Consider the following 72089-nt stretch of genomic DNA (forward strand, 5'->3'; position numbering starts at 1 on the left):
GTTGATGTGAAGTTTGATGAGGATGATAAGACTTTGATACTGTTAAATTCTTTTCCCTCAACTCATACCTTCGAAAATCTTCTGACCACTCTTATGTGGGGAAAAGAAACACTTGATTTGGAAGAGGTAACAAGTGCTTTGTTAAATTTTCATCAAAAATTGAAAATATGTGATGAAGGGGAAGGACTTGTGGTAAAGGTTGTAATGAGCAAGGCAAAGGAAAGTTTAAAATTAGGTCTAATCATAAATCCCAAAATCAATCCAAGAAGAAGAAGAAAATTCGGTGTTATAAATACGGTAAAAAGGGGCATGTGAAATCGGAGTGTCCGAATTGGAAGAAGGGAAACACTAATAAGTATGAGAGGATTTCTAAATCTGTGAATGTTGTTCAAGAAGAGGATTCAGTGGATGGTGATGTTCTATCAGTTTTAGCGGAGTCAGATAATCTATTGGACTCTTGGATACTTGACTCGACATGTTCTTATCATATGACTCCAAACAAGGAGTGGTTCAACACTTATAGGTTAGTAAATTATGGATCAATTCTTATGGGTAATGATGCTTCTTGCAAGATCGTTGGCATAGGAAATGTAAAGATAAAAATGTTTGATGGTGCTGTAAGAACATTGTGTAATGTAAGAGATATAACTGAGTTGAGAAAGAGTTTAATATCTCTTGACACTTTGGATTATAATGGCTACAATTACAAGTCCAAATAGGGAGTCTTGACGATATGGAAAGGTAATCTGACTGTGATGAAAGGGAAAAAATTGCATAAGAATATCTACACGTTGTTGGGTACTACCGTTGTAGGTAGAGTTGTAAACGTGGATGCTAAATCAAATGAGATCGTCTTGTGGCATATACATCTTGGTTATATGGGAGAATATGGCATGAAAGAACTACACAAGAGAAAATTGTTGAAAGGTTTAAAATCATGTCAGTTGAAATTCTACAGATTTTGTATTCTTGGAAAACAGAACAGGGCAAAATTCAGTTCAGCTACTCACAAGATGAAAGGAATTCTTGACTATGTACATTCTAATGTTTAGGGCCCAATTAGAGTTGCATCAAAGGGTGGATATATGTACTATGTGAGTTTCATTGATGATTACTCACGGAAGTGTTAGAATTGGTGTATTCCCAAGAGGGGGGGTGAATTGGAATTTTAAAATTTATCACCTAGGTTAAGCCGGATAAATAGCAGTATATACACAACCTAGGATCTGCCTATTCAATTTCCAAATGCATAGATAAGTATAATGTGAAATTTAAGTCATACGCATCATTCACCCATAACATACATGTGCAGCTAATATAAAGTGCGGAAATATAAATGAACACACGATATGTTATCGGGGTTCGGCCAACCGTGCCTACGTCCCCGCCTCAAGCTCGCAAGCTAGAGGATTCCACTAAGAGCTCACTTAAGGGTGGAGCGTCACCGTTTACAACCAGGTCAAATTAACACAGGGCTGACCTCAACCTTAACCAGGTCAATTAGCGGGGCTGACCTCAACCTACACGCCTTAACAGGACGACGCACCTAGCTTTCCTAACCGGGTCTAAGCCAATCCGGGACTATTCCAGGGCTAGTCTCCCTCTTCAGGCCAGTGCCTGGAAATACAACCAATGTGTATTATACTGAAATGGTACAGTGATTGTGCTTTCAAATAAAGCAGATATGTACCCAAATTCGCACAATAATATACACCACAAATATGAAATAATTTGTAAGCTCAGTGTGGTCTAAGATGTCAACTCTCAAATATATTTACTATCAGTGTAATGCGTACATGAGAGTGCAAACCTAAATGATCTTTGTATCACAGGATATTCAATCTAAGTGCTCAAACAAAGATATCATCCAGACTTCATATATTTCAATCAACAAGTTTTCTCAATACGCATATGTATATGAAGCTCTAGCAACGTATAAGTTTGGTTTGCAAAAGAATATTCAATCTTTGTATTCAGCAAGAGATATATGAGTTAACGAGTATTGCAACAAAGATTTTATCACACTAGCAAATATCTCATTAAATATTTTCAAGATTAATAACACAGTAGATATTTGAAAATGTTTTGCAACCAAAATACAATTACAATCTTCTTAAGATGTTGCAATGGAGGTGCAAATCTTAGAAGATCTATCCAAGTTTTCTTAGGATAGACTTATTAATAAAGTCCCCTTAGAATACTCAAGGTTTAGCTCTCAAGGATAATAAAACAATCAAATATGAATGAGAGAGCAAACCTACTTAGACTAGCACTCAATCAACTTACAAAGAGTTCAATTTGTATGAGAGGTAAGTATGAGTGTAGGAGGCTTAAGAATGAGTATTATAGGGTTTTGGATTTTCAAAGAATTTTCCCTAATCAAAGTGGCTAATCCCCTCTAATCTTTGCAAATGTACCCATATATATAGCCATGGAAGGAAATATGACCGTTGGGGACCTATAGGGTATTTTTAGAAAAGTTTAATGACGTTTAAGGTATTTTAACCCTGTTTAGAAAAATATTATCCACGGTAAAAATGGGAACAACCCGAGAGGTCCGGTCGACCAAAAGTGGTTCGGTCGACCAGGACTCAAGTAGCTCGGTCGACCAGGGGAATTTTGAACTGAGTGGTCGGTCGACCGGGTAAGGGTGATTTTCAAAAACTCCGAGGTTCGGTCGACCAGGGCCTTTTTGAACTATATGGCTCGGTCGACCAGACCGTTGGGAATTTTCCCGAGACCCTTCGGTCGACCAAGTTGTTGAAGAACAAAAATGGTCGATCGACCGGGAGGTCAAACTGTTGACCCCCAGGAGGTTCGGTCGATCGAGGTCAAATGACCTATAAGTGCTCGGTCGACCGGGCCTGGGTCAAACTGTTGACCCGGACCGGTTTCGGTCGACCGGGCCAAATTGAATTGAGTTGGCCGGTCGACCGAAAGTACACCAAGTGTGTATTTCGGTCCCTTTTTGCAACATTCAAACCCTATTCAAGTGCCTATTACATACAAGTGCAAAAGTGAGTGTCCTAAGGTCACTTGGGTCCAATTTGGAAACACCGAAAAGTGCCTATTACATACAAGTGCAAAAGTGAGTGTCTTTCTATGGTTCGATTTGAGCTTACAAAGTAAATCATGCATGTGATGTGTGTGAGCTTATTACAAACCGAATGCCCTAATTATTATTATAGACCAATATAAATATATTACAATGAATATGATTTGGTCTTTAAGCTTCTCTTGCTTTGTGCACATTTTGATCTTATCATTCTTGATTTCTGCACAAAACCTCAAACGCTCATTAGATACAATGAGTATTTGTCATAATCAAAACCGGGCGTGACCCATAAGGTCAACAGGAAGGTTTGAGTTTACTTCATGCGTCACAAATCTAGTACGTTTGCCAAGTTTAAAATTTGGAAGGCTGAAGTGGAAAACCTGACAGGGAGGAGAATAAAATACTTAAGGTCGGATAATGGGACCGAGTACGCTGATTCTCGATTTATGGAGTTTTGTGGGAGCAGGGCATCAAGAGACATTTTACTGTTCGCCAGACACCTTAGCAAAATGGTGTGGTAGAATGGATGAACCAAACCTTGCTGATAGGGCTTGGTGTCTCAGATTAAATGCAGGGCTACCGAAGAACTTCTGGGCCGAGACAATTAGTATGACTTGTTTTTTGGTTAACCGATCACCAAGGGCATCACTAGTGAGTAAAGTGGCAAAAGAGGTTTGGATGGGAAATGCAGTAGACTACTCCGAATTGAAGGTATTCTGGTGTCCAGCCTATGTCCACGTGTCTAGTGAGGAGAGGTCTAAGTTTGACCTGAAGTCTCGTCGTTGCATCTTCTTGGGATATCTAAAGGGTGTGAAGGGATATAAGTTGTGGGACCTAGTGGCAAACAAGGTGGTGATCAGTAGAGATGTAGTCTTTGATGAGAAGGCTATAGTGAAGTGTACTCAAGAGTTTGATGAACAGAAACAAGAGTCAGAAAGCTGGGGGAGTGATGAACATATCGTGCAGGTCGAGTTGGAGGCTCAGGGTAACGAAAATGATCATGGTCTCGTGGTTGCAGGGAGCTCTAGTTCGAGAAACCAGCAAGTCAACGATATTCTGTTAAGAAGATCTAGAAACATTATTCGGCCTTCGCCAAGGTATGGTTTTGATGAGTTAGAATCATATGCTTTCCTTACTTGTTGCAACAATCCAACTTCTTTTCAAGAGGCAGTGCACGGCCAGGAGAAAGATAGGTGGATGGGAGCAAGGATTGAGGAAATGGAATCACTACATAAGAACAAAACTTGGGAGTTGGTGGAGCTTCCAAATGAAAAGAGATCGATTCGGTGCAAATGGGTGTATAGGAAGAAGGAGGCGATATCAGAAAAGGAAGGTGAGAAGTTCAAGACACGGTTGGTGGCAAAAGGATACTCACAAAAGAAGGGGATAGATTATGATGAGATCTTTTCTCCAGTGGTCCGACATACTTCTATTAGAGTTTTGTTGGGGTTGGTAGCTCATTTCGATCTTCATTTGGAACAAATGGATGTGAAGACGGCTTTTTTTCACGACGACTTGGAGGAACAAATTTACATGGTAAAGTTGGAGGGATTCATTAAACCAGGGAAAGAAAATTTTTTTTGCATATTGAAGAAATCTTTTATGGGCTGAAACAGAATCCAAGGCAATGGTATAAACGGTTTGATTCTTACATGATGAAGATTGACTACAAACGGTGTGAGTATGACTGCTGCGTATATGTTAATAAACTTGATGATGGCTCACTTATTTTCTTGTTATTGTATGTCGATGATATGTTGATAGCTGCAAAGGATTTAACTGAGGTGAATCAGTTAAAGGACCTGTTGCATAAGGAATTTGACATGAAGGATCTTGGTTCAGTTAAGAAAATACTTGGGATGGAGATTCGCCATGACAGGATTGTAGGGAGATTATGGTTATCTCAGGGTGATTATGTTTAGAAGGTGTTGGAGAGGTTTAGCATGACTAATACAAGACCGGTGTGTACACCTCTAGTGAATCATTTCAAATTGTCTACTGTAGATTGCCCAAGTTCGAATGAGGAAATCCGGGACATGTCAAAGGTCCCTTATGCTAGTGCTGTGGAGAGTTTAATGTATGTCATGGTATGTTCGAGGCCAGATTTGGAGATGCAGTAAGCATGGTGAGCAAGTTCCTCTCTAATCCAAGTAGGTAGCGTTGGGAAGTTGTAAAATGGATACTCAGATACTTGCGGGGTACATCGGGATATGGCATCATGTTCGGCAAGCAATAGGATTGTCCTTCAGTTATGGGGTTTGTTGATGTAGATTATGCTGGAGATATGGATGACTGAAGGTTTACAACGGGATATGTGTTTACCTTTGTAGGAGGACCGGTATGTTGGAAATCCATGGTATAGTCTCTAGTTGCATTGTCCAAGACTAAGGCAAAATATATGCCAGTTGTTGAAACTGCAAAGGAAGCCTTTATGGCTTACTTGTGTAGTCAGAGAGCTGGGGTTACAGTAAGATGGTGTGGTGCTGCATTGTGATAGTCAAAGTGTCATTTACTTGGCGAAGAATCAGGTATACCATGCTAGGACCAAGCACATTAATGTGAGGTTCCACAGAGTACGGGAATTGATTGCTTCAGGTGAACTTATGTTGGAGAAAGTTCACACATCTGATAATGCAGTAGATATTCTGACCAAATCTGTTACTTCAGAGAAGTTCAAGCATTACTTGGACTTACTCAATGTCTCCAAGTGTTAGAAGGGAGACATACCCAACCAAGCGTTTTCAAGTTCAAAGTAAAGCAATTCATGTTTTTGCGATTCTCCTAAGGGACATATAATCGCCAAGGTGGAGATTGTTATTTATGGTTCTTATACTTCTGTTTTGATAAACAAAAAAGGAAGGAGGAAAAACATGAAGGGGACAGCATAGCAGGACTCGTTGATGAAGGGTCTATGCTCGTCGACGAGGGAACAACAGAGGTTTGTCGACGAAGGTTCTGAATCTCGTTAACAAATAATTATTGAGAGGAGGAAATTTTCAAAATTCTAGCATCGTTGAAGGGAGCCCTGTATTCATCGACGAAGGGTCTTCTTGGTCTCATCGACGAGGCTCTGTGTTCGGTAATAAGGGGTGCCTGGGTTGCGACAGTTTTTTTGATATTTTGAATTTTTTGAACATTGGGTGGTTGGGCAAACGGGGGGAAACCTCCGAGAAAACCCTATATATGTCATCTGGCCATATTTTGAGAGTGAGAGTGAGAGTGATCATTATTGAAGTGTATTGTGTACAATTTGATTTCCTTAGTAAAATTTTTTGCCATTGCTTCCTTGGATGTAGGCTTTGCCGAACCATGTAAATCTTTGTGTTGATCTTGTTCTGGTTGTATGTGTTATTTACATTCACGTGTTATTGTTTATTTCGTTGTGCATCTTCATTATACGATTCATATGACAACACGTAATATAAAATTGTATTAAATTTTATTCAAATTCAAACTCGAAATTTATGTTTTCGAACACTAGTTCATTTTTTCACAAGACTTACACGCTCTTAACTAATCCGTCCCTTCTAGACAATGAACAATGCAAGTCAAAATTAATTTATTTTTTATTTTTATATTTTAAAATAATCACAAAAAAAGACAACTTATTTTTTTAATTTTTTAAAATTTTATGTAGTAATATTTAGAATAATGGATTTTGGGGCTTGTACTTGAATTAGATTTACAGGAAACTCTTATGTATAATTCATACAAATTAAAATCCCAGATCCAATTTCCATACTACGTATGTAAATTAAGAGTTGAAAATCTAAAAAGTTATTTTCAAACTTTCATACTATTGTCAAAATAAAAAATTAATTATTTTTTATTGTAATTTTTTAAAAAACTAAAATAAAAAATTATAATTATTTTTCATAGCGTGTAAACAAACAAAGAAATTGAAGAAAGTAATATGGAAACAAGGCAAAAGACGTAGAAGAGACGAAGACTAAGTGAGAAAATCTCTTCTATATTCCAGAATGATCGAAAAAAGTAAAGTGAATGTACTATACATCACTTTTTATAGTATTACATTTAATGAATAAAATACATTCCGATTATATCCCTCACTTTTTAACTATTTACAAATAAAACCTACTTTATTTCTAACACTCCCCCTTAAGACAGAGAGTGTATATTATGCACTCCCATCTTGGAAAGAAGATAAGTAAGCTGATCAACTCCAAAAACCTTTGTCAAAATGTCTGCCACTTGATGCTTGGAGGATACATGTAGTGTTCTAAGGATCCCCAACTGAATTTTTTCTCTCACCAAGTGACAATTAATTTTTATATGTTTTGTTCTCTCATGAAACACTGAATTTGCTACTATATGTAAGGCTGCCTGACTATCACAAAATAAGAAAGCTGCTTGTTTATGATCAACACCAAAATCTTTCAATAAGGATATCAACTATACAAGTTCACAACTTGTAGATGCAAGTGCCCTATACTTAACCTCCGCCAATGACCTGGAAATAAGTTTTTGTTTCTTTGATTTCTATGAAATCAAAGAATCACCAAGGAAAACACAATATCCAGTGACTGAACGTCTTGTGTCGGGGCAAGATGCCCAATCTGAATCACTATATGCCTTCAAATGTAATGATGAAGAAGAAGGAAAGAAGATCCCTTGACCTAGTGTCCCTTTGATGTATTTTGGAACCTGATAAGCTACATCCATATGGCTCTATGTCGGTTTGTCCATAAACTGACTCAAGACTTGAATTTAGTAGGATAAATTTGGTCTTGTCATAGTAAGATACAAGAGCCTCCCTATTAATCTCCTGTAGCTTGTTGAATCATCACAAAAAGCTAAATCTGATTGTCTAAGCTTCAGATTGGAAATCATTGGAAGTTTGATTGGTTTTGCACCAAGATAACCAATATCATTTAAAATATCTAAAGCATAATATCTTTGGCAAATAGAAATTCCCTTGGCTGATCTAGCCACTTCAAAACCTAGAAAATATTTCAATAAACCAAGGTCTTTAATTATGAATTTATTAAAAATTCTTGTTTAGCTCAATTTAGTATACGGATGGACATTTGGGCTAATGCCACTCACTCACAAAGAATTCTTATTTTAGAAAAACTAAAAAAAAAAAAGCAAAATTTTGGTGTTTATGAGAAAAAAATAATATTTTTCACAAAAAAATTTATTCAAATAGAAAGCTGCAAGTGATGGATGAAATATATGGTAGGAAGAGGTGGAAAGTCTCTTGAGGTGTAACTTTGCTTCCCTTCGTTACAATTTTTGCAACCAAAAAAAAAAAAGGAAATGGGGGCAGGGGAGGGGGGGTTGGGTTTGTCTTGGTTCCTTCATAAATTTGAAGAAGATTTTGATTTTAGTTCATATTTTATTTTTTGAGATTCCAACTTCACCTCTCCTTTTCTAAGGTAGTCTCAAAATTTAATCTCGATACATTTGGTTCTGCATGCTTTCTTCAACTTGAGAGTTTAAAAATCTCAATTGCATTTTCAATTGTACATTCTATTTTTTTTTTAATTTCATATTCTTTTACTTCAAATGGGTTAAGGGACGCCAAATAGTTTTCTCATAAGATAGTAATACTTACTCCGAGATAATCCTTTGAAAGGGGTTAAGTCCTTTCTACGGGAACATTAGCTAGGGTTTCTCCCACTCCGATCGATCAAGCAATCGCGCGCAGTACTCACCAATCGCAGCATAGACCTCCATTTTCTACCATGAATCTTGGATAGTAACGTCACTCTTGTCTTTCTCTCTCTCTCTCTCGTTCACTTTTTCTATCTCAATTATTATATGTGAAGAGTGTTGATCTGGGTCTAAGGGTGTTGATGTCTGCCCGTTTCTATGTTTTGTTCGGAAATGTTTTCTGTATGATTAGGGCTTCTACATTTCAACTGGTTGTCACAAAAACAACTGAACTCCTATGCCAAAATTCTATGGAATAATCTTTTTTTTTTTTTTCCTATTTTAGATGTGCATACTTCAATTGCTAGCATAGAAATTAGTCATCAAGAGGATATATATTTAAAAGGTCACTATTGGCATTAGCCCAAATGTCCACTTTCTCCTCCAGTGATGCCCTTGGTGATCGGTTTACCAAGAAATAAGTCATACTAACTGTCTTGGCCCAGAAGTTTTTCGATAGCCATGCATTAAGCCTAAGACACCGAATTATTTCTACTAGAGTTCGGTTCATCCTTTCAACCACACCATTTTGCTGAGGTGCTTGACAAACAGTGAAATGTCTCTTAATGTCATAATGCTCACAAACTTCATAAACCTAAAATCAGCGTACTTGGTCCCATTGTCTAACCTGAGACATTTGATTCTCCTCCCCATCTAGTTTTCCACTTTAGCTTTCCATAATTTAAACTTGGCAAACATATCAAACTTATGCCACATGAAGTATACCCAGACTTTCAATGAGTAGTCATCAACAAAACTCATATAATAAACATGTCCATCTCTTGATGCTACTCTAACTAGACCTCAAACATCATAATGTACATAATCAATAACACCTTCCATCTTGTGTATAGCTGATTTGAATTTGCTCTATTTTATTTCACAAGAACACATATCTTGCAAAAATTTAGCTTATATGTTTTCATACCTTTCAAGAGTTTTCTTTGTATAGTTCTTTCATACCATGCTCACCCATATGCCCAAGCCGCATAAGCCATAAGGTGGTTTTATCAAATTCAGTATCTACGGCCGCAACTCCACCTACAATGGTAGTTCCCTGCAATGTATAAATATTTTTATCTAACTTTTGCCCTTTTATCACCGTCAGCTTACCTTTCCAAACTTTCATAATCCCACTTTCAGGCTTGTAATTAAAGCCATTACAATCCAAAGTGGCAAGTGAGATAAAACTCTTCCGTAGGTTCGGTATGTGTCTTACATTACTCAAGGTTCTCACAACACCATCAAACATTTTAATTTTAACACTTCCAATGCCAATGATTTTACACGAGACATCATTGGCCATAAGAACTGAACCTAAATTTACCAACTTGTAGGTGCAGAACCACTCATTGGTTGGAGTCATATGATAAGAACATGCCAAATCTAGAATCCATGAGTCCGTTAGGCTATCCGACCCCGATGAAACTGAGAGTACATCACCACCAATGCAAATTGAATTTCTTTCTTGAACACTATTTGCTGATTTTGAAGTCCCCTCATGCTTTTCAGCATTTCCTTTCTTCCAATAAGGACACTCTGGTTTAACGTGCCCCTTTTTTCTGCACTTATAACACTAGATATCCTTTTTTCGTCTTGGATTAAGTACGGGATCTTTGACTTGATCCATTTCTAAATTTTCCTTTCCCATGATCAAAGTTACCTTTCACCACAAGTCCTTCTCCACATGAATTTTCATCACAGATTTTCAGCCTTTGATGAAAACACAACAAGACACTTGTCACCTCTTCCAAGTTTAGAGTCTCTTTCCCACATGTAAGAGTGGTAACTAGATTTTCATATGTGAGTCGCTGGCAAAGAATTTAATATGAAAAGTAAGGTGTACTCTCAAGAGGGGGGTGAATTGGGATTTAAAAATTTATTTTAAACTCTTTTTATAAATTCTTTCGCAATTAATTTTTGAATTCAACAAACACACATGTATAGTTAGATTTTCAATCACAAATTCAGCCAAGACACAATTTAACCAAAACTCAATAGGATATTTCAATCAATCAAGATAATGCTTCACAAATGTGAACTGCTTTAACAACTCCAGCAAGTTTCTACAATTCAGTCTTTTGATGTTAAGCTGTAGCTAATGAACGACCTGTTTAATGAATGTACTCCCTTAGAAGGTTTTCGCAAGATTCAATCAACGTACTCCCTTTTTGAGGTTTTCGAAATTCCTAAACACAAAACTACTTCTAGCAATTTAAATAAACATCCACGCAATATAAAAGTGCTGAAATTTAAAGAGAGTAGGGAGTAGAATGACACCGAGTTTTTACAAGGTTCGACTATACCTGCCTACGTCCTCGCCTTAGACAACACACCTAAAGACTCTACTATACCACTCTTTTACAAGTGGAGCAAACCTTTACAAGACTCCTTCAATAGGATAGAGCCCTCCTCTCCAAGTGATACTCCATGCCCAGTAAACCAACAATTCAACAACCTGAATCGTCAAAAACAACAAGAAACAAGAACAAATTCTTGTGTACAAAGACACTTTCACAATAGAGCTGATTAGTACAAGTTAGAGCACTAATATACTTCAAATTAAATATCAATAAAACATGAATTTGAAGCTTCAATAAATTAATCACCAGGTTCTTCTTTAGAATGAAAGTAGTTTAGTAAGAACACAAGACCCGAGTGGTTGTATTAGTAGAAATTCAGTATAACTTCAGCAAGAATGTGTGAGCAAGAGAGCTTTGAGAATTAGAGACTTTGATTTCTTGATTGTAAGTAGTTGTTGTAAAAATCATTAGGTTTAGGGGATATATATATAGAGTTTAAAAAGTGATTTTCGTGTTCCCAAAGTGACTTGGAGTGCTTCCCAAGTTTTCATAACGTTTGGATTTCAAAAAATTAATTTTGGAAATTTTCAGTTACTTTTTAAAATTTGAATTTTCCGTAGGTCAGTCGACCGGGCCTATTCTGTTTCATCAAAAATTTAGAATAAAAATATGTCAGCCGACTGGGCTTTTTAGGTCAGTCGGCTGAGTTGTCATTTTTCCACAATTTTTTTTATTTTTATTTTCAAGACTTTGATCCTTTAATTTTTGAAAAACTTAAATGTAACTTAAAAATCATTTTTCAGGGTTGTCAAAAATTGGTCTCTAAGTTTATAATGAAACCTAAAGAGCTTCATATATCCATATTGATATTAAATGAAGTACTTACATGAGACTTCTTAAGCTTGAACACTCTAAGCGCTAATTCTTCATGCTTTTCCATTTCTTTGAGTCCATCATGATTTCGTGTTTCAATATGTTTCAAGCTTCAATATTCATTTGAGCTTTCATCTCTTTTTAAGTCCAAGCTTCAATACCCGTTAAGCTTTCATTTGATTGTCTTTGAAGTATAAGTTTTCTCTTTAATAAGGCTTGTGAGCATTTTGAGCACTCCATCTTGAACTTATATGCTTGTTTCCTGAAACTTTATCACTTAACCAATACATGTTAAATTCCCTTGATTTGTTATCATCAAAATAAGATTCGAAAGCCTTGTTAGGCCAACACAATAGCATCAATGTCTTGTCATTATCATTAAACTTTACATCAACACACATTAAACCACTTATGATTTGATTAAATGCGTTGATGTGTTGATTCAATTTTGAACCATCAACCATCTTAAGCAAATAAAGATGCTACTTAAGGAATAATTTGTTAATAATGAATTTGGACATGTATCAGCCTTCAAGCTTTTGCCAAAAAGCTACAGGAGAATCTTTCTCCATGACATGATGGAGTACTTCGTCGGCCAAACACAATTGTATTGTTGCAACAACCTTTGTCTCTAATTCCCTCCAATTAGCCTCATCCATACCTTCCTGTTGAACACCATACAAGGCCTTCACCATTCATTACTACACAAGCAAATCTTTCACTCTCCTTTGCCATAAACCGAAGTTTCTAGTTCCATCAAATTCGACAACATCAAACTTTGCACATGAAGTGCCCGATGCCATAATAACAACTCTCTGATACCAATTTGTTGTGAATGAGTTATGAATTTTGCATAGCAAAATTTAAACACAGTAAACAATGAAGAACCAAAATAGAACATACACACTCAATATATCTGAAAGCAATAACAATCCACACAAAGATTTACATGGTTCAACAAAGCCTACATCCACAGGAGCAATCGGCAAAGGTTTTCACTATGAAAATCACAAAGTACACAATACAATCAATACAAAGATCTTCCACACTCTGAATATACCTAAAATGGTGCATTTATAAACACCATGGAGGCTTCCCTCCAAACATCCAACCGTATTAATGTTCACATTCAAATTTGAAATCATCCTCGATGTCCAAAACAAATTAGTCGACGAATTGGGCCAATCAGTTGACGAATTCAGACAAAATGTAATTTTTCTAAACTTGGTATCATTTAGTCGACGAATTGGATTGCTACTACTCCATCAACAAAAGTGATTTCAACTATATTTTTTTCCTTATTTATGCACTCATTCAAGTATATGAGCCACAAAACATAACAAAAACAACCAAACTATTAGAATATCAAACTTAACAATTTGAAACTTCTCAATTGTTGCACAATCATTATTTTATGTGTACCTTATTTCATCTAAAAGAAAACTAGTTGTTTCAGCCTCTTTGGACTAGACGGTTCATGTTTAGGACATTGGTTCATTGAAGAAGAAAACAATTTCCCTTGACATCTTGTGGTTGGATGAGTCCATATTTCAATTTGAAGGGATAGATGTTGTTGTTGTTTAGTGTGTTTTAGGAGGTCATGATGGGGGATAAATTGAACTTTATCATCCTATCCAATTCTTCTTCTTATTGTCTCAAGGGCTGATGATTTCCAGGTGAATATGTGATCTCTATCACTTCATTTTTTCCAATGAAACCTTTTTGTTGAAAAAAAAAAAATGCATATTACAATTAAGATTACTCACAGATAGGTCTTGTTATGAAATTTTCAAATACAATGGGTAAAAAAAGAGAATACTATATTTAAATGATTTCTTTATTTATTTCCATAGATGTTGAGTATTAAAAGTAGAAAAAAATAAGAAATATTCTTTATTAAATTCATGAAACATGTAGTATATTTTAGAGGGCTTAATTTACATGATTTACGGTAATGAGCAAATGATAGTGCTATTTTTTTCTCTGTTTTTAATTAATTTTATCAATTTTCAATTCTAAGAAATTACCATTTTTCCCTATATTTATTAGTTTATAAATTCCATTAGCAATAAAATAAAACTTTTCTTCATAAATAAAATTTGAACTTTGTTAAGCATATTAGAAGCATGCTCTTGTGTCACAGTCTCACATTGGACATGTACTAGGGAGATCTTGGGCTTATAAGAATGGTTTGGGCTCCAACTATGCAGATACATTTTATAAAACAAACTCGTGATGCTAGTGGGCCAAAACAAACAATATCTCACTCGAATTGCGTCCAAGGTCGATACATTTGGTATCAGAATCACCCTTGGGGGTACTATCATGTGAGTGAATCCTACATAGAGGTGTAAGCCCCACTCTGATGAGAATGTCAAAGATCCAATGGGAAAGTCTGTCACAGTTCTGCGTTAGATGTGTATTAGGGAGATCTTAAACTTATAAGGATGGTTTGAGCTCCAACTTTGTGAGGTGCCTTTTATAGGACAAACCTGTGAGGATAGGGGCCAAAGTAAACAATACCTCAATGAAGTTGGGTCCAAGACCATTACACCTTAAAAACATGGAGTAATAGACATTTTCACATCTTACTTTAAAAAATATTATAGAAATTATAAATTTAAATATTGTACCAGATAATCCAAGGTGCTTTACCTAATGTGTTTTCATTTCTAAAACTTTTAAAATCAATTCAATTTGAATGACACTAATGTGTTTTCATTTCTAATACTTTTCCAAAATAAGTAGATTTGTTTCAGTAAAGGTTACAATTGAACACATAAAATGTGAAAAGAAAACAAAAAGCGGATTCCCAAAAGAATCCATGTAGTCAATGTAGATAATATAATTTGAATAAATAACATATTGAAGGTCCTGTTCTCTTTTTCTTGGAACCACATGCAATCCATGTGTTCCACACTAATCTATACTACTATATATTAAAATAAGTCAATCTAAACTATACTATTATACTAAAATAAGTCAATAGGCTCTCACAACTCTTCAAATCTTGAATATAATTTTTCTAAATTTTTTAATTAATTCCTAATTTTTTGATTGAATAGCCTAAAATAAATTCAAATTCTTTAGCTGCAATAATTACTTGTAGATTTTTTGTTCTAGTAGATCAATCATAAGAATCTCCTAATTTTATGCCTTACAACTCGATCTCCCCCCCCCCCCCCCCTTCCTAATCTTCTCTCGCAAGCGCATCTTCTTTAGTAAATGCACAGTTCGACACACACACACACACTCTCTCTCTCTCCTTTCATTTCTGATTTCTAATTTTCTCTCTCCGATCCCTACCTCCCCCTCTATCAATATGTGCAAATCGGCGGGGACTCTTTAGCAAATGCATAATTCGAACACACACACACACACACACACTCACTCTCTCTCTCTCTCTCTCTCTCTCCCTTCATTTCTAATTTTCTCTCTCCGACTCCCTACCTCCCCCTCCCCCTCCTCCCCCTCTATCAATATGTGCAAATCGGCAGGGATCTGACAACTCGACTCAAGTGGCATTGTGTGAGAGATTTGTGTATTATTTAAGGTTATTTGGAGTTATAATTAATATATTATTTTCTCAAATATAATTAGTTAACCTAATTACTGCTTATTAATTAGATTTTAGGCTAATCCTAAAACTAAGAAATCACTAATCTCAGTCTACTTTTAACATAAATAGGTTGGGAGTGTAGTTATACGAGGAAGGTAAGGACAACTTATGACTTTGGTGACCCCAAGATCACAGGTTCGATTCCTTTTTGAGACATTATGCTGACAAATTATCAGGAATGCGTCAATGGCTAGACGGCTTTCACTTCCGAGTTTAGTGCTATACCATAGTATCCAAGTAGTGTGATGGTGGCTAGAGTTCCCAGGTTATTAAAAAAAAACACACACACACACACACACCCACACCCACAATCATAAGGAAGTCCGGGAGCATATCCTCATGGCTGACGGTGACGTAGCTTACAAAGTGTTGATTGCTCATGAGGAAGACATAAGATCTTTAGAAATCCAGCAACTCAAACTTCTGTAGCAACATAGGGAAGTGTCTCTTTTCCTCGGGTGGTGATCATAGGTGTGAGGAACACGATAACTTCTTTGATTTGTGAAGGGAAACAAATCTCCAGCAGCAATCTGGACCTCACACTCAGAAGCAATTCGGTTTTTGTGGCTTAATAAAATCTTTACCTTCTCTTAAAAAAAAAATAGAAAAGAAATGGAGGAAGAAGGAGCGTGGAGAAAGACGCGCGGAGGGCGCGTTCAGAGATAGAGCGTCGTACACCCACACCCTAACAAGCTAACACAACTGGGAAGGGTGAAAAATTCGAATTTCAAGTTTAGGCCGCCAACAGAGCGCTTATTCAAGTCCACGAAGGCCCAAGAAAGTAGTGAAACTTTAAGGCCCAAGATAGTCTTAAAAGGGCCACGTCCTGCAAAGGCCCATCAAAGTATCTCAACACATGCCCTTCCCCTCTTTCGAGTATGGTAGCCCATCAGTCTTCTCCTCATGAATTTTTTAGCCCAATCTGCAACAAAACCTTAGCAGTTGAAAGTTCAAAGCTTTTGCTAGAATGGAAAGGGGAAAGGGAAAAAGAACATCTTGCTCTGAACAAAAGATGCAGTTGTGGCTTAGTGGTTGATTTTAATGGGTACAAGTTGAATGAAGAGGACAAGGGTAACAAGTGGATTATTGGCCAAGCAATGGAGCTAAGCAGAGCCTGGGATTATTCACTGAAGATAATGAAGGGGAGCTGGAGCAACTGCTAGCCGAAGCTGAAAGTCTTAAACAAAATCAGAATACAAGCCATACGCAATGACAGACACACACCAGATCTTATCTTGGAACATTAGGGGACAAGAGCGGCAGAGTCGAAGAGAGCATTAATTTGTGGAAGCCAAATGCGAGCTGCTTACAGGGGACAACAATGTGCAGAATCGAAGGTAAAATATTAAGATCAATTTGGAAGGACTAGAGTCAAAAGGAGCAGCAAGAGGCATTTTGATAGGATGGAATTCTAATCTGTATACTCAAAAAGAGAAGGCAACAGGTAATTACTCTATCTCTGAGGCTTTGTTGCAGAACACAAAAAAAAAGAAATAAAATAAAATAGCAAGACATGCCATGGTGCATATGTGGCCATTTTAATGAAATAAGATATCCTAGGGAGAGAACAGGCTCAACTAGGATTACTAGGACTATGGAAAGGTGGGAATTGGTTATCTACTGCTAATGGGGCTGCTTTCACATAGTCGTTTAACCATGCCACTCCTACAATGACAAGACTGTATAAATTCCAAGTGAACAATAAGTCCACAGTTGTGTCAAAAGGCTCTCACGAGAGTTATATCACACCATTACCCACTTTTGTTGGATTGCGGGGGACTAAAGCGCCCTTTAAATTTGACAACTGCTGGTTGAAGAGTACCAATTTTCGTTACAAAAAAAAATGTTATTTTTAGTGACGAAAGTATTAGTAAACAAAAACCAAATTCATCGCTAATACTTTGGCCAAAAGTGACGAAAAAATCATCCGTCACTAATAAAGACTCAGCAATGACGAATATTTGTTTGTCACTAAAGGCATTTTTTTCCGTGGTAATCGTGGCACCAACATATTAGTTACTCTTAGCAAATAGTGACTAAAACGATTTGTCATTGTTAAGCTTTTAGTGACGGTTACAAAACCATCACTACTAGCGCACATAAAATATTTATTTTTATTTTATTTATGATTGAAAAACTATTAGCAAAGGTTTCAAACCGTCACTATTAATTAGCCTTTATTTTATGAAATTTAAGCATATGTATGTTTAGACTTTTGAGTGAGGAAGCTACCATTCATCACCACTATGAGACTTGTAGTGAAAGTTTGACAACCTTACTATTAGTTTCCATTATTAATTTGTACATAAAATTGAAACAAAGCATCTTTAGTGACGAACCAATATTCATCACTACTGGAAGAGTTTTAGTGATGGTTTCAAAATTGTCATTGCTAGTTTCCCATATTAGCTTGTAAATAATATTAAAACAAAGGGTCTTTAGTGTCAAATCATTATTGGTCACCACTGTAAGAGTTTTAGTGAGATTTCAAAACTGTCACTACTAGCTCACATAAATATTTATTTTTATTTTATTTATGATTGAAAAACTATTAGCGACGATTTCAAAACCATCATTATTAGTTAGTTTTTCATTTTATAAAATTTAATAATATATATATTTATTTTATGTATGATTAAAATACATATTAGTGACAATTTGAAAACTATCACTAATTGTGTTTTAGTGACGAAAAAAGAAGATTTTTAATGATGATTTCAAAACTTCACTAATACTTTCCCTTAAATATGCTTTCCCCCTGTTCTTTCCCTCTCCTCAAAATCCCTCACGTAACCTCAATCAACCTTGCCTATTCTTTGCTATTGCAGGTGCGTCACCGGGGTTCCAAACCATCTGTTGCCACACTGTCTCCGTTGCACCGCCGACGCCCCATCTCTGCCGCTTCGTCTGCTGCTTTGCTGTGCCGCGGCGACCACCTCCTCCCCTACTTAGTGACGATATGTGAAACTCGTCTCTTTGTTATATAGCTTTTAGACCGTTGACCCAAGATTGAATTGTTTGGTTGTGTATGCGTCTAATTCTCACAAAAGTAGTGGAGCTCATAGCTAAATTTCGTCAAACTCATAACGATATGTGCTCGACTAGTGTGGTGGTTTAGCTAAACTCTAAAGTACTAAGGTTTCATAACAGAGATATACATCACATGTTTGGAGTAACATAGTAATGTTCAAGCATTATTAGTGGGACTTGAGAGGTGAATTTGGCTCTCACTTTCCAGACAAGTGGGCTTATCTTGTGATAGCCATATCCAAGATCTTGTAGAAATGATTGTTAATACTAGAAAGTGATGATGATACAAATATTGAAGATTTGTGATAATTTCATTTCTGCTATCATACTATAGGTCGTAGGTACAAATTTATGCTGTCATATTACATGTCAGTACCACATATTATAACCAGAGGACTTAGAACTCAATTTTAAAGTGATACTACTCATCACAAACTCATAATAAGTAGTCTTTTCAAACTTTTAAGATATATTTTTTATATACATTGTATAAAAATGTATGTAACAATATCTTAAAATCATGGATTCTATTAGTTGATTCAATAAGTTAATTGGCTATTTTTCTAGTCCAAATAGAATTAGAATATATTATGAACTAGAGAGAAATCAGAATAAATTTTTTGTTAAGAAAATTGAATCATTCAACTCGACAAAACCAAATCAATCAAATTGAGTTTAACAAAATTATAAGGGCTAATCATCTTTTATTTTCGAGTTTCAAATTGCTACTCCAATTCAACCACCAACTTTTCTCTCATAATTGTTAGCTATAAATTGGCAATTTATAGACTTTTTTTCACCTCTTTCATTTTTATGTGTGGAGATGAATCTAAAAAACCCAATTCAATCAGCTGCCAATTCATTAATATCATTATCCAGTTTTCAATCTGTGTTTGCTCTACTGTAACCCTATATTTACAAAAAAATTAAAATTAAATAAAATATAATATAAAATAATATTTAAATTTATTTAAATTCAAATTTATGCTCCAAAACCCTTTTCAAGGGCAGTCATTGCTATTCACAACTACGCATGTATGCCAAATGAACAATTTCAGATTGTTCGTCAATTAATCGTGCACGGCAACTGGCAAGCAATTAAGGTTTATCGTAACCACAGGCCGGCGAGCTAACGGAGAAGCAATCCCAGAGCAGTACCGGCGATCAAATAATAGGCGAGGCCGCCACCAAGGCTGCCGGGTGTGTGTGACGAGGGAGAGCCACTCTTGGCCGGAGCCGGCGGCGGAGAGGGCGGCGGGGGCACTCGGACGGGGACCGCGAGTTTCACACCGCTGAAGCAGAAACCTCGACCGCTGAGGAAGTAATAGGGCCTGGCCTCGGTTAGGTTGAAGACGTCTTTCCCTCCTTTGGTGACGTTGGTGATGAAGTTTTGGTCAATGCACTGCTCGTAGCTCGTCTCGTTCACTTCCAGCACATTGTACTGGTTCTTGTCAAAGATGAAATCTTTTTCACACCCACCAAATTAATAAGTCACATTAAAAACACGTACATTGTACAAGTTTTGAAATAATAGATTTTCGAAATTAATTTCTCGAGAGTAATCTAGGCATGCACAAGGCGGCTTGTGCATGCTTAGAATGCTCCGGAGAGGCTAATTTTGAAAAGGTTAACAAAGCCCAATAAAATTATTATATATTGTGCTTGCTTTATCACATAAAAATATTTTAATATGGCTTATTGGTGTAATCTAAATTTAGAGTGCATGTGATTTTACCAACCAAATAGCTTGAAAAGCATAAGAAAGGTAAAAGAAAAGCATACAATAGGATAATGGAAATTAGAAAGGCCGATTAAAAGTCTAATTAGAGAGTATGACTTTTATAAAAATAGGATTGATAATTATCAATGATCCGGGATCAGCGTTGATTATCAAGAAAAGTGAGAAAATAATATAATAAAAATTTGATTTTACATATTGTAACATAATTTTTCTTAATATTTAAACATATAATAAATGTGAGGGTATATTAATAAATAAATGGAGGTGCCGCCCTCTTTTAGTAAAAAATATATATATAATTATAGAAAAATTTTATTTTTACGTAAATCTATGTATATGTGTGTGCACACGGGTGCATATAATAATATGTCATGTTGAATTTTATTCGCTTCTGCATAATTTTGAAACAAATACCTAGTTAAAGTTTTGATTTTAAACATGGACAATAATTATTAAATATGGATCAAACAACCCTTTTAATTTGAGATTAAAATTGTTTGAGAATCTAGATTTCTAGCCTCGTATTTAAATTTAGATAATTCAAAACTATTGTCTTCTCTTTTTTTTAAAAAAGTAAAATTCACAAAAAAATCTAATTTAGTACTATATTCTAAAATTCTAAAATTTAATACTTAAACGTAACAAATATAGTATACAATTGTGTTAAGTTTTATTAAAATTTACAACTGCAAATTTAAAACTCAAAATTATCTACTCTCAAACATTATGTAAATTAATTTGATATATCTGAAATTCAAAAGAGATGAAATTTTCTTCATTTAGTGTTTTGATTTTACCAATGACTTTGTTTGGAATTAAAAAAAAAAAAAAAAGGAAATGGGAAAGAAGAAACTATCTATAATCAACTTATATCAATAAACTAGGCTAAGATTGTGGAGCTTAGTTCATATGTACACAATTTTAAACTTAGGGTTCTATAGTTTCTAAATTCTCTCTCGATCTCAATCATCTATATATTATATCTTGTCATATTTACAAAACCACAAACTTAAACCCAAAATAGTGTGAAATTAAACTTGATATGTAAAAACAAGGTAAAAAATTAAACAAGAAGTATGCAGAAACAGAGTGGATAATGAAATGGAATTATGATTTGAAATGAGAGAAGGTATAACATTGAAGATGCGTACAGAGCCAATCGCCGACGTAAAAGGTCTCGCTTTTGGACCAATTGGTGTAGTTGACGCCGGTTTTCCACCCTTGCTGCCCTCCCACCTTGTGAAGCACCGGTTCACGGCACTCTGCGCACAACAACGCCGCCGCCGCCGCCACCACCGCCATCTTCATCACCACCGCCACTACACCGCCAACTCCTCCTCCTCCTCCCATCTCCATCAATCACCGCGTCCTCTCTCTCTCTCTCTCTCTCTCTCTACTAATTCAGTGATTGCCGATAAGTAAGGAAATTCCACTTTAGGCATGAAAGTTAATGCTTCCATCAATCCATGCGACAGTATTTTTCTGTGTATAAAATTAATTATTTTCATTTTTATAATTGTTTTACGCTAGTCAACGGTACTCAAAAGGAAAAGTAATTTATAGTTATAAATTAATTATGCTATTGTAATTATTGCTCATATGTTTCTCGTACTGTCATTAATCTTTCTATTTAAACAGCAGTTTTATGGAGATATTTTAAATGTTTCCTATATAAAATGTACAGATATATAACGCCTAGTAATGCTAGAAATTAACATTTATAAGTTATGATTTTCATTTTATTTATTAATTTTTTTTAGGTCAACAATTTTTTCTTTTAATTCCCTGTTACACAAGAAGATAAATTTATAATAAATATACTATGTTACGTTTGGAAAAGTGAATTTTGAATCGAGGATTTGAATTTAAATTTAAATGAATTTATAAAATATTAATATAATTTTATATTACATCTTTTTTAAAATCGAATATAAATTCAAATTGAAAGGATATCCAAACATAGAATAACTTTTCGTGAGATTTAACCAAACTTCTCTTTTATGCAAATCTCTTTTAATTTGTATTCTACTAATTTCTCTGTTTCTTTCTCTGAAACTTGTGTCTTTTGGAATTTGGAAGTAAAGTACTCTTGTTAGTATAGGAAATTCTATGGTTAAGTTATGTTAGAGTCGAGAGTTTTATTTGAAAAAAAAAAAGAAAAAAAGATAAGATAAGAAGAAATTTTTTTTTTTGTATATTTCTCTATATTAAATATGCTAAAAATAAAAAATTTTCTAAATATAACTAAAAATGAAAAAAAAATAAAAATCAAGCGTTAATTATGTATAAAATGAGATTTTTGTTGATTAATTTAATATATTACATATTTTCTTTCCTTCTCTTGATAATCAGATAAAAACATTAAATTCTTTTAAAATTTCCTTCACTTTGATTAATATTTTCTTAGTTTCAAACGGCACAAAGAAAAATATAACTAGTTTAACAGGCTTTACACCCACCACACTACACATTCGTTAATATTTTATCCTGATGAGTGAGTTCTAAATCTTATGACGACGGAATGGTCCCTTGTAAGTACAGAAAAAAATTAATTTGTGACTTCCTAAAACAGTGTACACAAAACGTGAGCCAATAATTTGTTTCATATAGAGAGCATATACAAGAACAGGGGATGGGAAGGCTGGTTCTGTTTGGGTTTGTCCTCCTACTCTACAAATAAAATTTACTACCATGTCATGAACTGAAAAAAAGGAGAAGAACAAGAAGAAGTAATGGATCCTAACTAAGCTCTGATCATTAGCTTCTTTCTCCCAATACGCATGCACCAGTTGGTTGCTTCACTTTCTTTGTACATATTTCTCTCTATTCTGCAGAGAAATCCGGCTCATCGGGCTTAAACAGCTTTGGCATCTTTAAGCTGGTGGATACCGGTTCACTCGGGCGGCCCTTCTGGTTAACCCCTCTTCTTGTATTTGCAGCAAACTTGGATGCCAAAATGGTGGCTCCCAGATGCTGAGCGCTGTTTGGAGTATTCTCTGATGAACCCTCATGAACACTGTCATCACCATCTAGCTCATAACTGTAATAGTTGCCATCATTTTCAAGAACTGGCATGTAATAGAACTGGCTCTCTTGTATGGACAACTCCTTTGCCATCCTTCTCTTTTTATGCCTTCTCCAAGCAGCTTGGATGAAGCAAGCACCCCATGTCCTCCACTGGTGAGAATAGTACCTGAAGGCATGCTGAAGCTTCTTGCTGTGAAGCCGCTTGAACTGATTAGCCACAAACTTTAGGTCTTCTGCTTGAAGTGCAAAAGCTTCAACTTCGCCGAGGGCTCTTACAGTTCGAGTCGAAGAAGGCAAGTTTAGGCTTGAATTAGGCATTAGGGCCCATGTCAGTAATTCCTCACCGCAGAAGTCACCCGGTCGAAGGGTGATGGAGTTGAAGAACCCGGACCGACCTCCATTTGTTGTGGAGCTCTCTAGTTGTCCTCTAATGATAAACAACATCTCATTTACTGGATCACCCTCTCGAACAATATAGGTGTCTTCGGTACTCAGGGATGAAGTTAGGCGTTCGCATATGGCGTCAAGAAGCTGAGCATCCATTTGTGAAAAGAACGGGACCTGGAAATTGGAAAAATATGGTTCAAACTAGTATGTCTAGAGAACATCAATAGCCACCTATGGAACAATTTGTTCCTCCAAAAATTAGTATGTATAAAAATCTATTTTTTAAAATTAATGCATAACTTTAGGAAAGTTTATTTTTGTTAATATTTTGCTTAGGAGGTCCTGGCTCGTTATGAAACTTTAATGAATAAACAAGTGGGGCAGAGCGTTACTAAATATAACAAAAATGCTGTATGTGTGTATCATCTAGAAGCATGAAAAGGGAATTTTCTCTCAAAGAGCAATAGAAACCCAAAATGCCAGTTTGTGCCTGAGATTGGAAAATGGAAAAGTCTATCCTGGACTAAAATATGATGCTCTCTTTATAGGAAGGGAGGATGTGTGCATTTCACAGAACAAAACAGTTCAAATTAGACTATACTGTCTTTGACACTAAAGAGTGGACATGGCAGTATAAAATTAGGGACTCTTAAGTCAGGAAAAAAGAGCATTCTATTTTATTAATCTACTCAAAACAAAGCTAGTCACCCTGCTCAGTAGCATAACGACAAGCAAGAAGAAACTTACACGGCGAACAAGGTTAAGACATAGATGCCGTTGAATTTCACGACGAAGGTCCATAGGTAAAGAGTGTAAAATAGATTCTTCATCGACTCCTCTCGTGGCAAGCCATTTATATTGAACAAATCGACGAACTCGATCTTGCAAATCCGGAGGTAATTGGCGATGCCTCATCCACTCCTCTGTGTCTCTTCGCTTTACTCTCCATTCCTCAAGCCTCACCGTCATGGATTGAAGGTACCCCTTTAGGAAGACAGAAAGATCAAAAAAAAAAAAAGCTCAGTACTGTTAGCTTAAATCACACACAAAGTTTAAAGCTATCTTAAATCTAGAATAGTATATCAAGGACTATATCAAGGAATCCATTGGAAAAAAAGCATTGACCTAGTAAACCAGAACAAAGAATCAAAAATTCAATGTAAAACAATATGAAAAAATTTAATGCTTGTGCATACATGAACAAACACGCACACACACGTCTGTGGGAGTGCATAGGCCGATCATATATTTCCAAAAATGTAAATTACTAATACTGGATCATCATGATTCTTAAGTATTGTGCAACTGGAAATCACACTTTCTGATAGTTGGTGTGGTGGTACATGTATAAAACTAAAGGAAATTAATGGGAATTAGGGTGGTAATCTAAGCCACTGACAGGATAATGATCAAGTCTTCAAAAAGTATATGTCAAGACTCATTTTTTGCTAGAATATTTCATGAAAATATGAACCGATAACCATCAAATATTATAAAGATAACCGCGCCCCCTCCCCCCCCCCCCCACCAAAAAAAAAAATCCCCAAAAAAATAAAAAACACTGATTCTTGCTGCAATATTGTTACAACAATCAAGTTTTCCAGCATTTAAAAATGGAAATTCACCTTATTGCAAATCCATCTCATTCCTTGTTCAATCAAATATCATTCATCTGAAGTTCTACACTAATTGTCATGCAGAAAAAAATTTGCCATGTAAATATTAACTTTTGACAATAACTCACAAAACTTAACAAAAAAACTACTACTAAAAGAAATGGTGGTGGTGATGGTTCAGTAAAGGATCCAGCTAATTACCTGCATGTTGCCAATCAACTGTGCAAATAAAATCAATCCTCCAATGCATATGACAATACAAAATATTGTCTCACCAATGTAAGTCGTAGTTGTCAAATTCTGTCCATATGAACTGCACCAAAAGAAGTAAATAAATAAATAAAGAATATGTCAAGTCAGCATGAACAATGAATGAAACATTTTAAACCTAATTAAAAAAACTTGCCATGTAATGATGATTAAATAAAAGAGAAAATATGAAATATCATAACAAATATGAAACTGTTATAGTTGAAATTGTTGTGCAGATTGCAAGTCTCTACTTACTGTACAAGCTTACTCTAGAGGAAGGGAACAAATACAATAATCTTGATAACTCAGGGTATATGCTTAATTTTGGGCAAGAAGAGCAGGAAGAGTTACTAGTTGATTCTATAGCAGGCCTAGAAATGTCTTCTCAAATTTTCAGGATGTTTGGGTTTGTATGTCAGATACTATATAACAATGATGAGCGTCCCTGGGCCACAAGGCTCCATGCTTTGTGAGGGTAGGGGGAGGATCATCATAGTGTACATAGCATTATCCCTGCTTTTATGCAGAGACGTTGTGCCCTTGGACTCAAACCCATGAGCAACCAATTACAAAGGATTGCACTATATAACTGAGAACAGAATGGAATTTTTGTATTTCTTGAATAATTTTGTACTGACCAATTTACAATATTTATAATACAATCAGAAGATTTAAGTGTGGAAATAATCTCCTAAACAAATCTCTCTCTTCCCTAAATTACTCCAAGGTATTCGAAGATACTCGGGATTTCTACACTCCCCCTCAAGTTGGATCATAGATATTGATCATATCAAACTTGCAAATGAAATCATCAAAGCTCTGGCGGGCAAGCCCTTTAGTAAAGATGTTTTAGTTTGTTCCTTGGTAGACACATAAGTCAGACAGATGGTTCCTTCTTCAACCTTCTCTTTGATATAATGTCGGTCCACTTCTACATGCTTAATCCTGTCATGTTGAACTGAATTGAGAGAGATACTGATGGCTGCTTTGTTGTCACAATAGAGTTTGATAGGGAATTTCACCGGGATTGATAATACTTCCAAGAGTTTCCGTAACCACATTCCTTCACATATCCCTTGTGCAACTGCCCTAAATTCAGCTTCAACACTGCTTCAAGCCACTACATTCTGTTTTTTGCTCCTCCAAGTTACCAAGTTTCCCCCTATACAAAGGTGCAATATCCGATTGTAGACCTTCTATCTTTCGCTGATCCTCCCCAATCTGCATCTGTGAAAATTTCTACTTCCTTGTTTTCACATTTCTTGAAGAAGAGTCCTTTGCCCAGAGAACCCTTGAGTTACCTGAGGATCTTATACACAGCATCTAGGTGAGTCTTTTTCGGTGAATGCATGTGTTGACTTACCACACTTACCGCAAATGCAATGTCGGGTCTAGTATGCGATAGGTAAATTAGTTTACCAACCAATCTCTTATACCTCTCCTTTTCAATTGGTATTTCGCAGTCTTTGACCCTCTTTACTACTTCAATCAGGGTTTCACTAGGTTTGCATCCAAGCATGCCAGTTTCAGTTAGGAGATCAAGGATATACTTTCGTTGAGAGACACTGATACCCTTTTTTGATCTAGCAACTTCCATTCCCAAGAAGTACCGCATTTGTCCCACTACTTTAACTACAAACTCGGCAACTAGGACTTTCTTTAATCTTTCCATCTCCACTGTATCATCTTCAGTTAGGATTATATTATCAACATACACTATCTGATTTTTTTTATTACCACTTTCAGATTATTGGAAGAACATATTATGATCTGAATGCCCTTGTCGATATCCTTGATTCTTTATCACTTTTGCAAATATGTCGAACCATGCTCTAGGAGATTGCTTGAGTCCATACAAGAACTTCTTGAGTTTGCATAATCTATTTTCTTCATTTTTCTTACTGAAACCTGATGGTATCGTCATGTAGATTTCTTCTTTTAACTCGCCATTTAAAAATGCATTCTTAATGTCGAGTTGTTGTAGTGGCCAATCCAAGTTAGCTGCCACGGATAGGAGGACCCAAGCAGTATTCAATTTTGCCAGTGGTGCAAATGTCTTTGTGTAGTCGATGCCATAGGTCTGTGTAAACCCTTTTGCAATGAGTCTAACTTTATATCGTTCAATTGTCCCATCAACTCTATATTTCACTACGAAGACCCATTTAAAACCAAGTGGCTTCTTCCCTCTCGGCAAATTCATAACGTCCCAAGTTCCATTTGTAGGGACCCGAACTCAGAAAATAAAAGAAAAATATATAAAAGAAAAGAGAAATAAATGAAAAGGAAAGAGAAAGAAGAGAAAAGGAAAAGAAAAGGAAAAGAAAAGGAAAGAAAAGAAGGAAATGGGTTTGGAGCAGGCAAAAACCGTCAACGGTTTCAACAGGGTACAGTTTGGCAAGACCAAACCGTCGATGGTTTCAAAAATCTTAGGAAAACCATTGACGGCTTCGTACAGGCCAGCTTGCCTATAAATAAATAGAAGTTAGTTCATTTTTTTAAAAATTTCATATTCTCTCACTCTCTAAAGCTAGGGTTCCGAAATTCTCTCTCTCTCTTATCCCTCACGTGTCTCTCTCTCTCCTAAGGCCATTCGAAGTCCGCTCTCGCCCTCCAATCGTCTCTCTCTCCTCTCTCGGCTTGCCAACTTTCTCTCTGCGGCAAGTTTACGGAAGCTAGGGTTTCGTTTTCCGAACCTTTCAGGCATATTTTCATTAACAGGTAAGGGGAATAGATTATGTTAGCTTGATTTCGAAATTGAACCGATTAAACTGTAGTATATGGATGTATGATTATTATGATAGTTGTATTTCAAAATTCAACCGGTTAAAGTTGAGTAAAAGTAAAGGGAATAGATTATATCATATTATTTTGGAAACTGAACCGTTTAAAACGGAGTATGTGATTACAGGAATACTATGAATGATTTTGAGAATGAACCAGGTATATGAAATGAGGGTTTTGGTATTATACTGGTATTTTGGGAAAATATAAAGTGAATAGGGTTGATTATCTCCGTTTTCATTAGAAATATGTCTTTGTTGAATTAATTGGGGAGATGATCATACCCATATTTTCAGTAGAATATACAAGTATATTAGATATCCTTTTCTCTGGATAATTTATGAAAGTATGAATTAATATCCAAATCGTGTGGCATGAGATTAATTTATGTTATGAAGTCTATGGTGATTTTTATGATGTTGTACTAGAAACGTATAGTATTATACTGATTTTACTAGAATTGTTAAAAGGAATCTACGCATTAATGAAATGATAAATGATTACGGTGAAAGCTCAATACGGAAGCTACTAGAGGAAGTATAGTGCAGCCACACTGTTGGGTGAAAGTGTTGGTATAGGATAGTTGACTTGGCCAGAGAAGAGTAGTGTTCCCTCCTGTATACACGGGTCAGCATGGGATTGTATCCTCCCGGTATACAGGTCAGCATGAGGATGTACCCTCTCGTATACGGGTCAACATGGAATTTTATCCTCCCGTATACAGGTCAGCATGGGGTTGGCAAGTTGTACTTACAGACATGACTTAATTAACTTAGCTTTGGGTTGATCACCCGGACCAAGTCCAGCCTTCGGGGCACACAACCCGGTCAAGCGGGGTGAATACATGATATTACATGATTGCCAGACAGAAAGGTTCTTCTATGTAATATAGTAGAAATTATGTTATGAATGGAGTGAAAGTTTATAATAGAACTCTGTTATGAATGGGTTGAAAGTATATGATAGAATTATGTTATGAGTGGAATGGAAGGTGTGCCTACCTATTTTTATAGGCGTGAGTTACAGGTTTAAATGTGGTTTTCTTAAAGTTGAAGTAATGGTTATATTTTGTCTACACTAAAACTCATGTTTAGCCATACACTGATGATAATTTATTCCTTCTTACTGAGAGGTGTCTAGCCCTAATGAATATTAAATTTTTCAGAACCTGCTGGAGATCGAGCTTAGGAAGCTTTGGGAAGGGTTTAGTTTTTGTAGTTGTGATTGGTTGTAAGATATGGAACTTTTTATGTTTTATTTTAATCGTTGGGTTGTAATAACGTTATATAGAGATACTTATGTTTGTGATGGTTTAGTACTCTGGTAATATATTCGAGTTTTAAATGGTTTCTACTATTTTTGTTGATAATTGTGGTATCAAAGACTATATTATAGAGAAATAACTCCCTGGACTCCACTTTGGGGTTCGAGGCGTATAGGTGGTATCAAAACTTTAGGTTGTTAGGTTCTGTAAACTTTAAGAATGATCATTACCAGAGCATAGACATAAATGACGAAGAGGGTAGGAATGGATAGGTTAAGTTGGAAGGTTTTGAATGTTGTTTCATAGCTTGGAAGAAAAAATCCATCAACTACTTCTTTGGTTTTTCTAAAGTGGTCGACAGTTTCGAAAAAGTCACGGCAAACCATAGACGGTTTTGTTTCTGAGCGGTGAGATGGGAACTCGAAAAGTTGCACTTGAATGTTTAAAGGATTGATTTGTGAGGGAGAAGTCATTGAAAGGGAGTCTATGTAATCCTATATAGTGTGTTGAATACCTTCTAAATTCCTAGTGTGATATTTGTGTCGATTGTGTTATTACGTTAGGATTCTAAATGGATTTTTATCCTATCTTCCGGATAGATCCTAGAGGTAAGGACGTAGATGCTAGAGGGGATAATGACTTAGGGGCTTCTAGCGAGGACGACATTGATACCTCCACATTGCTGCGAGGTTTAGCTCGACAGGCTAGGTCGGAGATGAGGCGGGACTCCAGAGATCAGGATGGGCCACCCGCAGACTAGGGCTGCTCTATCAAGCAGTTTATTCGGATGAATCCCTCGACGTTTGTGGGCAGAGTTGATCCAATTGTGACGGAAAACTAGATTCGGGAGATGGAGAAGATACTGGCAGTTTTGCACTGCACTGATGAGCAGAAAGTTCTCTATGCCACAAGTAAGATGACGGGAGAGACCGAGCGACGGTGGTTAGCTGTGAAGCTACTAGAGGAGCAAAGGCCAGTACCTGCAGCACTGACCTAGATCCACTTTAAAGAAACTTTCTTTGATCGGTACTTTCCTGCGTCCACTAGGGATGCAAAGGCGAAGAAATTCATTAGATTGACTCAGGGGAATTTGACCATACAACAGTATGCGGACAAGTTCGTAGAGCTATCCTAATTTTCCCTATATATGATACCAAATGATGCAAAGAAGGCACGGAGATTTGAGAGAGGTCTGAGTTAGAGGGTCTACGAACAGGTGGTGGGGTTTCAAGTTCAACACTTCTTGGAGTTGGTGGAAAAGCCACCATGATGGAAACAAGCCGGCTAAGAGGTGCTGAGATGTCAGATCAGAGGAAGAGGCGAGTGCCTCCGGAGTTTCATGCTGATACCAGTCAGGGTCCATGGAGGGCTAATGATAGAAATATGGACCAGAGGCAAGAGTTGGAGAGTCGAGCCTATCAAGGTGAGTTGATACGCCCTCAATGTCCTAAATGTAATAAGAGGCATCGAGATGAGTGTTGGGCTGGAAGTGCTAACTGCTACCGGTGCAGTAGGCCTGGTCACTTGGCACGAGACTGTCATGGGCCGCCGAATAACGCACCCACTCTTAATCAGTACTAGGGGAACAATCCGGCACCCCAAGGCGGTTATCAGAGGAACGCCGCCCAAGCATGGGTTTACATGCTTACTCCGCGAGGTGCAGGAAATGTTGGGGACAGGTAATACCTTTATAATTTCAAAAATGGCAATGAATGGTATCTTTGTTTATTTATGATGATTAAATCTTCAGGGATTCAGGATATTACTATTTAGGAAGCAAGATTTCAGGTTGTTAAAGAAACTGATATTAGTTTTTCTTAAGTTGATTTCCTAATATTAATTGCATCATTTCCAAGCATAAGTCTATGAAGGTCGTATATATTAGTTTTGGAGGATTGTGATTAAGAATCAAAGTTGTTGGATATTGATCCTATAACACTGCATGCAGGAATGTTTCTTTATCTTACAGTTGTGTCAAATCTGGAAGTTCCGAAATTTTGGGGAGGTAATGTAGTATAGCGGAAGGTCAGGATACCTTAGTTTTGGAGTTGAGTTTGAAATTAAGTAATTGAGATTGTAGCAAGAGATATTAGGGCAGCAGGTTTGATCCATTGGTTCGCATTAGTTATCAGATCTTGATTTGAGATGTTTATGAGTCTAATTTAAACCTGTCGGATTCACGATGAATTTTATTTGGAGTCATCTTTAGCAAATTTCAAGAACGAAATTTTTGTAAGGAGGGGAGATTGTAGGGACCCGAACTCAAACGATAAAAGAAAAATATATAAAAGAAAGAAGAAATAAATGAAAAGAAAAAGAAAAGAAAAGAAAAGAAGGAAATGGGTTTGGAACAGGCCAAACCGTCGACGGTTTGAGGAGCCTCAGGAAAACCGTTGACAGTTTCAATAGGGTACGGTTTGGCAAGACCAAACCATCAATGGTTTCAAAAATATCAAGAAAACCATTGACGGTTTCGTACGGGCCAGCTTGCCTATATATAGAAGTTAGTTCATTTTTTTTTTTAGAAATTTCATATTCTCTCACTCTCTAAATCTAGGGTTCCGAAATTCATTCTCTCTCTCTCTCTCTCTCTCTCTCTCTCTCTCTCTCTCTCCTAAGGCCAATCGGAGTCCGCTCTCGCCCTCCGATCGTCTCTCTCTCCTCTCTCGGCTTGCCGGCTTTCTCTCCGCAGCAAGTTTACGGAAGCTAGGGTTTCATTTTCTGAACGTTTCAGGCATATTTTCAGAACAGGTAAGGGGAATAGATTATGTCAGCTTGATTTCGAAATTGAACCGATTAAACTGTAGTATATGGATATATGATTATTATGATAGTTATATTTCAAAATCCAACGGGTTAAAGTTGAGTAAAAGTAAAGGGAATAGATTATATCATGCTATTTTGGAAACTGAACCATTTAAAATGGAGTGTGTGATTACAGGAATACTATGAATGATTTTCAGAATGAATCAGGTATATGAAATGAGGGTTTTGGTATTATACTAGTATTTTGGGAAAATATAAAGTGAATATGATTGATTATCTCCGTTTTCATTAGAAATATATCTTTGTTGAATTAATTAGGGAGATGATCATACCCTTATTTTTAGTAGAATATACAAGTATATTATAATATCTTTTTCTCTGGTTAATTTATGAAAGTATGAATTAATATCCAAATCGTGTGGCATGAGATTAATTTATATGATATCTATGATGATTTTTATGATGTTGTACTAGAAACGTAAAGTATTACACTGATTTTACTGGAATTGTTAAAAAGAATCCACAAATTAATGAAATGATAAATGATTACGGTGAAAGCTCGGTACCGAAGTTACTAGAGGAGGTATAGTGCAGCCACACTGTTGGATGAAAGTGTTGGTATGGGATAGTCGACTTGACCAGAGACGAGTAGTGTTCCCTCCCTGTATACGCGGGTCAGTATGGGATTGTATCCTCCCAGTATACAGATCAACATGAGGATGTACCCTCTCGTATACGGGTCAGCATGAGATTTTATCCTTCCGTATACGGGTCAACATGGGGTTGGCAAGTCATACTTACAGGCTGGACTTAATTGATTTAGCTTTGGGTTGATCACCCGTAGTAAGTCCAGCATTCGGGCCACACAACCCGATCATGCGGGGTGAAAACATGATGTTACATGATTGCCAGATAGAAAAGTTCTTCTATGTAATATAATAAAAATTATGTAATGCCCCATAAAATTATATGCATGGAAGTGTAAAAAAAAGAAGGTATTAAATAAATAATTAATTAAACATTATTAAGTTGAATTAATAAAATTAAATAACATGATGGTTATATAAATATGCATAAGTATATAAGTATAAAAGTAATGTTATAACTATTATACATATATATATATAAAAGTAAGGATACTTCCAAGAAGTATCCTATTCAATGTCAATTGAATTTCACATTTCAAACATAGTGCCCCCCCCAAATTGACGCCACTCTCTCTCTCTCTCTCTCCTCTCTCCTCCGCTTCTCTCTCTCTCTCCTTGATTTCATCGGCCAAACGAGCGCCGATCGAAAAACGGAAGATATCACTGGATTCCATTCTCTGCAGCTGACATTCCTACCTAAGTGGATTTGTCGTAAGAGTGACGTAAGCACTACTCATGGGGTAAGGTAAACTTTTTTCCTTTCCTCAGTTTTTCCTTAAATCTTTAGCCAAACTGACGATCAAAAACCACCACAATGTTCTAGGAGTGTTTCTCTACAAGTCTAGTAGAGTTAATTTTGAATTGGGCTTTCTAGGTACCACTCCAAGGCTAGGGTAAGATTTAAGGACTTTAGCAAATTTGCTATTTTTAGAAATTTAATTATTTATTTAGAGTTTATGGACTTAGGAAATGTTAAAATAGTTTATTAGGAATTTTGTGAGCCTAGGAATATTAAGGAAATTATAATTTTGGGATTGAACTGATCAAACTGGGAAAATGTGGTTTCAAGGTTTGGAGTTCTGAACACCGCGGGCGTCGGTTGGGATTTTTACCAAACTTTTCAGGATTCAGGTAAGGGGATTAAGTTAAATCGGGATTTTTATTAAATATGAATTGATTAAACTGTTATATAGTTATTTATTATGAGTTCAAAGATTATTTTAAAAACCAATCGTTCAACCAGGATTTTACAAATCTAAGATATATGATACAATATTTTGAATAACATGAATGGTGGAACATCTGATTTATTTTATGAACTAAAAATACTGTGTATCTTTGGTTATCTCTTGGACTGTATTCAAATACTGAAAATGTGTGGTAGGTGAATGATTTTATGGTTTATTGTGAAACCAAATTTTGGAATGATTGTAAAATATACTAGAACTGTTTGTGAAACATATTGCAACTGCTTGTGAATAATAAAGGGATTTCATATGATGGCTGGGGGCTGGGTTTTATATGATGGTCGGGGGCCAGGTTTTATTTGACAGCTGTGAGACGGGTTTATTTGACGGACGGGGGCCAGGTTTTATATGATGGCCGAGGGCCAAGTTTTATTTGACGGCTGTGAGCTGGATTTATTTGAGGTCCGGGTTTTTATTAAATGGCAAGTGTAAAACGAAACGATTTAAATTACATTTTTTATTACTTAAATTGCATGATATGTTTTGGGAAACCTGGGGACCAGTTGTTATGTGAGCACGGTACCGTTGCTAGTGATTGATTATTAGACCATATGCACCCACACTATTATGGATAAAAGTGTAGGGGGGTCTCAGCCGACTGCCTGTGTGAGGTTGAAGTGAGGGCGTCGGACCTGCAGCTTGGCTATGGATGCCTGCAGACGTACTTGCAAAGGATGATGTTTTGACTTTGCTTTGGGCTAATCACCCAGACTTAGTTCAACCTTTGGGCCGCACAACATGTGCCATGGGAGAAGTAAATGGCGTTAGTCACAAGGAGTGTCTTTTATGCATATTTGTTGATTTATGTAAATGGTGATACTTATTTACTGAACTGTTTATACTATGGAAACGAGGCGAGTATTTTCAACTGTGTAAAGTAAGTACAATGCAAAATAGCTATTTCTGGTTAAATGGAAAACTGGTTATTTTCTATATACACTAAAATTCTTGCTGGCCATACATTGATTTTAACTTAGTCTTCCTTATTGAGAAGTGTCTCACCCCAATATATAAATTATCTTTTCAGGAAACTCCAAGGATCGTGTTTAGCAAGGCTAGAGGGATCGAGCTAGTCGTAAAGTCTATGTATGTAGTGTGCATGGACTGAGTTTTCTTTTTGTACTGTGTTAATGGGTTGTAATATGGATAATTCGAGACTATTGTGTATAAAAGTAGTTTAGAACTCTGGTAATGGATTTTGGAGAATATATTATTTATTTTTGCTACAATTATAGAATGATTATGGTGTCAGGTACACAGACGTCACTAAAATAGCACCTCGGGCCCACGTGGCGGGTAGGAGCGTTATAGTTGGTATCAGAGCCTAGGTTTGCTAGGTTCTGCAGACTTTGATAATGGATGATTACCAGAGTATAGGTTGAGATAAGTTAAGGATAAGAATGGGTAGGCTAGGCAAGTCTTGGTCTGGAAGCTTAGAAACGGTGATCCTTTGAGGGTCTTTTGTGTTTTTCCTGGAATGACGATTTCAGGAAAATCACGGTAAATCCATCGATGGTTTCGTTTTTGGGTTGAGAGACTGGAACTTGGAAACTTAAGTAGGAATGTTAGGTCAGGTGAGTAGGTGTTTAGTCCTGGAGATTGTGATTAGAGGCCAATACCTTGACTATTTTGTGGCAGGATTGTGATGGATTCTAGGGGAAAGGACATCGTAGCTGGATGGGATAATCACGTAGATACTTCCAGTGAGGATGATATGAATGCTTTGGTAGTCCTGCAAAGTATAGCGCGGTAGGCCAGGAAGGAGAACCAAAGGGACTCTAGAGAGTAGGACCAGCCACCAGTTGTTCAGGGGTGCACTTTTTAGCAGTTTACTCAAATGAATCCGTTGGCTTTTGCATGAGGAGCAAACCCGATCGCAGCTGAAGATTGGGTTCAGGAGATAGAGGAACTACTGGGTGTGTTGGAGTGCACGGAGGAGCAAAAGGTGTAGTATGCCACTTCTAAACTAGTGGGGGAAGCGAAGAGGTGGTTGAGATCAGCAAAACTGGTAGAGGAACAGCAGCGAGGACCTGCGGCTATTACCTGGAGCTGTTTTAGGGAGGTTTCTCCGACAAGTACTTCCCTATTGCTACCCGAGAGGCTAAGGCAGAAGAGTTCCTGAATCTAACTCAGAGACACTTGACCGTACAGCAGTACGCGACCATGTTTATGGAGCTATCCCACTTTACTCCATACATGATCCTAAACGAGCCGAAGAAGGACCGGAGGTTTGAGAAAGGTTTGAGGCATGAAATATGCACACAAGTGGTGGCATTGCTGACTTAGAGTTTTTCTGAATTAGTGGACAAGGCCATAGCAGCTGAGGCCAGTATTCAGGAGGGTGAGAGGGTAGTAAACCCGAAGAAGAGGCTCATGCTTTCTAGTTCACATACAGATGCGCGACAGGGTCCTTGGAGGAGGTATGGAAACAGTGGAGGTCAGAGATGGGAAATGAGTCGTGGGACATTTCAGGGTATCCCATTACACCCTATTTGCCCTACTTGTGACAAAAGACATCTAGGGGAGTGCTAGAGGAAGAGGCATGTCTGCTTTAGGTGCGGTGAACCCGGCCACACTGCTCATGATTGTCGGGGAACAGCAACCAATCCAGCTGCACCTCATCAGCCTCAGGGAGGTAACCAGGCACCGCGCAGAAACTACCAGAGAGGCACGGCCCAGGCGTGGGTGTATTATATGACTCCGGGTGACGCCGAGTACGCACAAGATGTGGTTACAAGTAACATTTATGTGCTTTCAAATAAAGTTGTTGTACTCTTTGATTCAGGTGCGACACACTCTTTTGTATCTCAGGGGTTTATTAAACTATGTAGGATAGAAACACAACCGTTAGATGCCGAGTTAGCAGTGGTCACACCGATAGGGTCGGTAGTAGTGTGTAACAAGGTGATCAGGGATCACCCAATGGAGATTCAGGGAAGAAGACTGTCTGCTAGTCTAATTGTTATTGACATGCATGGGTTCGATATTATTTTGGGGATGCATTGGCTAGCATCTAGCTACGCGAGTATTGACTGCCACAAAAAGGAGGTAGTGTTCAGGCCTCCAAGGAAGCAGGAGTTTAAATTCGTCAGGACATGTGTGCGCTTTGCACCACATATCCTTTCAGCAATTCAGGCAAAGAGGTTACTTATGGAAGGTGGCCAGGGGTACCTTGCATTTGTAAAAGAAGCACCGGAGGAGGGACTTAAATTGGAGAATATCCCAGTAATAAAGGAGTTCACAGATATTTTCTTGAGAACTTACCGGGATTGCCTCCTAATCGCGAGTTGGAGTTTGCCATTGAATTAAATCCAGGGTCAACACCCATTTCTAAGACTCCATATAGAATGACTCCAATTGAAATAAAGGAGCTAAAGGAGCAGTTGCAGGAACTACTTGACAAGGGATATATCATACTGGGCGTATCACCTTGGGAAGCGCCGGTGTTGTTCGTAAAAGAAGAAGGATGGATCGATGAGGATGTGCATCAACTATAGTGAAATTAATAAGGTAATAGTGAATAACAAGTACCCGTTACCTCGTATAGATGATCTGTTTGACCAGCTAAAGAGCACACAGGTTTTCTACAAGATCGATCTGCGATCCGGGTATCATCAGGTGAAGGTTAGGGTGGAAGATGTTCCGAAAACAGCATTCAGGACCAGGTATGGCCATTATGAATTCTTGGTTATGCCGTTTGGATTGACAAATGCTCTTGTAGTGTTCATGGATCTGATGAACAGGGTCTTCCACCAGTATTTGGACTAGTTCGTGGTAGTATTTATTGATGATATACTGGTGTACTCAAAGAGCCTAGAGGAACACGAGGAACATCTGAGGATAGTGCTTCAGGTGCAAAGAGAAAGGAAGTTGTATGCTAAATTTAAGAAATGCTAGTTTTGACTGGAACAGGTTGCATTTCTGGGACATGTAGTGTCCAGGGAAGGAATTTCAGTGGACCCAAGCAAAGTGGAGGCAGTAGTTGATTGGGCTAGACCGAAGAACGTGCACGAGGTTAGAAGTTTCTTGGGTCTGGTAAGATACTATCGCCGGTTCGTGGAGGGCTTTTGAGATTATTAGGTCCTCTGACACAGCTTCCGAGAAAGAACAGAAAATTTGGGTGGACTAGTGAATGCTAGATGAGTTTTTAGGAATTGAAACAATGACTAGTCACTACTCCAGTATTGACTATTCCGTCAGAAGAGGGTGGATTTGTGATCTATAGTGACGTATCCCAGAAAGGACTTGGGTGTGTTTTAATGCCAGAAGGAAAGGTTATTGTGTACACTTCTCGCCAACTCAAGGAGTACGAGAAGAATTGTCCTACGCACGACATGGAATTTGTAGAAGTAGTTTTTGCGTTAAAGATCTAGAGGCACTACCTATATGGTGAAAAGTGCAAGATCTTTACTGATCATAAGAGCCTTAAATACTTTTTCACTTAGAAAGAATTAAACATGAGGCAGAGGAAATGACTGGAGCTGATAAAAGATTACAACTACACCATCAGTTACCTCCCGGGAAAAGTTAATGTGGTAGCTGATGCTTTGAGCCAGAAATCAGTGGAAACAACAATATCAGCGGTGGTGGTGCAGCATCAAATTAGAATGGATTTGGAGAGACTTGGGGTGGAGCTTGCAGAGGGTAATCACTAGGCATTCATCGCTAATCTAGTATTATAGCCCACCTTGCAAGAAAGAATTTAAGTTGCTCAGAGGAGTGATGCAGAGTTGGTAAAACTTATGGATAACGTGTAGAATGGATAGGGGGCAGAGTTCAGTAACTCAGATGATGGATCCTAGAGATTCCGCACCAGTGCGTACCTGCCGACCCTGAGATTAAGGAAGTTATTTTAGAGGAAGCGCACCAATCCCTGTATACTGTACATCCTGGTAGCACTAAAATGTATATGGATCTTCATGAGTCATTTTGGTGGAGTAACATGAAGAAAGCAATAGCTGAGTATGTAGAGGGGTATTTGATATGCCAACAGATGAAAGCTGAGTATCAGAGACCGGCGAGATCATTGCAGCCACTTTACATTCTTGAGTGGAAGTGGGAGCATATATCGATGGATTTTGTCACAGGGTTACCGCCGGCACTACATGGACAGGATGTCATTTGAGTAATCGTAGATCAACTGACGAAGACTGCCCATTTCCTACCAATCAGAGTTAACTACTCTTTGAGCAGACTGGCAGATCTGTATATTCAGAAGATAGTTAGACTTTGTGAATCGCTAGTTCAAATCCTAGATTGAAAAGAGTAAGAAATTCATACTAAGAAAATTTCATTGGTAAAAGTACTTTGGAAAAATCATGCAATTGAGGAAGCCTCATGGGAATTGGAAGAGGATATTATGATAAAAGTAGGTTAACTAATTTCGAGAACAAAATTTTTATAAGGAGGGGAGAATGTAACGCCCCATAAAATTATATGCATGGAAGTGTAAAAAAAAAGGTATTAGATAATTAATTAATTAAACATTATTTAGTTGAATTAATTAAATTAAATAATATGATGGTTATATAAATATGCATAAGTATATAAGGATAAAAGTAATGTTATAATATATATATACTTCCTTTAGAAGTATCCTATTCAATGTCAATTGAATTTCACATTTCAACAGAACGCTCCCCCCCAAATTGACGCCACTCTCTCTCTCCTCTCTCCTCCGCCTTCTCTCTCTCTCTCCTCGATTTCGTTAGCCAAACGGGCGCCGATAAAAAAACAGAAGATACCACTGGGTTCTATTCTCCGCCACCAACATTCCTACCAGAGTGAATTTGTCGTAGGAGCAACGTAAGCACCACTCATGGGATAAGGTAAATCATTTTCCTTTTCTCAGTTTTTTCTTAAATCTTTAACCAAACTGATGATCAGAAACCACCATGATGTTCTAGGAGTATTTCTCTACAAGTCTAGTGGAATAAATTTTTAAACTGGGCTTTCTAGGCACCACTCCAAGGCTAGGGTAAGATTTTGGGAATTTAATTATTTATTTGGAGTTTATAGGCTTAGGAAATGTTAAAATAGTTATTGAGAATTTTGTGAGCCTAGGAATATTAAGGAAATTTATAATTTTGGGGTTGAACTGATGAAACTGGGAAAATGTGGTTTCAGTGTTTGGAGTTCTGAACGCCGCGGGCGTGGATTAGGATTTTTACTTTACTTTTCAGGATTCAGGTAAGGGGATTAAGTTAAGTCATGATTTTTATTAAATATGAATTGATTAAACCGTTAAATATTTATTTATTATGAGTTCAAAGATTATTTTAAAAATCAACCGTTCAACCGAAATTTCACAAATTTAGAATATATGATACAGTATTTTGAATAACATGAACGGTGGAAAATATGTTTTATTTTATGAACTAAAAATATTGTGCATCTTTGGTTATCTCCTGGACTGTATTCAAATACTGAAAATGTGTGGCAGGTAAATGATTTTATGGTTCATCGTGAAACCGAATTTGTGAATGATTGTGAAATATACTAGAACTGTTTGTGAAACATACTGGAACTACTTGTGAATAATACATGGATTTGATATGACGGTTGGGGATTGGGTTTTATATGATGGCCATATTGGAACTACTTGTGAATAATACATGGATTTGATATGACGGTTGGGGATTAGGTTTTATATGATGGCCAGGGGCTAGGTTTTATTTGACGGTTGTGAGCTGGGTTTATTTGAGGGCCGGGGGCCAGGTTTTTCTTAAATGGTAGGTGTAAAACAAAATGATTTAAATTACATTTTTTATTACTTAAATTACATGATATGCTTTAGGAACCCTAGGGACCAATTGTTATGTGAGCACGGTACCATTGCTAGTGATTGATTATTAGATCATGTGCACCCACACTCTTCTAGATAGAAGTGTAAGGGGGTCTCAGCCGACTACTTGCGTGACGTTGAAGTAAGGGCGTCGGACCTACAGCTTGGTTGTGGATGCCTGCAGACGTACTTGTAGAGGATGATGTTTTGACTTTGCTTTGGGCTAATCACCCAAGCTTAGTCCAACCTTCGGGTTGCACAACGCACGCCATGGGGGAAGTAAATGGCGTTAGTCACAGGGAGTGTCTTTTATGCATATATGTTGATTTATGTAAATGATGATACTTATTTACTAAACTGTTTATACTATGGAAACAAGACGAGTATTTTCAACTGTGTAAAGTGAGTACAATGCAAAATAGTTATTTTTAGTTAAATGGAAAACTGGTTATTTTCTGTATACACTAAAATTCATGTTGGTCACACACTGATTTTAACTTAGTCTTCCTTACTGAGAAGTGTCTCACCCCAATATACAAATTATCTTTTTAGGAAACTCCAGCGATCGTGTTTAGCGGGGCTAGAGGGGTCGAGCTAGTTGTAAAGTCTATGTATGTAGTGTGTATGGACTGAGTTTTCTTTTTGTACTATTTAAATGGGTTGTAATATGGATAATTGGAGACTATTGTGTATGAAAGTAGTTTAGAACTCTGGTAATAGATTTTGGAAAATATATCATTTATTTCCGCTGCAATTATAGAATAATTATGGTGTCAGGTACACAGACGTCACTAAAGTAGCATCTCGAGCCCACGTGGCGGGTCGGTGCGTTACAAATTATGTTATGAATGGAGTGAAAGTATATAATAGAACTCCGTTATGAAATGGGTTGAAAGTATATGATAGAATTATGTTATGAGTGGAATGGAAAGTATGCCTACCTATTTTTATAGGCATGAGTTATAGGTTTAAATGCGGTTTTCTTAAAGTTAAAGTAATGGTTATATTTTGTCTACACTAAAACTCGTTTTTAGCCACACACTGATGATAATCTATTCCTTCTTACTGAGAGGTATCTCACCCCAATGAATATTAAATTTTTTAGGACCTGCTGGAGATCGAGCTTAGGAAGCTTTGGGAAGGGTTTAGTTTTTGTAATTGTGAGTGGTTGTAAGATATGGAACTTTTTATGTTTTGTTTTAATCTTTGGGTTGTAATAACGTTATATGGAGATACTTACGTTTGTGATGATTTAGTACTCTGGTAATATATTTGAGTTTTAAATGGTTTCCGCTGTTTTTGTTGATAATTGTGGTATTAGAGACTATAGTATAGAGAAATAACACCCTGGACCCGACTTTCGGGTTCGGGGTGTTACACCATTCTTTTCCAAAGCCCACATTTCCTCCATGACAGCTTCCCTACATTTAGGAATCTCTAAGGCTTCCTAGATATTCTTTGGAATTTTTATCCTATCAAGGTTAGAAGTAAAAGCACAATATTCTGTAGATAGGCTTTTATAAGACATGTATTTTAACTAGGGATATTGAGTACATGACTTGGTTTTTTTTCTAACTGCAATGGATAAATTGATGTCATCATGTACAGGCTTATTAGAAGGGAGCTCATGACCATCTATTACTTGATCAGGATTGGGCGTGGACTTATGGTTGCTCGGAGTCATCACCAGTTCCAACTCTCTTGGTGCCTTGGGTATGAGATTCTCCCTGTTCTTTGCGTTTAACTTGAGTAAACAAGCATTTCTGTGTTGTTTTGTTTTTCTGCATCTTCCCCTGAGGTTAAGTGATCTTTTGCACATGATAGGTCAGAAAATGATGTAATGGTAGACTCGGGAAATGATGCAATGGTAGACTCAGTGTATGGTATAAATTCATCAACAGAGAAATCAAAGAACCGATCTTCATTCCATTTCTCCCCATGAAGAGAGGGCTTTGGGAAGTAAGAAGTGGTTTCAAAGAACGTGACATCAAGGCTAACATATAATTAGCCTTTCTGAGTAGGAGAGTAACCAATAAAAATGCACTTAATGGCATGAGGTTCCAATTAATCCCAATTGTGAGCATGAACATGAACAAATGCAGTACATCGAAAGATTTTCAGAGAGAGACTGAAGTGGAGTCGAGTGTTGGGAAACCATTCCTAGAGTTTCTGTAGAGGAGTGGCAAAAGAAAGAACTCGACTAGGCATTTGATTAATGAGATGTGTAGCTGTTAAAATGACATCACCCCAAAAATATTTTTTCATATTTGTAGTGAACATCAATACCCGAGCTACTTCAAGAATATGCCTATTTTTACGTTCTGCAACCCCATTTTGTTGAGGGGTATCCACAAAGGAACTTTGATAAACAATTCCATTTTCTTGAAGATAATGTCCCAAGATATCATTGAAATATTCCGCACCATTATCAACATGTAAAATTTGAATGTGAGTTTGGAATTGTGCTTAAATCATGGAGTGGAAACTGGCAAAAATAGAATGAACCCAACAAATACGAGTATGATCATCAATAAAAGTAACAAATCATCTCGTGTGAGTGAGCGCGTGAGGGCCCCTATAAATCACTTTGAATCATAGTAAAGGGTTTGGATGGTTTATATGTGGATTTTGGAAAGGAATTATGCTAGTGTTTTGCAAGTTCACAAACCTCACACTGAAATTCAGAAGACGTTTTATTTGGAAAAAAAAAAAATGGAAGGAAATAAACGTATTAGATATTGAAAATTTGGATGACCCATCCTAGAATTCCATAACAAAATTTCACTATCACTAGAAACAGATGCAGAATCACAAATAGTAGTTTTACATTGTTCACTCACATTAGCCTCCTCAAAGTAGTAGAGTCCCTCATACTCCTTAGCATTGTCAAACGTCTTCCCCGATGATAGGTCCTAAAAAACACAATGAGAGTGAAAAAATTTAGCAGAACAATTGGAGTTTTTAATTAACTGACTAATGGATAGTAAGTTGCAGGATAAATTAGGAACATGAAGAACAAACTCTAGTGTGATGGAGTCAGAGAGTCGAATATTCCCTTTGCCTGCGACAGATGAGAGTGATCCATAAGTAATTTTAACTTTCAAATTTCTAACACAGGGTGAATATGATGAGAAAAGATGATAGGCATCGGTTATGTGGTCAGAAGCACCAGAATCAATAATCAAAGGAGTTTTGGATTTAGAGGTCATATTCAAGGCTTGCAAAAAATTACCTCTTTAGGCTAAAGAACCCGAAGAAATATTTGTGGAAAGATGAAGCTTTGTAATAACTAAACGAGGTTTGGTCTGCCAACTGCCTGAACATTTTCTCATCAATCTTAATCTCTTTGTCAGAACCAAAAATGTCAAGGTCTTGCTCTAGTCTTTCCTCTTCTTTTTCAATTGCCTCTACTTCCAGCTCTGTCTCCTCCTCGTTCTTGTTCCTCGTAGGGCTCGGCATAAAGCTCCAAATACACCTCTTCAACATCTTCCTGAGCTTTTGGTGCTTGAGTCTACGGTACTCCTCGAAGCTCAAACCCTTCAACTCCTCGTCCGACTCTGAATAGTCCCCATGCCTACCCCTGAAATCGTGATCGAGATACGCATGGCTCTTGTTCCTACGATGGTCACCATCGCTAAACTTTCTAGGGCTTGTTCTGAAATCTAGACGGTTGTAGGAGTCCAAAATGATGATCTGAATCCTGGTGATGGGCTCTATAGCCATTGATGGGACTACAGCTACGATTGCGGTTGGAATAGTTGTCTGATCCCAACGAGTAACGGCGGTTGTCTCGGCTGTTATGGTGGCATCTGGTAGAAGGCAACGAGGGCAACGAGGGCCTTGGTGATGAAGAGGAATCCATGGAGTTCTCAAACCTTGTGGAACTCTATTGGAGGACCTCGTGAGATTCAGAGGTCATTGAACCTCTACTTTGGCTAGCAATTTCCGCCATTGGTAGTTAGGTTTAATCTCCTAGCTCTGATACCATGAAATCAGAATGAAATTTTGGTATTTCTTGAATAATTTTGTACAGACCAATTTACAATATTTATAATACAATCGGAATATCTAAATATGGAAATAATCTCCTAAACAAATCTCTCTCAATAATATACAATATATACTTCCCTAAATTACTCCAAGATATTCGAAGATACTCGGGATTTCTACAATAACAATGATGACCCACTAAATTAGTTTGGGATATCAAAGTTTAATACTCTGTTGAGAAAAGGTGCACTGCTTTGATGACCAAAATATAAAAGCAAACTACTCAACACATTCAATAGATTACCAAAACATTAATGTCAAAAGGAATCCAATAAACATATGCTTGACATCATTACGTTTTACTCCACCACCACGTTATGAAGTTCTTAATGACACAAACTCAATAGAAATTCAATCCAGCACAAACAAATGGAGTAAGGAGATTCTAGCTTCACTTTCAGACCGCAATATGACACGTTCCAACTTCCAACCAAGAATCAAGAACAATAACCCACAATAAAAGCATTTAGATATGGAATTTCATGTCTACCCTAATCTATATAAAGCCCAAGCAAGCATAATTAGCAAAAATTCAGGAGCAAACATCAATAAACTTCCATTTTTAAAGGAATCCTACCTCAAATTTCTCAGACCCCACCAAAGACAATAGAAGTACTTCTCAACGAAATTTGTAGAGGCAACATCATCTTTAAAGGCGTCTGCGAACATTCCAAACTTAAATTCAACATCACCATTTTTAGCATCACAATTAGACAGAACGTTAGTGATGTTCAGCCAATATTGGCGGTCAACATTCTCCTGGCTACGACAATCCAAGTATCTTTGGATACAAGTGCCATTCTCCCTTCTACACTCGTCCTTCCAGCAGGTGTGTTGCCGACCAATGGACAACAAATACCATGAAGTTCCTAATACCTGCAACACCAGTAAATGGAAATACCAAAACATCAAAGTTTTTAGAGTATTACAATAAAATTAAAAAAAAAACCAGAATGATGGCAAACGATGAACAGATACTAACATGACTGGCAAGCATGTAGAGCAGGAGATTGTACGCAGCCCCAGCCCAGGCAGTCCTAGCAACAACACCTGTGGTTTTTACAATTCGCCGGTTTAAAGGAAAAATAACGAACAGCCTAGGAATGTACTGAATTAGAACTATAAGAGCCAGGGTGTTGTTGGGGCCACTGGTTTTGGGGTCTTTTGATGCAGGTATGATCAACCAGATCACAATCTGCAACACCCAAAAAACAAAAATTACCAAACCCTAGAACTTTAATATGCAGATTAACAACTCTGATACCACTGAATCCGAGAATACACAAACAAAGTTGCATTTTTTCTATTAATTTTTTTTAACATTGGGGAAATAAAATTTGACATGGTTTGCACTTTTCAAAGCCTAGTAGAAGGGAAATTAAGTTAGTTTACCCAATTAATAAAATTTAACTTAATTTTGATTGTTTATCGAAAATTGGGGATGGGAGAAATGGGAAAGAATCACATACCTGGGGCAGGGGAAGAGTGGCGGCGAGATCGATGATGAAATCGGACTTCAAGTAGCGGATGGCGATCTGGCGGACGTCCATAACGAGCTCTCCCCTGCCGAAAACCCTAGAGCTGGGGGCGATGAATGCGGTGCGGAACTTCATGATCATGTGGAGCAAGTAGAAGAGATCGGCTACGGAACGGAAGAAGGTGATGACGACGGCGAGGCTGAGGTCGGTGTCGAGGCAGGCGGAACCGCCGACGTAGGGGAGGAGGAAGTAGAGGGGGTCGATGAAGAGGGCGAGGAGGCAGGTGATGAGGAAGATGTGGTTCCAGTGAGTGACGATCTCGCTGCCTGGGTCCAAGATCTGGTAATGCCATAGGATGTAGAAGGGATTGAGGTGGGGGTCGTTGTGGAGGTCGGTGATGGGCTGAGACAGGCGCCGGAAGGGGCCGAACCGATACGAGTGTGTGGGGATGAATCTATTCATCTTCCATTGCGGAGACCAACATTAATTGGAGTCCGCTGTGATAGAAACAGAGAGAGAGAGAGAGAGAGAGAGAGAGAGAGAGAGAGAGAGAGAGAGGATATTAGGCGGCGGTGGCCATTGGAGACCAGGGAAGGAGAAAACGGTGAGAGAGAGAGAGAGAGAGAGAAGAGAGAGAGTGCGATGAAGGTCCGATTTTGGACCGTTGAGGTTTTCGCGGGAAACCAGACACTGTGCGTGAGGCCCGGAGTGAGAAAATCGTTTTTTATTTTATTTTTGTGGTTTATGTGGAAATCATTTATCAATCAAAAGGCTTTTCCTCTTTGGATATTCATGTTGGAAATTTTAATTTCCGTTTTAATTTTTAGATTATATTTTCTTATTTTTTTTGAGTTATAGATTTTGATTTAAATTGATCTTGTTTTCAATTTATGTTTTATTTATTTATTTTGAGTTCTATTTTATCATCAGTTTTTAGATTTAGCCTAGTTATTCTATATATATATATTTTTTAAGTTTTTATTTAATTTATTATAAAATTCTTAATTTACAATTAGATTAACGCACTACAAAAAGAAGACTTTTTAGTGACAATTTAAAATCATCACTAATAATATAAATCGTCACTATTAATTATTAGTGACGACTTAGTGATGCTTACTGAGTGGTGACTATAGCGGTGGTCTCAACTAACTTTTATTGACGGTTTCGAAAACCATCAATAATAATGGAGTATTAGTGGCGGAGAGGGACCATCATGAAAAATGTAATACCGTCATTATAACTAATATAATTTTTAGACTGAAAATCGTCATTAAAGATATATTATTAGTCACGATTTTGAAACCGTCACTAATAGTCAAGTTTTAGCGACGCTTCGTAACCGTCACTATTTTCCTTCTTTTAGCGATGATTTGCAACTGTCACTATTGTTCTTCTTTTAGCAATAGATTGAAACCGTTACTATTTTTCCACTTTTTGTGATCATTAGCAACCGTCATTATTGGGACACTTTTAGTGACGATTCTAAAGCAGTCACTACTGCCCAACTTTTAGTGACAGTTATAAAATCGTCATTGAAAGTTTCTAATAATTTTTAAAAAAAAAAAATTCTAGAAAAATCATGCATGAATTCCTGTGAGAGCTTTGTAATTAATTTTTGTCACACATAATATTGAACCATAATTGAGGATCAATTCCTATAATTGTTAAGAAAATGAAAAATTATATACATAAAAACTGTTACAATGAGTGTACATCATGTCACGACGTCCCATGGAGCGAGGGTGCCTCAGGACGGGCAAGATAAAAAGTGGTTATTTTGATATTTTCGTGAAAAAATTGATGTGATGAAGTCACCACTAACATTTTAGAGTGTGGTTAGAACACTTGATTACTACTCCATTAAGGGTAGATCAGTCTGCATTACCAAAGCAGGGATCCGGAGTTCGGTTACTCGAGGGGAAGGTATTAGTACCCCTTACACGCTCGTTCTACGAACAGTTGTCACGCCCCGAACCCGGAAATGGGACCCAAGGGTGAAAATATAATCTAACCTGTCCCTATATCATACAAATCATCACAGATACAATACAAAGGATGAGGATCCGACCCCGTGGGGTTCCCAGGCGCCCTAAACACATCCAATCATAATCATATATACAGCGGAAAAAGTCATTCTATATCAACATATGCAGTACCATACCAGAGTCTATACAAGAGCAGAACATGGCTCTAACAAAACGTATAAACTGGGTGCCCAAATACAACTCAAAATGGCAACCCAACAAAACTATAGTCCTAGCACTTACCCAAGCGCTAATGCAGTACACCGGCCACTACGCTCTCTACACCAGGACGCTAGTTTTGGTTACTCGAAGGACCTGTAAAAATGTACGTATAGTAGGGGTGAGACACCTCTCAGTAAGGAAGGACACAGGTTATATCGGTGTGTGGCATTTGAATGTTATCATGATACAACATACACACAATTAAATGCATTCCAATACTAATTTACACAGTGCATACACGCACACATATGGCGGCCATTTATACGCAGCCCCGTCACAATACATACACATGATCAATAATCCTCAGTGTCGTTACACTCTTCGGCCTGAAGCCAGCCCGCGACATACGGCGTTGGCCAGTAGCAAATCCGCAAACACGGGGCCACCGGCACATGGCTAGTCCCTAACTCCTATGACATCGTACTGGTGCTAAACTGGGGGATCCACACCCTTCGGCCTGATCTGTCGGAATAGACTCACGCCCTCGGATATAGAGCCGGACACTCTTGCCCACATGGCAGGCGGTAAAATACACGCCCTTGGATATAGAGTCGGACACTCTCAGTACTTGGAATCATTTCAGAACCGCGTTCCTACTAGCATTTCAACATATCACACACACATGCATGCTCATATAACCAAACAAACCACACTCATTTGGTAATCTAAATCATGGTTTTCCAAACAAATACAGTTTAAACAAAGTCAAGGCACGACCATCCCAATATCACAGTATAAATCACTCATATACTCGGTTTTCAACAAAACCCGGGATTTAACCCGTCGCCCCATTTTTCCCAAAACTGTCATAATAAAAAACTCATAGTTTTCCCCGTTAGATCCCCTCAAATGAGTAGCCAAAACACACACAAGACCGTGGACCACAGTTCCACCGAGTTCGATTTCAAAAGTAATCAATATAAACATAGTTCCCCTTACCTTAACCCCGTAAGCAAATCCCGAACTCCAAGGTCCCTCAACAGCGAACCGAGTTCCAAAACCTACAAATCACAGTACAGAATATGTTCACAAGACAGTTACCTACAAATCTACCAGATCAGAATTGAAAACCGAGCCTTACCTCGATTTTACACCGAAACCCAAAAATCTCTGAAATGAGATTTCGATTCGTAGAAGTTGTAGAGAATCCTTCCACGATCCTCGTGGTAGCTTCCGTTTTCCAATTCCGTCAACGATCGGCGAAGAATTCTAGAGAGAAGGGGTAGGGAGAGGTTTAAAAAGAGAGAGAGAGAGAGAGAGAGATAAAAATCTAAGTTTACTTAACTTGGAAGAAATGAGAATTTCCTTTTATAGCCCTTTGATCCAGAAATTTCCAATTCTGCCCCTCTCTTAATATTTAAACCCATTTTTCATATTTCAGGTTCTTACAATCTCCCCTCCTTACAAAAATTTCGTCCTCGAAATTTGCAATCTCTCATTCCCAGATTCACACATACAATCAAATACATAGACACAACTAAAGAGCGAATTGGCGATCATCACAGTGCAATCCCATCATACGCATACACATACACACAACTCAAGAGCGAATTGGCGATCACCACAGTGCAGTCCCATCATACACATACACATAGACACAACTCAAGAGCGAACTAGCGATCACCACAGCACAGTCCCATCTTACACATACACATACATACCCTCACTTATGGCAGAGGAATACTGTGGTTACATATACAACAATCTCGGGAGTTCACAATACTCACACTCCTTACGACTAACCACTTATCCCAAACCATAGTAGGATCATGTACAAGTTCTCAAAATAACTATGGATACTTCCGGCGTATTTCCATTTCCAATTCCCAAGAAGCTTCCTCAACCTTGTGGTTTCGCCACAATACCTTCACTAACGATATCTCTCTGGTACGAAGCTTCTGAACTTTACGGTCCAAAACCTGAACAGGTATCTCCTTATACGCTAAAGTATTCCCAATTTCCAACTCATCATAACTAATTACATGTGAAGGATCCAACACGTACCTCCTCAACTTGGAGATGTGAAACACATCATGGACCCTCGAAAGTGCTGGAGGTAATGCAACTCTGTAGGCTACCAGACCCACTCGCTCAAGTACCTTGAATGGTTCGATATACCTCGGGCTCAGCTTGCCCTTCCTGCCGAATCTCATCACTCCTTTCATTGGAGCAAAACGTAGAAATACCTTACCTCCCACTTCAAACTCTAACTCACGGCGACGAACATCTGCATAACTCTTCTGCCGACTTTAAGCCGATTTAATCCTCTCCCAGATCAAACCCACCTTCTCAGACGCCTGCTGCACAAGTTCAGGTCCTAACACCTAACGTTCACCAACCTCATCCCAACACAAAGGAAATCAACACCTCCGACCATAGAAAGCCTCGAACGGTGCCATCCCGATACTAGATTGGAAGCTGTTGTTATAAGTAAACTCCACAAGTGGCATAAACTGTATCTAGCTACCACCTAAATCTAACACACAAGCTCATAACATATCTTTCAATATCTGTATCGTCCTCTCCGACTGCCTATCAGTCTGGGGGTGGAACATTGTACTGAAAGTAAGCTTCGTCCCCAATGCCTCCTGCAAGCTCATCCAGAATTGGGAAGTAAACCTCAAGTCTCGATCTAATACTATGGACACCGGTATCCCGTGCATTCTTATAATCTCATGCACATACAAATCTGCTAACCTACTTAAAGGATAGCTAACTTTCATCGGTATGAAATGAGCAGATTTCGTCAATCTATCCATGATCACCCAAATAGCATTCTGCCCATGAAGCGTTGGTGGCAAACCGGTCACAAAATCTATGGAAATATGCTCCCATTTCCACACCGGAATAGGCAAAGGCTGCAACGGCCCTGCCGGCCTCTAATGTTCAGCTTTCACCTGCTGACACGTCAGACACTGCTCCATGAACTGACTAATCTGTCTCTTCATACCAGACCACCAGAAGGTCTCGCACAAGTCCTGATACATCTTTGTACTACCAGGATGTACCATATACATAGAACGATGCGCCTCCTCTAGAATCATCCTTCTGATCTCATAATCGTTCGGAACACACAGTCTGGTCCCAAACGTCAACACACCTCCTTAAGAGATGTTAAACTCTGTAGCCAATCCCTGCTGTACCTTTTTCATAGCCTCTGCCAACTCTACATCACTAGCTTGTGCGGCTTTTATACGCTCAAATAGGGTCGGTTGGACTACCAAACCAGCAAAATAAGCCTGATGATCACCGACTGCCAACTCTATACCTGAGCTCTCCAAATCCCGTTTGATGTCACACTGAGTTACAACCGCAGATACAGCTGTAGGTCCTGAATTCCGATTCAACACATCAGCCACCACATTTGCCTTCCCCGGGTGATAACTAATCGTGCAATCGTAGTCCTTAATCAACTCTAACCACCTCCTCTGCCTCATATTCAACTCTTTTTGCGTGAAGAAATACCTTAGGCTCTTATGGTCAGTGAAGATCTCACACTGCACCTCGTTCAAATAGTATCGCTAGATCTTCAATGCATACACAACAGCAACCAACTCCAGATCATGCGTAGGGTAATTCTTCTCACACTCCTTCAGTTGCCGAGAAGCATACGCCACAACCTTACCCTACTGTATAAGCACACATCCTAAGCTCTTTAGAGACGCATCGCTATAAATCACAAACCCACCATCCCCCGAAGGAATGGTCAACACTAGCGCAGTAACCAGCAGGTGCTTCAACTCCTAAAAGCACTGCTCGCAATCATTGGTCCACTCAAACTGGACTCCCTTCCTGGTCAATCGAGTCAGAGGTCCAGAAAGTTTAGAGAAACCCTCTACGAACTGACGATAGTAACCCGCTAGTCCTAGAAAACTCCGAATCTCCTGCACATTCTTCGGCTTTGCCCAGTCGACTACAGCTTCAATCTTTCTAGGATCAACTGATATTCCATCCTCAGTAACCACATGGCCTAAGAACGCAATCTGACTCAACCAGAATTCGTACTTCTTCAACTTAACATACAACTTCTTCTCCCTCAAAATCTGTAACACTAACCTCAAATATTCCACGTGCTCTTCCGTACTCCTCGAGTATACCAAAATGTCATCAATGAATACCACCAAAAACCGATCCAGGTACTTATGGAAAACCCTGTTCATCAAATCCATGAACACCGCCAGATCATTCGTCAACCCAAAAGGCATGACTAAGAACTCGTAGTGGCCATATCTGGTTCGGAAAGCCATCTTCACTACATCCTCCACTCTAACCCTCACCTGATGATATCCTGACTGCAAATCGTCTTCGAAAAGACCCGTGTCCCCTGCAACTGGTCAAAGAGATCATCTATATGAGGTAAAGGATAACGATTCTTCACAGTTACCTTGTTAATCTTACGGTAATCAATGCACATCAGCATCAACCCGTCCTTCTTGTTCATAAACAGTACTGGAGCTCCCCAAGGTGAAACACTAGGTCGAATGAATCCCCTGTCTAGTAATTCCTGCAGTTGCTCCTTCAACTCTCGAAGTTTTTCTGGAGCCATCCGGTAAGGAGCTTTAGAGATCGGCGCCTTACCAGGTAGCAACTCTATCGCAAACTCCACCTCACGATCCGGAGGTAAACCGGGTAAATCATCTGGGAATACATCTGAAAATTTGCTGATTACCCGAATATCCTCGAGTTCAACTCATCCTGCGGCGGTTCCTCCACACAAGCTAAGTACCCTTGACATCCGTCCAAGAGTAGCCTCATCGCCTGTAGTGCCAATAGAATCTGTGGCGCTGAACGCACACACAATCCCACGAACTCGTACTCCTGCTTCCTAGGAGGTCTGAAAACTACCACTTTTCTACGACAGTCGATCACGGCATAACTGGAGAACAACCAGTCCATCCCCAGAATGACATCGAACCCTGACATGTCGTATACCACAAGATTCATCGGTAACAGATTCCCCTGAATTTTCACTGGGCAGTCTATCAACATCTTCCTACAAAAAGATACACTCCCAAATAGCGTAGTAACAGCTAATACCTCATTCATATCTCGGGTCTCAATCCCACATCATCCCACAAAATTTACAGATACAAAAGAATTAGTTGCACCCGAATCAAACAGAACATAAGCTTTATTCGAAAGCAATAACAAGGTACCTGTCACCACGTTACCTGCATGCTCAGCGACCGCTGGAGTAAGAGAGTATACTCTGGTCGGAGGTGTATTCGTTGAGCGGTTCCTCGAGGTATCTGATTACCCCCTCGGTCCCCACTAACTGCAGGCACGTCTTGCCTCGGTGCTCGACAATCACGAGACATGTGACCTGGCTGGCCACAGTTGTAGCAACTACCCCCAAATAATCGACACTCTCCCTCTTGCCACCTGTGACATCTGGTACAACGACCACCAGTCTGGCTCTGAGAGTCATAGCGCTCGGTATTCTGGCGCTAACCCGAGCCCTTGCTCCTCTTCTTCCACAATCCTTGACAAGATCTTATCTGAGAACCAAAAGGTACTGTCCTCTTCCTCGATTCCTGATCCACCTCGTCCTCTCGGATACTAGTCTTGATCGCCGTGGCTTTATACACCAACACCGAGAACTCGCGGATTTGAAGCATACCTACTAGTCTGTGGATATCCTTCCTCAAACCCTTCTCGAACCTCCGAGTCTTCTCATACTCGCTCGAGATCATACATGGTGCAAAGTGGGACAACTCTATGTATCGAGCCACATACCCCTGCACCGTCAAACCCCTCTAAGTCAGCGCAGAAAACTCGTCTGCCTTCGCATCTCGTACAGAAGCCGGGAAGTATCTGTCAAATAACACCTCCTTGAATCGGCTCCACGTCATCTCCTCAGGACCAGCTCTCTACTTCTCCAATAGATTCACCGCAGTCCACCATCGACCCGCCTCCCTAGACAGATGGAAGGTAGCATAAAGAACTCGCTGCCTATCCATGCAGTGCAGGACCTCTAAGATCCTCTTAGTCTTTTCCATCCAGTCCTCTGCTGTTGTCGGGTTAGGTCCTCCAGAGAACATCGGAGGATGCATGCATGTGAACCACTCAATGGTGCACCCCGCAGTAGTAGGAGAGCGCTTGCATCTCCTCACACTTTGCCCGATCTCCTGCAATACCTGTCTCGTCAAACCTTAAGGCACAGAAGGAGACTCATCACTCACAGTCTCCTCGGAGCCACTTCCCAGGTTATTATCCTTGGGCTCCATTCTGCAACGCAATAGGAATCTATCAGTATCCCTATAACACATACAGTTAACACAATGATCTATACTAATCGTGTTAACTACTTCCTACCAGGTCTTGGTCTGTCCTATCACATCGACATGAAGGTCATCAATGATCTGCCCTGCTTTTATTAGAATCGTCATCTCAGGAAAAACACGGAATACTGTCGACAATTCCCGGTCTAGTAACTGAACAACCCTCAACCAACTTTACCCATATCCACATCCTATACTCTGGTATGTACTCATAACTAAGCCTAACCAAGTTTACAAGATCTAGTAACCTGGTTAGCTCTGACACCAAGCTGTCACACCCCGAACCCAAAAATAGGACCCGAGGGTGAAAATATAATCTAACCTGTCCCTGTATCATACAAATCATTACAGATACATTACAAAGGATGAGGGTTCGACCCCGTGGGGTTCTCAGGCACCCTAAACACATCCAATTATAATCATATATGCAGCAAAAAAAGTCATTCTATATCAACATATGCAGTACCATACCAGAGTTTATGCAAGAGAAGAACATGGCTCTAACAAAACGTACAAACTGGGTGCCCAAATACAACTCAAAATGGCAACCCAACAAAACTACAGTCCTAGCACTTACCCAAGCACTAACGCAATACACCGGCAACTACGCTCCCTACACTAGGACGCTAGTTCCGGTTACCCGAAGGACCTAAAAAAATGTACATATAGTAGGGGTGAGACACCTCTCAGTAAGGAAGGGCACACGTTATATCAGTGTGTGGCATTTGAGTGTTATCATGATACAACATATACGCAGTTAAATGCATTCCAATACTAATTTACACAGTGCATACACGCACACATACGATGGCCATTTATACGCAGCCCCGTCACAATACATACACATGATCAGTAATCCTTAATGTTGTCACACTCTTCGGCCCGAAATCGGCCCGCGACATATGGCATTGGCCTATAGCCAATCTGCGAACACGGCGCCACCAGCACATGGCTAGTCCCTGACTCCCATGGCATCGTACCGGTGTTAAACTAGTGGATCCACACCCTTCGGCCTGATCTACTGGAATAGGCTCACGCCCTTAGATATAGAGCCGGACACTCAATATCGGGAATCATTTCGGAACCGCGTTCCTACTAGCATTTCAACATATCACACACACATGCATGCTCATATAACCAAACAAACCACACTCATTTGGTAATCTAAATCATGGTTTTTCAAACAAATACAGTTTAAAAAAAGTCAAGGCATGACCATCCCAATATCATAGTATAAATCATACATATACTCGGTTTTCAACAAAACCCGGGATTCAGCCCGTCGCCCCCTTTTTCCCGAAACTGTAATAATGAAAAACCCATAGTTTTCCCCATTAGATCCCCCCAAATGAGTACCCAAAACACACACAGGACTGTGGACCATAGTTCCACCGAGTTCGATTTCAAAAATAACCAATATAAACATAGTTCCCCTTACTTTAACCCCGTAAGCAAATCCCGAACTCCAAGGTCCCTAAACAGCGAACCGAGTTCCAAAACCTACAAATCACAGTACAAAATATGTTCACAAGACAGTTACCTACAAATCTACCGGATCAAAATTGAAAACCGAGCCTTACCTCGATTTTACGCCAAAACCCAAAAATCTCCGAAATGAGACTCCAATCTGTAGAAGTTGTAGAGAATCCTTCCATGATCCTCGTGGTAACTTCCATTTTCTGATTCCGTCAACGATCGGCGAAGAATTCTAGAGAGAAGGAGTAGGGAGAGGTTTAGAGAGAGAGAGAGAGAGAGATAGAGAGAGAGAGAGAGAGAGAGAAGAGAGAGAGAGAGAGGGAGAGAGAGAGAGAGAGAGAGAGAGAGAGAGAGAGAGAGATAAAAATCTAAGTTTGCTTAGCTTGGAAGAAATGAGAATTTCCTTTTATAGCCCTTTGACACGGAAATTTCCAATTCTGCCCCTCTCTTAATATTTAAACCCATTTTTCATATTTCGGGTTCTTACAACAGTACCTAATTAATCAATAACTATCTCAAATTAAATTTAATAGTCTTTTTACTTTGCTCCTTTTAAACAATTTACAAAATGCACATGCAAATGGATAAACCACACAAATATTCACATAATATACAATATAAATATTTCCCTCAGAATTAAGGCAATACAATACTCCGAAGAGCCTATGCCCCTATGTTGATTAAGGTGTAATCCCAAGAGGGGGGGTGAATTGGATATAAAAAAAATTAAGCCACTTAGTTTCCTTTTACACACTTCTAATCAATTTACCAACTACTTCTTGTTGCTTAATTAAGTATGAGTGTGGCAATCCTATCTATGCATGCAATATACTCACTTTAAATATAACGTGGAAAATAAAGAGTAAAAGGAAGAGACAAGACAAACGCGATTTTACGAGGTTTAGCAGACTTGGCCTACGTCCTCGCCTTGAGCAACCACTCAAGGATTCACTAAAAACCCTGCTCCTTAAAGTGGGACGGAGCTTCCCTTACAAACCGCTGCTTACAAGAGGTACAACTCCCTCCTTATCCGCTGCTCACAAGAGGTACAACTTCCTCCTCACACCCGGTTCACAACCCGAACCGTGTTTACAATGAAATTTGAAAATAACACTCAAAACAATGCTTCTAACAAAAGCTTGTGAGTACAATTCAATTTCCTAACACATTAACATATGATATAACTTGAAGCTCAAGAATGTATGAAAAACGATACAATCATTTGATGTATGATATGTGTCAACACACAAATTCGTATTTAATCAAAACTCCCAAGTTAAAATATATTTGAAATGCCTTGGAGTTAACTAGGGTTCTTAGTTTACTTTGTAAAAATGCACAAGTATATTTGAAGTGAACTAGTTAACAAAATCTTTGTCTTGAATACAAACTCAATCAAAATCACAAAGCTTCTTTTAAAGTTCAATCTTTCCACCAAACTAGGTTTTTCAATAAAAAGGCCCTATGAACAGAAAATATATATATGTTTATATACTCTTGAATCCAATAATCAATTAACCAAGCTAACAAGACTTTCTCACAAAATGATTTTAACAAAAATCAACTTTTATATGTGTATGCACACTCAAGATCTAAAACTCTTTCTAAAGATACTCAAGAAAACACAAGATGTGATGAGAGGTTCTTGAGAAATAAAAACTTGAAAGATCAAACCTCACTAGACGATTGAAATCCAGTAGAGTAAACAAGTTCCCTTTGAAAATCTGACTTGATTTGCCTAAGCTTGAAGATTTTAGATTGATGTATAGGCAATCGTATTACACTTTTCAATGATCTTGCAACAAGGTGTGTTCTTCTCTTTCTTTTGTGTCTAACTACTATTCTAGGGTTTAGATATTTATAATATATAGTATATTACCCTTAGAATTAATCTCAGCCGTTGGATCAATAAGATACTTCACGTGTCTTTTTAATAAAGAACTGATTTTTAGGCTTTCCCGCGAGTTCAGGCAACCGAACTCGACTTCAGGCTCCTGAAGTGTCAACTTCAGGCGCCTGAGGTTCCAAGGTCAGGCGACCGAGGTACCTCTGCCAGGTTCTGTCTTTCCCATTTAATTCTTCAGGCGACTGAACTTAATCTTCAGGAAACTGAAGAAATTCTTCAGACTACTGAGGTTTGAGTTCAGGCGACCGAAGTTCCAATTTTCTCAAATTTTCATTTCTAATTAAAAATATGCTTGGCTCCTTTTCTTGAGTCTTTCATAAAACATATTTTTCATGATTTTGAAAACATTTCAAGGTCCATGAGAGTTTCCTAATGATGTACATGAAATGCATGAATCCTAAAACCATTCTAAGTTATAATGAGCCTCAAATTAAATCATATGAAAATATAAGTACATGAGTTCTAAATACCCTTTCCCAAGATATTCTTGAACTTTGCCGCTTGCATCTTGATTCTCGTACTCTTTAAGTTCCATGGATCTTGCCAAGATTTGTTAACTTTCCGTGCATACTTAGTGTAAGTCCTGTTCATAAACTCAATGCACAGATCAAATATCAAGTGATTTGTCATTATCAAAACAAGATTGGACTCGTAGAGTCAACACCCTATTTGAAATCATAGGGAATGGAAAAATCAAGAAACTATTTAACAAAAATAAACTCACAGATTTTTTTTAAAATTTATGAGATTTTTCCAAATATTAAATGATATACATATTTTTGAAATTCCTAGGAGGTTTTTTGGAATTATTCGGGATAAAGAGTGTGCAAATACAATTTTTCGCCCTCAAAAATATTTTTCTACTTTTTTCTAAATGTTCTGAATTTTTCCATATTTTCTAGAATTTTGAAGCAAATAAATAATTAAATATAAAAATAAATAAATAAAGAAAATAAGAAAACCGCTGTGAAATTGGTTCAGTGGGCCAACCATGAAAGTGTTTGCAGTTGTCTGTTAACAGTGTGTAAAAGTGTGTGCTAACAGTGTGTGTAAGAGTGTGTGTAGATGTGTGTAGATAAGTGCGTGCAAACAATACGTGTAAAATGTGTATGTAGATGTGTGTGGATAAGTGGGTGTAAACAATATGTGTAAAATGTGTGTAAATGTGTGTGGATAAGTGTGTAAAATGTGTGTGGATAAGTGTGTAAGAAGTGTGTAAAATGTGTGCAGATGTGTGTGGATAATGCATGTGAGAAGTGTGTGTGAGTGTGTGTAAGAGGTATGTGTAAATGTGTGGGGGAAGTGAATGAGTTAGCGTGAGTTAGCATAAGTCACTATGAGAGTTAGCATGAGATAGTATGAGTTAGCATATGAGTTAATGCACGAGTTAGTATATGAGTTAGCATATGAGTTGATGCATGAGTTAGTATAGGAGTTAGGGAATGAGTTAGTATATGAGTTAGGGAATGAGTTAGTGAGTGAGTTCGTATGGGTGTAGGTGTGTGAGTAGCGTGTGTGAACAGTGTGTGTGTGCAAAGCGTGTGAACAATGTGTGCAAAGTGTGTGTTAAGTGTTCCCCTCATGGCTGTTTGGTGCCTCCTCTAGTTATATCGTACCCACAAAACTGTTCTCCATGCATATAAAAGGAATGCCAGCACTATGAACCAAGGCCATCTAACGGGTCGATCAAGAGCTTCCTTAGCCCAAATACCTGAACCATTTGGGCATAGTGCTCTGCCCTTGAGCTTCTTCAACTTTGTCAACACTGTTTCAACTCCTTACTTGCCGATTATCTGCAAATAAAACCAGGAACCCGTATGAAAATATCAGTTTCAATAGGCGAGTTCAGCTCGCAGAGGAATTCAACGGAAGCGATTGATGATGAGTAAGGCTATTGGAATTGGTGTGATCCCAAGAGGGGGGTGAATTGGGTTTTAAAAAAATTTTCTCTAATTTAAACAATTACACAGATTCGCCACAGTTCATATCTCATTCAATATTGAAAATGTGTATGTACAACGATTAAGTTATCAGTGTGTGCATACATACACATGTGCTGCATATCTCATTTAAATTGGTTTTGTGTGCATGCAAGATGGTCGTAACAAAACATGTACAAGCATACACATACTAAAATTTAAGTGCGAGAATTTAAATAAGATAAAGAAAGAATGACACACAGATTTGTTAACGAGGTTCGGCCAATACTGCCTACATCTCTGCCTTGGGCATACCCCCCAAGGATTCCACTAAACCTGCTCACTTAACCGGGTGGAGCAAAAGCCGTTTACTTCCTCTCTTTACGGGGCGAGGAAAACCCCAACTCAATTACTAGGCTGAGTCAAACTAGTCTCACTTACGGGGCTGAGATTCCCTAGTTCAATTTTTGGGCTGAACCGAACCGGTCTCACTTACGGGGCTGAGACTCCCTTGTTTAATTAACGGGCTAAACCCAACCAGTACATTCAAACCATTTTTGTACATGAACATGCTTCTGAAAAATACAAGCAGAAATGTACACAATAAAGCTCAATACATGCACTCTAATATGATATGAGTTATGCTCAGTAGAGTAAGGGTACCTTTCAAACACATTTGAACCCTAACAACAACATTCTCCCAAAAACATATTTCAATACAAAGATACAAAGTAGGAGAACCTAGGGTTTTGCTCTAAAATAATTTTCTTGCAAAAATAATGTATATATGCTCTTTGATGTGAAGTGAATAAGCAATGAAAACTTTAAAGATTAAAATAAATTAAATATTTCTCCAACAAAGATTAGCAATAAAAGGTATTGAAGAAATTAGGATTTATACTTAAAAGATGTTTTTGCAATCAACACAATCAAAAATAAATTACCCAAACAAAATGCTCTCTTGTATAAAATATTCAATGAATGAAAGAAAGAGAGTTGGGAGAGTACAAAGATTTTTGCCCCAAATAAAAGAGTTTTGCAATGAAAAAATAGTTTGGGGGAACTTTAATTAAGAAATAATTTGAGAGGTTTTTAAAGTTAATCAAAGTTACAAATCTAGAGGAATGAGGGGGTACTTATAGATTTTCTAAAAATTATAACCGTTGGGGACACACTCGGTATTTTGAAAAAGAATAATTAAAACATTAATGACGTTTAAGCCCATAAAAAATATCCAACTCGAGAAGTTTTAGGTGGCTAAACTTAGTTTGGTCGCCTGAATAGACTCAGCTAAAAAAGCCATTTTAAAGAGTTCGGTCGCCCGAGTCTGGGTTCAGTAGGTTGAACAAAAGTCAGAAACATCTGGCGCATGGTTCGGGTGCTCGGCTCAAAGTTCAGTTAACCAAACGGACCAATTCGGTCGCCCGAGCCCATTTTGAACATAATCATTCGGGTGCCTGGGTTGTTGAAAAGGAACCTGACATAGGTTCAGGTGCTCAAGGGCGATACACTCAAAAGTGGTTTGGGTGCCTGAACACCAAGTCAACATGCTAACTTGTTCAGTTGCTCGAGCCGTTTTACACGACTTGGGTTCGGTTGCTCGAACCCTTTTAACATTTTCAATTAAGTTCAATTTTTAGCCAATTTAATTCCCCAGATATAATAGGTGATGTTGGGGACTTTTTAGTGCATATGTCTTGGGACCTAAGGTCTTTTCAAGTATGCCCAAAAACCTGGCGTTGGTCTACTGAAGGGTGCCCTAAGGTCATTCGGTCCCTATGGTCAATCTACGGAATTTCTGAGCATTCGAAACATATCATGCTGATGCATGCAATATTACAGACTAAAGATATAAAAATTAAATGCAATATAAATTAAAATCAAAATGTCTTCTTCTCTTGCTCTTCATTTTCAATGGAATTCGTTAGGAGAGTATGAGCTTTATGTCCCTACTGGCTTCCATTTTGCGGTATCTTATGTTCGTGCTGAAATGACAACCTATTCAAACACTAAACGAACACATAAGATACTGATGGTTTGTCAGCATCAAAATAGAGATTGGACTCAAAAATCCAACAAAGGCACAGATGAGTATGCGTAGTGAGACCGGGGAGAGAAAAGCTATAGGCTTGAGGTGAACAAAGGCGAGCAGATATTGTCTATACCATGACTTTTTTGTTGCTTTTTTGTTCCACATTGGTAAAATGGTTCCACATTGGTATAAAAAGTTGTTTTGAAAATTTTGTATTATTTGTCCCACATTGGTGAGAAGTGTTTTTTGGACTTGAGGTTGAAGCTATATAAATAGCTCAACTCTCCATTTGTAAAACACACTCAAAATTGTACTTTGTCAAGAAATAGTGAATTGATCGTTGGCACCCGAGGACGTAGGTAATTCTATACCGAACCTCGTTAAATTCTTATCTTGTTCTTTTTATTGTCTTTCATTATTCATTTTTACATTTTCTTTAGTTCTTTATATTTTCAATAGCATTAGTTGTAGTATTGGTGTTTGACACGATTGGGGTGCCTGACACAACAATTGGTATCAGAGCTAGGTTGAATAGTGTCGATATAGAGGTGTTCCTCTATTAGGATCATTGATTCCACATTTGATGCCTAAGAAAAATCTTATCTAAGCGAGTGCTCAGAAACCATTGCGGCTCAGTCACTCCCTGGAGGTTGGCCTAATCAAAGTAGAATTTCATAAGATAAAACAGAGTAGATATAATGTTCGTACATACTATTCATCCTAGGCCTTTTGCTTTGTTAGTTGCTATTGAGAATATAGAAGATGACAAAAACTAGTGCAGCAGTAGAAGAAACTTTGTCCACATGAACTCCAACCCCTTTGGCTTCGACTTCAAAGACAATAGCTAATGCTCGGTTTGAGGTGGAGAAATTTGATGGTACCAATAATTTTGTATATGGCAATGTGAGGTGATGGACATCCTGTCTCAGCAAGAATTAGATATTGCTTTGGATGATAAACCAGTGGATATAGGTGGCAGAGATTGGGAAAAGATCAATCATCAGACATGTGGTACAATTCGTCTGTGTCTCACTAAAAATCAGAAATATTGTGTTATAAGGGAGACATCTGCAAAAAAATTGTGGAAGACATTGGAAGATACATTTATGACCAAGAGTCTAGAAAATCGGCTCTATTTGAAAAAGAAATTGTTTCGCTTCCAGTATCAATCAAGTATTTCGATTCATGACCACATAAATGCTTTCAATAAAATTTTGGCCGAATTATTAAATTTGGATGAAAGGGTGAAAGATGAGGATAAAGTCATATTGTTACTGAACTCTCTCCTTGATGATTATGAACATTTGACCACCACATTATTGTATAGGAAAGATAAAGTTACTTTTGATGTTGTTTGTACTGCATTGATTAGTACTGAATGCAGAAAGAAGGATCAGAAGGTCCATAAGGAAACAACAGAAGCACTAACAATAAGGGGACATTCTCAGAGTCGTAAGCCTGGAAGGAGAAGTAAATCTTATGGGAGGAGTAAATCTCATGGGAGACCTACTAAAGATGAATGTGCCTTTTGTCATGAGAAAGGACATTGGAAGAAAAATTGCCCTAAATTACAGTAAAAGAATAAGGGCAAAGCACATTCTAATGTCAATATAACCAATGATGATGGAAGTGAGTCATATTTTTCTCTTATTGGAACATCTTCATCACATTTTTTTTGGTGAGTGGATTTTGGATTCTAGATGTTCCTATCACATGTGTCCCAATAGGGAATCGTTTTCTAATTTTGAAGAATTAGATGGTCGAGTTGTTTTTATGGGAAATGATAGTACTTGTAAAACAATTGGAATAAGATCAATACAATTGAAATGTCAAGATGGAACTATTAAAACCTTGACTGATGTTAGGTATGTTCCAAGCTTAAAGAAAAAATTTGATTTCATTGGGTGCCTTAGAATCTAAAGGGTTCACTATCACTTTCAAAGATGGAACCTTAAAAATTAAATCAGGTGCGCTGGTGGTGATGAAAGGAATAAGGAAAAATAACTTGTATTATTTACAAGGTACAATTACTAGCTCAGCAGTTGTTGTTTCTGAGAAAAATGGAGGTTCAGATACAACTAATTTATGGCATATGCGATTAGCACTTGTAGGAGAAAAATCTTTACAATAATTAGCTAAGCGAGGTTTGTTAAAGGGTGCAAAGGTGTGCAAACTTGAATTTTGTGAACATTGCATTCTAAGAAAACAAACTAGAGTGAAATTTGGCACTGCAATCCACCAGACTGAAGGCATTTAAGACTACATCCATACAAATATATGGCGGCCTATAAAAAAAGCTTCATTGGGTGGTATGCATTATTTTGTCACTTTTATTGATGATTTTTCTAGAAGAGTTTGGGTGTATTCTATGAAGCATAAAAATGAAGTGTGTGGTACTTTCCTTAAGTAGAAAAAATTAGTTGAAAGTCAAACTAACAGAAAGATTAAACGACTCAAATTAGATAATGGTGGTGAATACAAGAGTGACCCGTTTATGAAGGTATGTCAGGATGAAGGTATTGCTCGACACTTCACAGTTAGAGATACACCACAGTAGAATGGGGTAGCAGAGCACATGAATTGAACTTTGCTGGAGAAAGTTCCATGTATGTTGTCTAATGTTGGGTTAGAAAAAAAGGTTTTGGGTTGAGGCTGTTAGATATGTGTGTCGTCTCATCAATCGTCTACCATCATCTAAAATTGGGAGAAAAACACCCTATGAGGCATGGTCTGGAAAACCTGCTAGGGATTATGACTCTTTGCATGTATTTGGTACTATGACTTATTATCATGTTAAAGAATCTAAGTTGGATCCAAGAACCAAGAAAGCAATATTCTTGGGGATAAGTGCAGGAGTCAAAGGATACAGTCTTTGGTGTTTAGAGATGAAAAAAATGATTTTAACTAAGGATGTAACTTTTGATGAACTTGCGATGATGAAGAAAACAATACCCAAGGAGTCACGAGTTAAAGAGAAGACCAATGGTACTCAACAATAGATGGAGGTTGAGACAATTTTGGAAAACCCAGTGAGAAATGAGACTACACAAGGTAACTCTCCAATTGCGGTGGGGAATAGTGTACAAGAAGAGGAGATTTCAATTCGAGAATCTTCATTGCAACAAAAATCAATTGTTTCATTCAAAAACCTCCTCGGTATACTGATGTGGTGACCTATGCACTTCCAGTTGTGGATGATAATGTTCCTTACACTTTCAAAGAAGCAATGAGGAACTCTGAATCAGACAAGTGGAAAAAAGCGATGGATGAAGAAATGCAGTCTCTTCATTAGAATCAGACTTGGGAGCTAGCCCAACTGCCTAAGGGTAGGAAAGCAATTGGTTGCAAATGGGTTTATGTAAAGAAAGAAGGATTTCCATATACAAATAATGTTCGCTTCAAAAGTAGATTGGTAGTTAAGGGCTATGCACAGAAGGAAGGCATTGATTATAATGAGGTATTTTCTCCAGTTGTTAAATAGTCTTCCATTCGAATTTTGTTGGCTTTGGTAGCACAATTCGATCTTGAACTAGTTCAGCTCGATGTAAAAACTGCATTTTTACATGGTGATTTAGAAGAGGAAATCTATATGACTCAACCAGACGGATTTTAGGTTACTAGAAAAGAAAATTGGGTATGTAAATTGGGTAAATTGTTGTATGATTTAAAATAGTCTCCAAGATAGTGGTACAAATGATTTCATCAGTTTATGATCGGTTAGAAGTACATCAGAAATAAACATGATCATTGTGTTTATTTTCGCAAACTACAAAATGGATCTTTTATATATTTACTCTTGTATGTTGATGATATGTTGATAGCTTCAGAGAATAGCAAAGAAAACAAGTTGAAAAGTCAGTTAAATCAAGAGTTTAAGATGAAAGATCTTGGTGAAGCAAAGAAGATACTTGACATCGAGATTCGCATAGACAGAATGAGAGGAAGAGTTAGTTTGTCTAAGAAACAGTATTTGAAGAAGGTCATACAGAGTTTTGGCACGTCTGAGCAATCAAAACCAGTAAGCACTCCTCTTACTCCTCATTTCAAATTTAGTGTAGTTTTATCTCCTAAATTAGATGAGGAACGTAAGTATATGTCACAAGTTCCTTATGTAAGTGTTGTTGGTATTCTGATGTATGCAATGGTTTGTACTAGACCTGATATTTCACAAGTTGTTAGTATAGTGAGCAAGTACATGCATGATCCGGGTAAAGGACATTGGCAAGCTGTGAAATGGATTTTGAGATATATTATAAATACGATAAATGTTGGTATAGTATTTGAGAAAAATAATACTATTGAACAACGGGTTGTTGGATATGTGGATTCTGATTTTGCAGGAGATCTAGATAAACGTCGATCAACTACTAGATATGTTTTTACATTTGTTAATGGTCCAGTGAGTCAGAGGTCTACCTTACAGTCTACCATTGCCTTGTCTACAATAGAAGCAGAGTACATGATAAATTCAGAGGTTGTTAAGGAAGCTATTTGGTTGCAGGGTTTACTTGAAAATTTGGGAGTTGTTCAGAAGCTTATAGTTGTGTTCTGTGATAGCTAGAGTGCTATTCATTTGGCAAAGAACCAAGTCTACCATGCATGAACAAAGCACATCAACGTTCGGTTTCATTTTATGCGGGATATTATTGATGGAGGCAAGATACTTCTTTAGAAGATTGCTACAACTGAAAATCTCGCAGATATGTTGACCAAGATTGTGACAACAATCAAGTTCAAACATTGTTTGGACTTGTTCAATATCCTGCAAATTTGAATATTTTTGGAAGGCATCGATGATGTGGAACTTCAGCAAATGTTAGTGACAGAAAAATTTGTTGAATTTATCATCAAAGTGGAGATTTGTTATTTTTTTGTCCCACATTAGTAGAATAGTTCCACATTGGTATAAAAAGTTGTTTTGATTTTTTTGTATTATTTGTCCCACATTGGTGAGAAGTGTTTTTTGGACTTGAGGTTGAAGTTATATAAAGAGTTCAACTCTCCATTTGTAAAGCACACCCCAAAGTTGTACTTTGTCAAGAAGTAGTGGATTGATCATTGGTGCCCAAGGACATAGGTAATTCTGTACCGAACCTCATTAAATTCTTGTCTTGTTCTTTTTACTCTCTTTCATTATTAGTTTCTACATTTGCTTTATTTATTTATATTTTCAATAGAATTAGTTGTAGTATTGGTGTTTCGCACAAGTGGAGTGCTCGACACAACATTTTTCAAACACATGGCAAGGACAAGGGAGCAAGGAGGTAGAAATAGAGGTGGGGGCAGTATAACTTATGCCGTCAGCTTGGAGGAAGAAGGGTGGAGGTTGTGCCTAGCCGATTGTAGTAAGGGAATCCAATTAGCTTCACTCCGGAGGAGCGATCTGTGATGCAGAGATCTTGAAGGAGGTCGGGATCAATGATAGGGAGGCGACAGAGATGGCGATGGCAAGTGGCAAGGGGCGACGGTGATGGCAGTTGACGGCACTGGTTGTCAGGTAGAGGGCAGAGAGATTGAGCAAGGATGGTTAGGTTGTCAGTGAGGATGGCTGAAAGCAGTTCAGTGGCTGCATTTTAGTCTGGGTTGGGCACGTGTAGAGGTAGCAAGGACTGCTGCTAGAACAAAGAGATGATGTTGGAGGGGTTTTGCTGACCGTGGGTGGCTGTAGGAGGTAGCTACGTTCAGAGTTGCAGAGGCTGTCCATGAGGGCTTATATGGCCATGAGAGGCGTAAGGGAGATGGTAGGAAGAGGGAATGTTTCTGGAGGCTCCCAATGCCATGTTTGTGAGTGTTGTAAGGGAGAGAAGAAGATGGCGCCCCAGCCAAGCACAGGTGAAGATGGAGGATGGTCGTGTAGAAGTTTGGAGCTGGAGGGAGAAGAAGAGTGAGAGAGAGCTATCAAGAGAATGGATGGATAGGGAAGTGTTGTGGGTTTTGGATTTACAAGAGGGTGGTCGAAGTGGGTGAAGATGACAGCGGTTGACAAGACCGGAGAAGGAAAATGATGGAGATGAGAGAACGAGGGATAATGGTATGCGTCAACAGTGGATGGAGGCACTACAAAAAGCTAGTTTTTAGTGATGAATTTATCAGTGACAGATTCAATTTCGTCACTAAAAGTGGGTACTAGTGATGGTTTTAGTAACCGTTACTAATACGACACTATTAATAATGAAATGAATCTATCACTAATAATTTCGTCACTACAAACTGAAAAAAAATTAAGGGAAAACATTTTTTTGCGCAGAAATTATCCCAGAAAAGTATTAGTGATGATTTCTACAGTATCAGTGACGAATTAAATCTGTCACTGAAAGATATTCATTAGTGACGATTAAATAACAATCACTACTATCATTTTTATAAAAAATAAAAATTTTTGTTTTAGACTATTAGTGACGAATTTGTATATTCGTCACTATTGGCCTATTGTTAGTGATGAATTTTGGAACCGTCACTAATACTTCCCTTATTTAAAAAAAATAAAAATTTTTGTTTCAGAGTATTAGTGATGAATATACAAATTCATCACTATTGACCCATTATTAGTGACTGATTTGATAACCGTCACTAATACGTCCCTTTTTTAAAAAAAAAAAATTAGTTTAGAATATTAGTGACGAATATCCAAATTCGTCACTATTGGCCTCTTATTAGTGATGAATTTGAGAACTGTTACTAATACTTTCCTTATTTAAAAAAACATAAAAAAATTTTGTTTCAGACTATTAGTGACGAATTTGTGTATTTGTCACTATTGGTCTATTATTAGTAACGGATTTGGAAATCATCGCTAATACTTCCCTCATTTAAAAAAAATAAAAAATTTTGTTTTAAAGTATTAGTGATGAATATACAAATTCATCACTATTGGACGATTATTAGTCATGGATTTGGGAACAGTCACTAATACTTCCCTTAGTTTAAAAAAAAAATAAAAATTTTTGTTTTAGAGTATTAGTGACGAATATACAAATTTGTCACTATTGACCCCTTATTAGTGACGGATTTGAGAACCGTCACTAATACTTCCCTTATTTACAAAAAAAATAAAAAAAAAAATTGTTTCAGACTATTAGTGACAAATTTGTATATTAGTCACTATTGGTTCCTCATTAGTCATGGATTTGATAACCGTCACTAATACTTCCCTTATTTAAAAAAAATAAAAATTTTTGTTACAGAGTATTGGTGACGAATATGCAAATTCGTCAATATTGGCCCCTTATTAGTGATGGATTTGAGAATCGTCACTAATATTTCCCTTATTTAAAGAAAAATAAAATTTATTAAACACTATTAGTGACGAATTTAAGATTCGTCACTAATAGTTTGATACTAAAAAACCACACGCGGATTCCCCAATCTGACTGCTTTCCCTCTAAGCCTGAACATTTCCCTCCATCTCTCAATCTCCCCCTGTCTCTTTGTCTCTCTGTTCTCTCTCTCTGTCTCTCCATCTCTCAATCTCTCCCTCTCTCTTTGTCTCTTCGGTCTCTCTCTTTGTCTCTCCATCCCTCAATCTCTCTGGTTTCTCTCTATCAGTCTCTCCATCTCTTCGTCGCCGCCGCCGATGCTTCGGGTCCGTTGCCTTTGCTGAGGAGATCAATCGCCAAATCTAGCCTTCAAGGTATGTTTCTAGGATTGCTCAGAATTTGTTTTTTTTTTTTTTATCAGTTTTTAAGTGCTTGCACTAACTATATTGTTTTCATTGCTTAAATCAATATTAGCTCAATGTTTGGTACTGGAATGAAATAAAAAAAAAATTATATGATAAGTATATACAATTATAAAGACAAATTTTATTTTATTTTATTCCATTCATGCATACCATAAGATATGATTAATATAAGATCAGAGAGGCTAAAATATTTTCCCAGAATGAGATGTAAGAAAGTTTGTTTTCTTTTAAGAAATAAAGAGTATATATATATATTTCTTTTATTTCTAATGATACAGTAATTCTATTTAAATTTTAATTTTTCTAATATATTAGCCATTTATATTTTAATCCTATAATAGAAATAAAAGGCTTTTGTTTTTGTTTTGAAAAAGAAAAAAAATTCTTTTTTCAAGCTGAACACATGTAATAAATGGCTAGAAAAAGAAATATATAATATAGAGGTATGCTTTAGTTTAGAAGTAATGGTAAATAATTTTCATCAATATTGAAATTTTTATATTATTGGTCTTAAATTCGAAATGTGAGAGATGTGAGATGTAGTTGTATGGCTTGAATTCGATATAGTTAATTTCTATGGTTAGAACTTAGAACTTACAATATATATTTATTGTGTTTCTGGGATGATTTTGCTATTTTTTCTTTTCAATAGAAGTCAGTATATCAAGAATTTTATTGAAGGGAAGGGAACAAAATAGAAGGAAATTATTATTTTTATTGTATTTGCTCACCATAATTAAGAATGTTATGTCAAATGAACATTCTAATTGTATTTGCCCACCATAATTAGGAACAAAATGTTATTTAAATATAATTAAAAATTGTGAAATATCTTTCAAATATAACTTAAAATTTAAGAAAAATCTAGCTTAATTAAGAGTAAAACAAAATTTTTCTATCCATTAATTTACTAAATTTTTATTTTATTTCGTACTTTTCTAAACGACCAAAAACGAAAATATTTCTTCATATTTTCCCTCATGTCCTACAAATTTGCTAAATAAGTTTTCATTTCATTTTACTCTTTTAGACTTTTGTTACTGTTGTTGTTTTATGCTTGGGAAACTAGGAGCATATGGTGGATCATCAACACTTCACTTGACAAATTAAGTTTTTGATGTTTATTGATTGTAAAGTGGATCCAAAAGCTTGGTACTTTACGGTTTGTTTGGGGAGGTCGCCTAGGGATACTTAATTTGCTAATTTTGTCAATGATGAACTTTTCTATATTTTTTTTTAAAAAATATGTGATATTTTCAACCCCTTGTGAGCAGCAAGATTTAAACGGTTAGAAGTATTTTGCTCAGTGGAAGGGGTTGTTTTATCATCTTGTCGCATTACAGGTAATTGAGCTCTTGTTAATCTTTAGACAGTCAGGTTCTTAAAGGCTACTTTAGGGATGAATTGTTTTGGTTAAACTTGCAGCATAAAACATAGAGATCACATGTTTATAGTTTCCTGTCAGTGGATGCAGAACAAAAATTGAATGTCACCTGTCTTTAGTGTAAAAAAAACAAAAAACATATTTTTACCTACTGTATGTTGTCAAATTAAGAATGCTGCTACAATTTTTAAAGGATGAGGCAAAAATAACATGGGGAGGAGAAATTACTAGGTCATGGGCCTACCATGTCTTGTTTTAGAGTATGAATCAAATCCTATCTACAAGAGAGTTTGATGTGGCTGCAATGCTGCGTAGGAGTAGCTGGAGAGGTGAGGCCACTTCACTAAAGTCTCTACAAATTTTTTAGTTTTACCATTATCCCAAGGGGGGGGGGGGGGTGAATTGGTATTTTTAAATTTCTATCCCCTAGGTGTTCCTCCTAACAGCAGTATGTTCACAACCTTATAGTCAATCTAGTGCAAGTAATATCAGAAGTTAATTAAAGCAGTTTAATCAATTACACATGTAACGTTCCTCAATTTATTAACATAAAATATCACATAAT

General features: G+C 37.6%; 2 protein-coding genes across 3 annotated transcripts; both read right to left on the reverse strand.

The window, feature by feature from the left end:
• Positions 1–19505: 19505 nt before the first annotated feature.
• Positions 19506–21746, reverse strand: LOC131168678 (early nodulin-like protein 19). Its single transcript, XM_058128303.1, has 2 exons — positions 21449–21746; positions 19506–20020 (listed from the first exon to the last, which is right to left on the reverse strand). Exons 1-2 carry the CDS (start codon positions 21651–21653, stop codon positions 19686–19688), a joined length of 540 nt encoding a protein of 179 aa, XP_057984286.1. The 5' UTR covers positions 21654–21746; the 3' UTR covers positions 19506–19685.
• Positions 21747–22882: 1136 nt separating this feature from the next.
• On the reverse strand, positions 22883–47301 carry LOC131168677 (cyclic nucleotide-gated ion channel 18). Of its 2 annotated transcripts, XM_058128301.1 has the most exons (6): positions 46588–47301; positions 46101–46313; positions 45696–45994; positions 25529–25640; positions 24459–24695; positions 22883–23885 (listed from the first exon to the last, which is right to left on the reverse strand). In XM_058128301.1, exons 1-6 carry the CDS (start codon positions 47056–47058, stop codon positions 23121–23123), a joined length of 2097 nt encoding a protein of 698 aa, XP_057984284.1. In that variant the 5' UTR covers positions 47059–47301; the 3' UTR covers positions 22883–23120. The 2 variants fall into 2 exon arrangements, with proteins under 2 accessions (XP_057984284.1, XP_057984285.1); XM_058128302.1 differs by lacking the exon at positions 46101–46313.
• Between the last annotated feature and the right edge of the window lie 24788 nt (positions 47302–72089).

Source organism: Malania oleifera, chromosome 11, assembly GCF_029873635.1.
Source record: "Malania oleifera isolate guangnan ecotype guangnan chromosome 11, ASM2987363v1, whole genome shotgun sequence".
Lineage (NCBI taxonomy): Eukaryota > Viridiplantae > Streptophyta > Magnoliopsida > Santalales > Ximeniaceae > Malania > Malania oleifera.

Excerpts from the sequence above, each read along its gene's own strand:
- LOC131168677 (XM_058128301.1), bottom strand. The coding sequence starts at position 47,058 with ATGAATAGATTCATCCCCACACACTCGTATCGGTTCGGCCCCTTCCGG. Across the intron at positions 46,314-46,587 it reads CCACTCTTCCCCTGCCCCAG|ATTGTGATCTGGTTGATCAT; the intron begins GTATGTGATTCT and ends TGGGTGTTGCAG. Across the intron at positions 25,641-45,695 it reads TGGGGTCTGAGAAATTTGAG|TTCATATGGACAGAATTTGA; the intron begins GTAGGATTCCTT and ends CTTTTGGTGCAG.
- LOC131168678 (XM_058128303.1), bottom strand. The coding sequence starts at position 21,653 with ATGGAGATGGGAGGAGGAGGAGGAGTTGGCGGTGTAGTGGCGGTGGTG. Across the intron at positions 20,021-21,448 it reads TTACGTCGGCGATTGGCTCT|ATTTCATCTTTGACAAGAAC; the intron begins GTACGCATCTTC and ends GGTGTGAAAAAG.